This window comes from Setaria viridis, chromosome 7 (genome assembly GCF_005286985.2).
Source record: "Setaria viridis chromosome 7, Setaria_viridis_v4.0, whole genome shotgun sequence".
In the NCBI taxonomy this organism is placed as follows: Eukaryota; Viridiplantae; Streptophyta; class Magnoliopsida; order Poales; family Poaceae; genus Setaria; species Setaria viridis.
This window is the reverse complement of record NC_048269.2, coordinates 626,342-694,076: the sequence shown is the minus strand read 5'-3', so window position 1 is coordinate 694,076 and position 67,735 is coordinate 626,342. Positions and strand designations below refer to the sequence as shown.

Genomic DNA, 67,735 nt, shown 5'->3' with positions numbered 1-67,735 from the left:
ATATTTATTGTTGTGTTACTGTTAAAGTAGCGCAAAACACATTATGTTTGATTTGGATGGCAGGTGCCACAACATTTTTTGACCAAATCCATACTGTGGAGAAAGACGCAGTCTGTGTTGCTCGGTTGCGGAAATGTGGAGTCATCTTTATCGGCAAAGCAAACATGCACGAGCTAGGTCTTGGGGTAACTGGAAACAATCCAAATTATGGGTATGATCAATAGTTGGACAGCTGCTCATTATGTCAAAGTGTCTACAGCTTATGTGGTTGTTTTTCTATTTGAAGCCAAATGATATATGGCTGTTTTGTCAAGTCACACATGGATACAACAAATGTTCTTCCCTTGTTTTAGGCATTCAGAGCACAAGAGAAATGTCAGATATCAACTATGCTGTTATCTTGCTTTTTTCTAAAGCTTGCTAAAAATATGATTTTTTACTACTTCCTGGAAGCAAATTCCATTGACTTTGAGTAAAGCTTAGTTTAGAATCAGAATTCTGGAATGCACATAAATAATATATCCAACGGTATTATTGATTAAAGAACCTTACTCTATAAAGGAGCAAAAGGAAAGTGCAACCCAGAATTACCATTTATGATAATCATCACATGATCAGACAATTTCCATCTGGTTTCTGTTCTTCAGTTCTTCTTTTACTTATTTTTGTCACTTAGTCTTCATCTTGCAGAACAGCAAGAAATCCACATTCGGTTGATAGATATACTGGTGGTTCTTCATCTGGTCCTGCTGCATTAGTATCATCAGGATTATGCTCAGTAGCACTTGGAACAGATGGTGGAGGTTTGTACATATAGAAGTGTGATATTGATTGTCACTAGATTCTTATTTGTAGTAGCCTCTGATTGCTACCTTTTCTTCGCAACAGGTTCAGTTAGAATTCCGTCTGCACTTTGTGGTATTGTTGGTTTCAAGACAACATTTGGGCGGACCGATATGACTGGGTAATAAAGAGATGTTCCATTTCATTGAATATTTACCAGAGTTTAGTAAATCGAGCTAGAAACCCAACCGGGTTTCGAGAGAAATTCCTTTATTCTTATTTCACCTGCCAATCCTATAATTTTAGAGGTGACCAAAGGCACCACTAAAATAGATGATTGTTATTTTATCCGTCATTTATGCTATATATGGATTAGACTACCTTCCAGGATTACTAATAAGCTGCTCTAGTCAAAGTTAGCATCCACTGTGTTCTGAAACTGCTTTTGCCTTTTATTTTGCATGGTATCATGCAACAATCAACCAAATCAGACTACACAGTCGCTACATGAAGTTATCTTGTACTAAATCTCATCATAAAATTTCAAAGTCGTTCAGTTGCATGTTTCTAATTAGAGATATCTTGTTTGCAGGGTACTTTGTGATTCTGGGACTGTTGCAGTTGCTTCTCCTCTTGCATCATCAGTAGAGGATGTTATGCTAGTGTAAGCAGCTTTGCGTGCTGTATGATACCATTAGATGCCCTGCATATCCCCGTTAAATTTAGCTATCTTGTTGATAAAGTTAGAAGTTTTGTATCATTAGGTATGACTATCTTTTTGATAAAACTGGGTGTCTGTTAACTGTATTGTATGGCGTTTCAGGTATTCTGCAATAGCAGGATCAAGACCCATGGATAAGCTTACCCTTAGACCAGTAAGATATTACGTTATTTCCTGCCTGTTAAGTACCAAGAACTCTGGCATGCTTTTCATGTCAACTGTATGTGGTCAGATTGTACCAGTCAGTCAGCCTCTTAGGCAGTTTGCTTTGAAATGATAGCAGATTAAACGGTGGTACTGTTGTTTTCCATAGACAAATTTTGATTCCACAGTGTGTTAAGACTCATAGTAGAGTGAAATGTTGTGCCTTCTCCATTGTTCCACAAAAATGCAGCATGACTTAACAGGATAGCATCTGATGCTGGATTTAATGCTTCCTATCAATCTTACAACTTCTGTGTTTCTCTCTCTTCCCTCTCTGCAGTCACCACTGTGTGTCCCAAATTTGCTTTCTCCTGACAACAGCAATATCATGGGATCAGTTAAAATAGGAAAATATACAGAGGTACATTTTTTTCACTTTAAATGGTATTTTGGTATGTCCATACCTGTTCTAAAATGAAATACGCTTCTGTAGTGGTTTCATGATGTTTCTGATCGTGAGATATCGAGTACATGTGAGGATGCACTCAACCTTCTTTGTAGCACTTTTGGATGTCAAGTAAGCCCATTTGTATCTCAACAACTTAGATGATAACAATGCACTATTTAACATTTCTACTCCCCGAATTATCAACTTATATTTACATAATGATATAGCAGCTGCAAGGCAAACAAGCTCTTATTATAATAGAACCATCATTGTACTGTTGTGGCTTTTGATATATAAAAGTGCATTCTATTTACATCTATAAATGCCATTATACTTGAACTAATGATTATAACGAAATGTTGATTATGAAATGTATATGTTTATTTTGTTTGGGGTTTGCAGTTCCTCGTAACTGATTATTGAGCTGATCATGATGTATCTTTTATATGCACATTCAGCTCTTCTTTGACATCTCAGCTAACAAGTCCAATTTGCTTCTTTCAAGATAGAAGAGATAATATTACCAGAGCTTGAAGAGATGCGTACTGCCCATGTCGTTTCGATTGGCTCAGAATCATTATGTGACCTGACTCCTCATTACAAAGCAGGGTACCTATTTGTTTGGTGGATTCCATTTTCACAATGTTGTCCCCATTCCCCAGCAGTAGTTCTTAGACATTTCCTTCCAGGGGGGAATAATTCTTGAAATTATTGGTCTGTAAAATGCTAAAATTTAAGTTGTTTGTTACAATGTGCTATCTGAAGCAAAAGATTTCCTTGTCGGTACTAACACTCAGCTTATCTCTTCCAGAAGGCGAACTGAATTTACTCTGGATACTCGAACAAGTTTGGCACTTTTTGGGTCATTCACTTCAACTGATTATGTGGCGTCTCAATGTATAAGGTGAACATGAGCATACATAGAGCCTATGAATTTATTTTACTTTTCTCCCTTTTGTTGATTTTGCAATTGAGTCTAAACTGCAAAGCATCTGTGCCTGACCTATACTACTATACATTGAGGATGGGGGGCTCCTGACGCTTGTGTTTTGTTGTAACTTCTTGTTTCTGTCTCCTACATTGTGCTAAGTGTGCACTTAATGTACCTTTTCATGGGGGCATATATAGGAGGAGGATAATGCACTATCACATGGAAGCTTTCAAGAAGGTTGATGTCATTGCAACTCCTACAACTGGGTAAGAGATGCAGAAGTTTTCTTTATAATTCATCCATGTATACTACATAAAAATATAAAATTTTTAGAGTACTAATAAAATTCTAATGTTAATATTTTCAAGTGTGAAATATAAATAGTGTTCTTTCATGTATATTACTGGTCAAACACTCAAACCTGATGAAGTTTGACCTCTCGGAGATGGAGTATACAATTTAAAAGAAGTCTTTAGAGTAATTATATATATAAACGTGGCATGGGAATGGTTAGATATTCAGTTGCTAACCTAATGAAGGGTGTCATGGTAGACAATATCCCTGAATTTATCTTTGCCAATCCACAGTTCAAAATAGACAGGAATAATGATGACGCACCTCAATTTATACATTGTTATTATCTACATTTCCAAGAAGCTTTTATATACCTTACCTCTTTTATGAAGTGTGTTATCAATTGCTGTAAGAATTAAGCAACTCTGTTGTTTTTCCAGCATTACTGCACCAAAAATACCACCAAGTGCTCTGAAGTCAGGAGAGTCTGATTATGTTGTGTCAGGTAAACTGTGAGCAGGATATTGTATATTAGGCATCTAAGCAACTCTTTAACTTGTGAAAAGAGGGTTTAACTTATGAAGTTTGACGGCTAGTGTGTGTCACTGTTTTACATTGAAGCAAAGCTGGAGAAAAACAAAGATGGTCTCACTGTAGGGTTATAGCAATTTACATGTTTTTTGCTTGCTTTATAACCATTCAGTTTGAACAAAACAGAACTTCGGTGGTTTCATTAATTTCATTGTATACTTTTGAGCAGTTTACCAAGAAAAGGATATATTCCTGTTTTTCTTCAAGTTGATGCATACCTACTTTGATGCTTGTATAAGTATGGTTGTTTGTTCTACGGAGATCAGATACACCTTTTTTTTAACACTGCCCTTTATTGCAGCTTACCTGATGCGATTCGTCATAGCTGGGAACTTAATTGGTTTGCCAGCGCTAACTGTGCCTGTAAGTATCATCCAACTATCCATGTACCATGAGTGAGTACATATTGCGTCTTCTTGTTACCTGTTGTGGTCTATACTGGAGGCTGATCATAATTACCACTCGGCATATATAATGAACTCTTCTGGACTATTGAGCTGCCTAGCATAGTTGGATATACCATTGGCATTGTTTCTGATAGACAAGTTGAGAACTTGTGTAAGAAAATCGATGGTTTTGGTTTAATCTAGCTCAAATGCAGATAAATTGTCTCCAGTGACATGTTGCTGTTTGTCTTGTCAGGTTGGTCATGACAAGCAGGGCCTTCCTATAGGTTTGCAACTGATAGGTCGTCCATGGGGCGAGGCTAGCTTACTGAGGGTGGCTTCTGCAGTGGAGGTACTGTTACTGTACATCAGTACATGTGAATCATTTTACTTTCCATAGTTGTGGTTTCAGCAGAGAATCTGGTCATATAGTCATATTCACTAAGTTCAAATTTATCTTCTGGCACTAATCTTTTAACATCACTGTCATGATCACCAATTGACCTCTGTACTTTGGGTACTTATTACTTACATGATTGCATCAAAAAGGCTGATTTACAAGGTGGTGAAGCACTTGGCATCACAGTGCAAATAAAAATAAGCTATGCAACTTTTAACGAAAAGGATAATTTAAGCATGAATGCAGATGGGGAATAAACACCTTTTCTTTTGATGAGGATTTCACTTGGAAATATCTTATATTCTTCTCCTGGAACTCTGGGATACTGAATATTTGATTGAAACACAATTTGCTGCTTGCAGGAACTATGTCTGAAGAAGCGGAACCGGCCCTCCGCATTTTACGACATTCTGAAGGCCTGAAATGCCGCTGTATTTGTACATAATTCCTCTGTTAGTGATGGCATGGGTGACGAGGGGTCGCTGGTCGTGACTGAGATAGAAGATTGTTTCTCAAGTTGTCTGTAATCACCACGATGGGGATGGCTGCAGAGCGCAGACCATTATTCCTGCTGGTATAATAAGCCTGACGTAGCAACAGGTCAATTCGCGATTTTATTTTGACATGGATGTGCACAAGGACGTGTGAGGCAAATGTTGATGTGCGTCCCTGCTTCTTGTTTTGCAAGCAATTCACAGTCCTCTATTATCGTACCGCCAAGGAGGGGTCATTTTCGGTAGTAGTGACAGATGATTGATGGGGCACTCCTGTCCACCAACTTTGTTTCGTACGGGCGCCTTCGCCACCGCCCCATAGTGGAGATGGTGGAGGCGCTGCCTCCACTTCCACCATTGATGGTCACCACACTTCAGCACGATTCTCACTCATTGCTATCGCTACGGCAAAGTCAGAGACCAACTGTTGCATTGGTGCGCAGCTTGCCTACGCCTTTTTGCCTATCGCTACACCATTCATGGACTACCTCTGTTTTTTTTTATTAAATACGACGTCATTAATTTTTTTTTCATTTGTTTGACTTTTCATATTTTCTACAAATATTTATATACATGGATAAATCTACAAGAAACCTAAAGTATATTTTTTTCCTTATCTACATCTGAAACGGATGGCTGAGATCGATTCTAATCTCATTTCTTCCTCTCCACGTCCGCTCATTCTTATCCACTTGATCATCCCTAAACACTGTTGGCGCCCAACCCTCAACCTTGCTAGTGACGTCTCTAGCACCGGCGCGCGCGACCCACTAGCAAGCCCCTTCGTCGTCAAGCCTCCTCACACCTCTCTTCTTTCTTTCCTGTCGCCGAGTGCTACTCACCGTTACCTACTGCGCATGATTACGTACAGCCAATTCATATACATGCCCACCATTTTCACATAATAATTTAGCTGTTCAGCACCACCTGCAACGGGCGTAGTCCCCGCCATTGCTGCCACTAGCTCGCCTCTAGATATAGGTATTGCCCAACCTCTCATTCTAAAAGCCGCTAACAGGGGTAATGAAAACCATTGCTATTTTACTTTAAATAAATATTTTGAAACTATTGTTGATCAACAAAGTAATATGGTAAAATAGCTCCCATCGCATCAGATTAGAAGGTTTTTATCCTTTGTGCCAATAGATTTTGAGTCAATGGCCAAGATCCTCACCTCTCTCGTCTCACCTTCCGAAAATGCTCGTTTTCATGGATTCCCCCGTTCATATATGCTAGATTTCTTCCGATCAAACGGTTCTCTACCCATACACACCTCTAGCTTCTTTGCGTACGAGTCCTTCACACCATCCTTCAATTCGTTCCACTCAGGATTAACTTTAGTATGCTCTACCAATGTACGATAATAAATGTGTGTAAAATTGGTAAAAAATAAGAATAGACAAGGTATGTAGGTATCTACCATTATGCAAAAATTGAGATTAATAAAAAATGCAATGAGAAATTAAAGAAAAGAGAAATCAACATGTTAATAGTTATGGGACTCGTACATATACATGCTTTATTTTTTTTTTGTTTCTCGTTACATATGTTTTATTCAATTTAGGTTTTGTATGCGGATAGATGCTTGTATAATCTATGCTTCCATATATTTTTGGTGAATTTTTTATATACATTTAGAAGGTGCTACCTTAGCGCTAAATTTGTTAATTGTTTCATAAACAAAGACGCTCAAAGAAGCCTCATCCTCACTATTTCTCTTAGGCCTTGTTATTATTAATCAAATATGTTAAACCCCTCCAATCCATTTGTATTGGGAGGGAATAAGGTGAAAGTTTATTTTCCACAACAATTCACATGGATTATGATTAAAATGGGTTTGGTTAGACAAGGCTCGAAGAATACAGAGATGTGAGCTTGAAAAAGATAACAACTGACAATGTTGGGAAAGTTTGGCGACAAAATGCTCGGTGGAGGGAGAACCACGTGAGGAATAGTCGTACAGTACGGGAGAAAAAACTTTTAATGATTTTGCAAAGTAAAATAAAAAAATGGAGGGACAATAATTAATTGAAAAAGAGAGCCGGCGTTCCCCCTTCCCTTTGTGCGCGAGCGGCTGCCGCCTCCATCTTTCTCCCCGCTTCGTCGCCGCCACCTCGCTCCTCTCGGGATCCTTCGGGAGGTTCCTCCTCCTCTGACTGCCTACTATTGAACACACGCCGCCGCCGCCGCCGCCGCCCAGAAGTGGAGTCGAGGGGATCAGTGGAGTAGGAAGAGGGGGAGGAGCTGAGGCGGAAGTTTTGCTGTCGACGTGATTCCGCTACGCCGCCCAGACCCCAATCGCTCCCGGGCCCTCGCCCTTTCCTCTCTGCCCAGCGCCGCCGCATCGGGTGGGTTTTCCGGAGGTGCCCAGGCCGTCGAACGACCGAGCCCTCTCATCCGACGCGTGGGCGGGCCACCCGACCCCCTTCGGCCAAAGTGAGCATTTTCACTAGTCACTACCAAATCCCTTTGCATTTGTTGGTACATGTATTGTGGTAAAACGGAATGCATTCATGTCGTGAATTGCGGATCAACTGCATAAAACCTGTATCGATGCTCTTTGATTTGTTCATCAACACTTCAACTCTACTGATATGCATGATTATCTGACATGACGGATGGCGCCACATGGGCCGCTTTACTCAGATGAATTAACGCTGCATAGATTGCAAATCAGTTGATGCATAAAAGTGGATTCATGCTGTGATTTCTTCGTGCTTGGATCAATTGAACTGGCACAAGTTCAAGCTGATCGATGGGAGTAACTCATCTCGTCATGCTTACTGTCACATGTTTGCACTGGGCATCCATGCAAGCAGCTTTTCATTTTATTCCATCATCATGTGCTGATTCAAGGAAAACATTGTGCATCGATCTTCCTTCAACTATTTGAAAAGGAAGATCTTTTCTATATTTATATTTGGCTTTGCATCTGTCTCCACGCAGAAGTATAATAAGTGCCGTATCAACAGTAGACATGACTGATGATGTTCATTAGGCTGTTTATAAGGCTGATCGGGGCCTTAGTCACCTAAGTTCGTCACTTCCTTTTTCTCAGGGAGCAAGATGATGTTGGATTCGTTCACAAGATGTAGCTTGGCTGTTTTCAGGTTGTAAAGCCAGCCCTTTCGGGAAAAAAGAGCTGACTGATGTGACATGGAACTTCAAAGGCAAGCTTGCCTTCATGCTTTGAGCCAGATGGAGTGAAACCATGGCCCTCATCACAGCTGCAGCTGGAGGAACCTTCCTTGTCAGAACTCGACAATTTAACTCCCATGTAATCACCTATGTGCTTCTCCTTTAATTACCTTTGTATTGTTACTGCTCCTCTCCTTTTACTATTGCCATTTAGATTATGATGATGCCTCCAGCTAATCCTCCCAATACATTTCTCATGCACTGCGAGCTATCGCCATCCATTGTTACTTGTCTTATTGATCACTTACTTGAACAATCCTGTTACACATTCAGTCCGTACGTATATTCCATGCACACAGCACATATAAAGATCTAGATGCTAATATTGTTGGGCTCTTTGACATGTTACTGTAGACATTATGAGGAGCGAAGTAATAGAAGCTGGAAGGCTAGTGAACCTGTGGAATGAATGGGGGATACAAATCCTGGTCCTTGTAAGCTTTGCGTTGCAAGTGTTCCTCCTCATCTTTGGAGGGATCCGCAGGCGTAGCTCCTCTACTGTGCTGATGTTCTTCCTCTGGTCGGCATACCTGCTGGCTGACTCCACAGCGATATACACACTGGGCCATCTATCAGTCGACAGTAGGTCAGATGAGCACGAGCTGGTGGCCTTCTGGGCACCGTTCCTCCTGCTGCACCTTGGTGGCCCAGACAATATCACAGCATATGCGCTCGAAGACAACACGCTCTGGCTGCGTCACCTGCAAACTCTCGCTGTGCAGGTCCTAGGAGCTGCTTATGTGATATACGAGTACATCGCCTGCAGTGGGACCTTGCTTCTGCTGGCCTCCCTCTCCATGTTTGTTGCCGGTCTTCTCAAATATGGTGAGAGGATATGGGCGCTCAAGTGTGGCAACATTAGCAGCATCCGCAACAGCATCAGCACCCGAAAGTTCAAGACTAACCCTTACCTGTTACTGAATTTGGGTACCAGCGAAGAGGAACTACTGCTTGGAGCCCACTCCCAATTCGATATCTGCAAAGGTGTCTTCGCAGATATCATAATGGCACCGAGCCACTTGGTCCGTTCAATATCTAATTCTAAACCAGGTTCTGTAATATCTTATTTGGGAGAGGATCTATACAAGTTGGTCGAGATGGAGCTGTCTCTGATGTATGACTTCCTGTACACCAAGGCAGCGGTAATCCACACATGGTATGGCTTCTGCATCCATTTCATTTCACTGCTTGGCACAGCCACCACGTTTCTGTTGTTTCAACTCAGTATCAACAGTAGTGGAAATGGTTTCAGCAGAGTGGATGTGATTATCAGTTATGTTTTACTGGTTGGGGCTTTGGTCCTGGAAATCATATCAGTGTGCAGGGCTGTACTATCCACCTGGACATGTTCTTTGTTGCACCGCAGGGGCAGGGGATGGGAGTGGCCTCTCCATGTTATCACTTCCCTTGGTCAGCGTGTCCATCCAGCAAGTAGGAGGCTCTGGTCGGGCTCCATTGGTCAGTACAATTTGTTCCACCTGTGCACCCGCAACACGAATGAGATAGGGAGCAGACTAGCAATGAAATTGGGGCTCCAGGACTGGTGGAACCAGATGCATTTCTCGGGCACTTTCTCACATAGCGACATATTGTCAATACAAGATATCAAGAAATTGGTTCTGCAAGCACTGGTAGACAAGGATCGAGCACTGCAATACAAAAATACCGATTCGAACTCAAGAGGCAGCTTTATACTTAAAAGTATGGAAGCCTATGAGGACTTTGCTCGCTGGAGTGTCAACATCGACTTTGACGAGAGCATTCTTGTTTGGCACATTGCAACTGAGGTGTACATCCGGAAATCCAAGGGCAAACATACAAAAGAGCTCCTTGAGGCTACCGAGGTACTATCCAATTACATGATGTTCCTGTTGGTGGTAAAACCCAACATGCTGCCTGGTGCTGCACGGCACAACATACATCTCACCTCCTGTGAACAACTAGAAGTACAATGCCGTGCGCGCTTTGGTGATAAGGACAACCCAGTGGCGCCGTCTCCCACAAGCTGGAATCCGTACTGTATGTTTAAGGAATTGTTCCACCATGATGGCCCTAATTGCTCCAGGATCCCACGAAGGGAGAAGCTTGCAGAGATGGCGTGGAGTTTCTCCCAATTTGCACTGGTATGGGCTGAGTGTGGCCTCAAGTTCATTCATATTATTTGAAAATCTGTTTCTTCTTTCTTGGAACAATGACCCAAGCTCTGCCTCACTGTTTGCAATTTCAATTTGCAGGTATACCTTCCATGCCAATTCAACTGAAACGCATTTCGTTGGTAAATACGTTTGATAATATAGAAGATCTTAAACAAGATTCTATTTTCATACTTGCTGACTTTACTAGCAGAACCAGCACATGCCTATATTCAAAGTTGCACCTAAATAGCAGTTTTATTTTGAATCTCATAATGCTCAGTTGAAGTTTGTTTCCTGATCATTGACTACGTCTAATGAAATTGAAAAGGAGATCCTTTATTTTTTTAGACCATGGTCTAGCAAAGTCAGGAAACAAAATTAAACTTAACATGCACCATGATAGTACACACCTAACTCATTCAATGTGTTCTATTTTGCCTCCACTGAAGATTCACATAGGTAGCGCACGCCTATACCTGAAATCCTATTAAGTGCTTTGATTTTATCTAACCATCCTCCTCAATCTCAGGGAACAGTAAGGGCACCAAATCCACATGGGGATTCCATCCGTGACAGTGCTAATATGTATGCAATCTTGCTCGCCAACGAGCTTCTGAGCATAGAGTTGCGCTGGCAAGAGCAGCGTGATCCTTTGGAACTGATCCTCGGGGTGTGGGTGGAGTTGTTGTTGTACGCTGCAAACCATTGCAGCCAAGAGTCCCATGCCAGGCAGCTCAGCAATGGGTGCGAGTTCATTACCATCGTGTCATTACTAGCGCACCACTTCAAGTATTACTCTGGGGTCTCCAGGGGCACTGAAGACATTGGTGGAAGTAAGCCCACAAGTGAAAGTAACCCATAAGTGAAAACCAGGTTTAGATGAATTTGAACATTTTCACCTGAAAATGGCCCCTCGTTGTTCAGGAGAAACTGATGATTTCACCCCTCCAATGAAACCAGCATAGTTATCTGTAAATAAATATAATAAGTATTGGGATTCATTCATAATGGGAACCACATGCTGCAAGATTAACTTCCTCTTTGCATTCAAAAATCTATTACAAGGTGAGTCTGGCATGCCTATTCATGTGACATGTTACTTGAATCCTTGTGTATGCTTAATTGCTTATATATATTTTTTTTTTCACGATCAGGATCATCATCAGCGTTGATTCATAACAGCGAAAGGCCCTGGCTGGTGGCGCAAGTATGGTGCCGCATGTCAGGATCACAATCTGCCTGGATTGATCTTTTCTTTCTTTTCTTTTTTGGTGAACATTGGTGGCCGGCGTAGCAGTGAGGCAAGACGCCAATGTGAAATAGCAATTCTTATATTTTTACATAGCTGTTGTGTGACCATAAGAAATTATAGGTATCCAGCCGAGGTTGTTGTAGCTTCACTGTTGCCTGTCCATGCTGTTGTCTTGCTGACATGCAATGTCTTTTCGTACCTGTGAGGACCAAGGAAATTTATTGCCTTTTTCCAGCTTTACCCACCAACTATCTCGGCAGTTGAAGTGTCTGATTATATTGTGCCAGGTAAAATTTTAGCAGGGTTATTTTATCTCCGGGAACATGGAGAGAAGATGAGGTGCGCGTGCAAAAAGCTGAAAATTTGTCACCATTGAGTTGCTAGTGCGGTTTAATTAATCAAAATAGTATTTTGTATCATTAACTAACTTCTACTTCTAATCCCAGAGTATTTTCCGTTTTCTTTAGCTAGGCATCTTTTTAGACAACACTATCCATATTAGTAAGAAATGGATGTATCCACTTATATCCTAAACATTCATAGGTAAAAACCACACACCCGTGTCCATACCTATGGGCTATGGGTGGAATTTTCACACGTTCACTCACACCCATGTGTTAGATTGCCATCTCTACTCATCCAGTCGAGAATATGGCTACTTTTAGATTTATTTTAAGTCAAACTATTGTAGATCTGCATGAGGCATAGTTTAGCTAAGTAGATTGCTGTGATTTTAATCTGATTTTTTTCAGAATTCTAACTGCATTTTAGGATTTTTGCCTCATTTTCCCTAAAAACTAGGTGGTTGAATTGCCGTTGGGCCACAATTTATATTCAAATTTATAGAAGAAAATTATTCATGTAGTCATAGTTTAGCTCTAAGAGCATCTCCAACAGCCTCCCAATAAACGTTCTCAATAACTATTATGAGGATATCCCAATATCCATTTAATTGTTATTGCGAGAGTTAATTTTGCAGTCTCTCAATAATTTCATCCCAATCCAACTGCTGTATTGGAAGAGTCACAACTCCTCCTTTATTTAGGGAGAGTTGGGGTGAATTATTAGGTTGTTTCAATAATTATAGGGAAAAAAGAAAAGTAAAAGAAATCTGTTAAAGCACTAATTTTTTTTATAAATTCTTTTAACATGATAGTTGGATACGGAGATGATGGAAAAGGCCACGAGGCACAGGTCCACACAAATTCCGCATGCTTGGCCAGCCCAGCCCGCATTCATTCTAGCCCCACGAATGGTGAGCAAGTGAGTTGGGCCTGACAGGCAGATAGGACAGCCCGCATAAGTGACTAGCGAGCAAATGAGTTGGGCCTTGTAAGAACTAATGCAGGCCTTCTAGGGTAAACCCAGGTAGAAAAAAAAAACCAAAAGATCCCAGCGTTCCCCTCCTGCGCGACGCGGCCGCCGCCTGCGCCTCCCCTTCTTCCTCCCAGCTCCGGTCGCCCTCACCGTACCTCGCCTCCGTCAGCCGCCTCCCCTCTGCTCATCTGCGGGGCTCCTCTAACTAGGGGACCTGGTAGTACCAGCTTCCGCCGCCGTGCAGCCGGGAGGAAATCCCGGAGGAGGAGAGGTGGGATCAGTACAGGAGCAGCAGCTAGGCGACCGAGAGGAGGTTGGGGAGGATGGTTTCGCTGTCGACGTGGTTCCGCTATGCCGCCCACAAGTTCGAGTACTCCATCTCCCTCTCATGGAAGGTACTAACTGATACATTCATCTCCATCCCTCCCCATGCTTCCTCTGCCTCCTCCTCGCCCCCCCTCGCTCTAGATCCATGCGTGCTAGTAGTAGTGTTTTTCCTATCTTTCTCTCTAAAAATCTCCCCTATCTGCGTTTCTGCCTGTTACTTTTCGGTTCTGTTCGATCCATTTGCCATTGATCGAAACACTGCTACACACTTCAATTTTGGAGCTAACTAGGCTGTGTAAACGAACAGCTGGACTGTAGGAAATGTATGCAACATTATGCGTGCTGTGCTTGCGGCAGCCTCAGCCCTCAAATTAAAGAACAGTATCATACCCTGGACTTTATTCCTTCACGTTCCTACTTTGATTTGTTATTAGTCTGCCCAGGGCCGCCTTAGTCTTGGCGTCACGAGCTTATTTATGTTTTATTTATGCTATTTGTTGGCAACTTTTTGGAAAACTTAGATTGAAACTTGTAATTCTAGATGGTTGAGTGCGCAAGTCATGCAGAGACTGGAGTAAATAAATTCCTTTATCTAAAAAGTGTGCCTAGGGCCACCAAGTTGATTGTACACATGGATACAGATTGCAAGCAATCATGTTTTTTTTGGGGGCCATCATGTAAGAACATTTCCCTAAAAAAACTGTTCATATATTTCTCTCCTTGCTTCTGTATCCAAGCAGAAATATAATGTCGGCCAGATCAACAGTAGAGAGCTAACTGATGCGATATGGAAAAACTTCTTCCAAGGCAAGCTCACCTTCACGCATTGGACCAAAGGGGGAGAAGCCATGACTCCCATCGTATCTCCAACTGGAGGAACGCTCCTTGTCAGAAAGCTCGCAAATTTAAGCCCCACGTAAGCACTTTTCTTTCTCCTGTGCACTCTGCTAGCTGCGCCTCTCTTTTTGATGTTGCCAATTATTCCTTAGTTAGCAATATATGCTTGTGCGCAAAGTTTATGTTGTTGTTGAAAATAAATATGTGCACTCAAGTTCAAAAGTTAAATAATAAGGTATACTTTAGGTGACAGTTTACAATGTACTAATTGAAATCTTTGAAGTACCCCTATACTTTTTTCTAAGCGATTCCCCCTTTCATATTTTTTTTCATATCCGACCCTCTTAACATCTAAAATTCACTGGACTAGTCTGTATTACTCATCCATCCCAAATTATAAGTCATTCCAAGAATCTTGGAGAGTCAAAGTATCTCAAGTTTGACCAAATTTATATGATAATATAATAACATTTATGATGTCATCTAAGTATCATTAGATTCTTCATCAATTATATTTTCATAGTATACCTATTTGATGTCATAAATCTTTATAGTTTTCTCTATAATTTTGGTCAAACTTGAGATGCTTTGACTCTCCAAGATTCTTGGAATGACTTATAATTTGGGATGGAGGGAGTACATCAGAATTATTGAAATCTGAAACTTTCCATGCCTAAACTATTAAGTGTTTGAAGCCATTTTTTTAATGTAATTTATATATTGTTCTTTCTTGTACTAGGATATTACCCAAGATTTTCTTTGGTACTGCACAGCGCTCACCATTTATGTCCATACGCAACCAGGATGACTTGATCTATATGACGTAGGGCTCTAATAAAGTAATCATGATGCGGGTGCTTGCACGTTGTTCTCATCTTAGGATCATGGAGATCACTTGATCCATTTAATCCGGTGAATTGATGGCACAAACATGCAAACATCTGTTTAAACAAGCACCTGTGATAAAAGAATTTGCTCCAAGTACACGCTTGATCATCTACTGAATCAGGCAGGCAGACAAGCTGTTGCAGTCACAAGGATGCACAAGAACACACGAGGTAGAGAATAACTCCCAATTCTTAAGGGGGGCAACTATGGCAAAGATTGCACTTCTTGGCTTGTCTGTTTTTCTAATTTAGATTCCTGGTTAGGGTTTTAGAAGAGCATCCCTCCTAGTTGGGCTGTTGGGTTTACTAAGCCCAGTCTGATTTGTGGACCTGGTACAGCTTACACCGAAATATGCATAATTCTTTCTAAAATAATTTCAAATGAGTGTCCATCTATTACATTTGAAAGTAGACTTGACAAGGTTTCCATCCATATAAAATACTCGTCTTGGAAGCTTGTGAGTAGTGCAGAATTCATTGTCTTGGAAGCTTGCGAGTAGTGCAGAATTCATTGTGAAGTTCATGGACAGAATCTGGGCGTGAAAATGTTGATTGCAACTTGTTTATCTCTATCCATAAATCCATCTCTTGGCTTCACCTCCCTTTGCCTGTGCTTCAAACCTGAGAACAAGCAATGTGGTTCCATTTGGTAGTAAGAAATTCTTAGTAAGGGAATTCTTATATTCATTAAGGAACAATTTCACCTTGTGTTGTAGTTGCTTAGTTTGAGCTTGTCATTGTTTCGTCATATGCTACCTTGTATTGTTCAGCAAAGAACGCTTGAGTGAAACTAGGGATGACCTCATTGATTTGACTAATATTGTGCCATGTGGCTCGCTTCTTAATCAGTTTCCTACTGCAAAAATTGTATTAGAACTAACCAGGAACTGCTTAGGCTTTGTTTTGCATTTTGATGCTTTATTTGAAGCTTTGAGCACACATATATTTTCTATTTCTATAGATAGTAATAACTAATAGGAAACCTATACTTGAGGACCAAAAATAGGAATAATATGCTGTTCAGATATCTTCTCATTAACAAACTATATTGCACTCTTCGCAAAAAAAAAAAAAAAAACTATATTGGCATATTGCACAGCATTTGTAAAGGCCGCAGTTCTAATAGAGTTTTTGTATCAGTAAGCCCTTCAACCTCAAACAAACCTAATCACAGCTCAACAATATGACTCTTAGCTGACATTTATGTACAAAAATAGAAAAAAATCATATACTACAGGGAAATAACTTCAGAAAGTAATTCTGTAAAGAAAAGGAAAAAATGGTGTCTAAACAGTCACAAGTACTGGATTTTTGTTTTCTTGCTGTTGATGGCTGCAACTCATGTGGTGATGCTATTCACTGCTTGGAGCTGTCGTAGAGTTGAGGAGCAGCGATGATGTTTTGCTCACTGGTCCAGAATTAGGGTTTGATGTAGATTTATGTAATCCCCAGGGCCCAAGCCGGCTCAGGCCTAACCCTGTGACAATACATACACAAAAGCTCATTTGCATATTTGATAATCAACTCAATAGTCAATGAACAAAAGCTGATTTGCATACACAAAAGCAGGTCCATCTTGTACAGTGCAACATAATTTTCACTGTTGACTATGTGGAGTTTAGTTAACTACAAGAAAGGCTGTCATGTATGTACTGGACTAACCAATACCTGATACCTCCTTTTAAATCAACTGATGGATCTCATGGAATATCTATTATTTTGCATTTTTGCAAAGACTCATAAAGCATGAATGTAAAGGAAGCCTGGTTGTCTGCCTGTTTGGTTCATAAGGCCACTTCACCTTACAGAATCATCTATGGCTTGAAACATTTTTTTAATAATCTTCTATGCATCAAATTATCTTCACAGACAAGTCTTTGTTGGAGATGTCGTCTTGTTAAAAGATCCAGAGAAATCGGATGATTTAATTATTCGACGACTGGCTGCCCTGGAAGGCTATGAGATGGTCTCTAATGATGAGAAGGATGAGCCATTTGTACTTGAGAAAGATCAATGCTGGGTCCTGGCAGACAACCAAGCCCTAAAGCCCAAGGTAAGTAATTAGATGCTTGTAGTAGTAACATACACAATTCTGTTAGTTGTTGTACTAAGATATGCTCAATTTTATTATGTCTTGACTATAGATGCTCAAAGTGTGGTTTTGGTGAATAATTGTCTTTGCATTTCAACAAAGGCATTTTTCGTTAAAGTTTTTCATGACCGTTTTGGTAACAGGAAGCTAGAGATAGCCGATTGTTTGGACCTGTCCCTATGACCGACATCCTTGGCAGAGTGATATACTCTTTAAGAACAGCCGTCGATCATGGCCCAGTTGAGAACAGGTCTGTTCCTACGCTATATTCAACTCTGACTCTCATCTCATTTAATACGTCCACCACGTGGGGGACTAAATCTTTGCTCCTACTATCTCCGTGCAACAGTGGCATGGCCATGAACCAGGATGCCCCAGTACTGGCAGTAGAGCTTGATGTGGAAGAGATGGCGAAGAACAATAAGACGTAGACACTTGATGCTTTTGACATACTGCTCTGTAACTTACCGTTACTTTGGGTTTTGTTATTTACGATCTGTTACTTCAAGTAGAACCTCCATTGGAATGTTATTCACGATTTGCCTGTGGAGAAGTCAATAATCGTTTCAACAAATAATCCAGAGGTTGCTGGATCGTGATCTTTCCAACTGTGTCGGTAACGTTGTGTGATTGTAATGCCTGAATTTGAGATCACATGTTCGTTTGCTGCACCATGACCTTTCTAATTTTGTATCATTAGCAAGGTGAAATCAAATGTGACCTGACAAATTGCGGCAGGTTTTCTGTGTGTCCCTGAACGGATAAGCTGCTGCAAGAGCTCTGCAGCGTAGTTACCTGGTCAAAGTTTTAAAATTGTACTGAAACTGACTGTAATTGTCTAATTTAAAGTGAAAGTAGCATCAGAAAGATGTTTCAATGGCTGATTTAGTACAATGCAATGTAGTTCTCCTGTGTACACGATATACAGTGCTGGTTAAATTTTCAGCAAGAACCGCTACACCAGGTGGTACAGCACGATGGGCATTTTTCAAAGCACTTCCCTCTACAATGAAGGAGATAGCCGTGATAATTCTGGCTTCACGTAACACTCTACAATGAAGAAGCTAAACGTGAGAATTCTGTTGGAGTTGCTCTAACACAGCAGTACAGCACTAGGTTCTTTGGCTATATGCACTCAATGTGTGGGTGTTGAGGCTGGAAAATTTTTCCTTTATCTAAACAAAGCAGTAGTTTCTTTTTTTACTCGAAGTATGGATAATTGGCTTCCACGGCATTTCCAATTGCAATGTGCAAGAAATATATCCTTGGACATTCTGAACCATCGTTTGAAAGTGGCCGGGCCAAACAGAGGGTTATTATGGGAAGGACAGGTACCGCACGGCCCAATATCAACAGCCGGCCCAATTGCTTTCAGCAGCGATATGGTGACATCAGCAGACGATATGGCGCACAGGCAGCAGTCTAGCCTAGCAAAAGTTAAGAATTTTGCATGGCGTGTGGCCACAGACTCTTTAGCAACTAAGCACAATAGAGCTAAGAGGAACAATAAAGCAAAATTTGTGGCATGGAAGATGAAACTGAACACCATGCCCTGGTGAGGTGTTCATTCTCTAAACTTTTGAGAGAAGAAATGAAGAAGTATTGGGATCTCCCGAGTGAGACTTGTTTCATGAAGAATGGTACCCAATGGATTCTTTTACTCCTAGATGAGTGCTCAGATGAATAATGATTCTTACCCAATACCTCAGCTTGGTTAGGTTTCTTATATAGAACCTGGTACGTATCGACAAAAAAGCATCTGCAGTGCCTTCCGTCAATCTTAGCGCACGTGTACGTGCATGAGGCTCCTCAAGATGCTTCCTCATTTTCTATGACATCGCTGGGCTGGTCAAGTCCGGTTGGGATCTCGCCTGGGTAGTTCAAACTAGGGGAACCTGCAGACCCAAGCATACTGCCGAATGGAACATATTGTCAATATTAGAAAAAGAATGACATGTGAATATCTACAAAAGGAAAATCTATATAAACCCCCAAACTATTGTAGGTCGAATACTTCACCCCCCGAATTCTAAAACCGGATGTTTAACCCCCTCAAGTGTACAATACCATTTCAATAACCCCCTAAAGCATGATTTTGCCACCGTGGCGTCTGACATGGACGACGACGTGGCAATGACCCACATGTCAGGGCGTATACACAGTCTGGACCCACATGTCATACCCTTCCCCTACCTTTCCCCTGTCTCCCCCGCCTCCACCCCTGCGAGTGTCTCCCCCGCCTCCACCCCTGCGGCACCTCGCGTCGTCGGGAGGAGGCCCCGATCCAGGACCGAGCCCCCACACGCCTCACTGACGGGAAGAGGCCCACGACCGTGTCTCACCGACGAGAAGCGGCCCCCGACCGCACCTCGCCGGCCGCTGGGACGAGGTCCTTCATCCCGGCCCCCGGCCGCGCTTCCCGTTGGGAGGCGGCCTTTGTCCAGCCCCGGCCACGCGTGCCGGGGAGGAGGCCTCTAGCCGTGCCTCGCCGCTGGCGCTGGGAGGAGGTCCTCCATCCCCGCCCCCGACCCCACGCGCCACGCCGCCAGGAGGCTCTGGCCGCGCCTTGCCGCTAGGAGGAGATCCCCGGCCCCCGGTCGCACATCCTGCCTGGAGGAGGCCTTCGTTCCGCTCCCTGCCACTAGGAGAAGGTCCTCCGTCCCAGCCCCCGACCCCACGAGCCACGCCGCGACAAGCGAGCAGACGAAGAAGACGAAGATGAGAGGCTGACACTCCACATGCAACGATCTACATCAGCAACACATAATCGACCTCAGCATGCCAGCAAGGCAAAACTACCCAACAAAATCACTCCTAGGGGTCATTTAAATGGTTTTGGAAAGGCGAGGGGATAAAAAATCTGGTTTTATAGTTGAGGAGGTGATATGCTCGACCCTTGATACATTGGGAGGTTATTTAGACTTTTTCCATCTGCAAAACAAGTATCATAGAAAATTGAAGCACGCCACACAAGGAGGCAGAGAAGGACCGACCTTGTATCAACCAGCACCATTGATCGGAGTTCACAGTTCGCGAAGCTACATAAGACGAAGCTAAAGTTAGCAACAGATTCCTTCGATAAAATCTACCATGTTTTAGCTTTTGATATTTTACTATTTTATATTTCAATATAAGTGAATTGCCGTCTTTTCTACCTATAAGTTAGGTTTTTTTGAGTTGAACTGGCTGGTGTATATGGCTTAATATGATATAGGTCTACTTCGAATGCTAACGGACGTAGTCAATAAAATAATTGCAGTTTAACTTATACTTCCACATTTAAATTGCCCATCTTTTCTCGTAAAGTTAGCCATTCAGATTGAACTGATTGGTTTATACGAGTAGGTCTCGTAGGCACTCAAATTAATGCTTGCTCTTTTGTATTGGACATACACTATTTATTTATCACGTAATGATTAATAAGAACAACTTGTGAATTGGATGTTCAGTAATATATCTGCGCAAGTTCAAAGAATATCACTCGGTTGCAAGACACGAAAAAGTCAATGACAAGACCCTTACCGCTTGCTCATTTCGTATCTTATGGTTGGATGGCACTCCTTGCTGTACATGCGTAAGGTATCTTGTAATAGAACACTATGGGTGACAATAGCTATCTCTTTCTCTTCTCTCGTCCATAACCTACAAGTAATTTAAAGAAAAAAGGAAAATAAATATAGCTACATAAATGTTAAACTGGTATGCTTGATGGACCATTTATCTCCGCCGGCCCGAATCTCTGACACGGCCACCTACTTCCGGGCCGGCGGTGATACCGCTACATCAAAAACTGGCAGTGATAGGGTGGTTGGGATGGCGAAATCTGTAGTAGTGTTAGTTAGGTCACTTTCTAGGGCTATAGCCAACATATAAACTGAAAAATAATCGCAAAAGAAAGAATACTCCGTGACAATTCACTACTATACAAAAACAAAAGCGTTCATATACTAACTTTAATATCTAAGCGGTAATATACTGTACCACAGCTAGAGCTTTAATTGTTTTTACTGTACACAATTGTACAAATTTTATACAGATGTTGTCCAACACGTCAAACAATTATCAGTTCAGATGAAGTAAGATGTGCCCAGTGCGGTGATTGAAGAGGAACAATGAAGGGAGTGCCATGGAAAGTAAATCTGACTTGTTGCTAACCAAGACATTGTGCAAAAAATGCATAGTATGCCACAATCGAAAGCCAGTTATGTGAATAACACATGCAGCATAAATGTAAGGGATACAAAACGGCTATTGATTCTCTTAGTTGTGCTTACGAAAAATATACCGATTGATCATAGAAAACAGAAGTTACCAATCCATGAACTTCATACCCCTCGCTGCAACCGACTTATGTGCTTCTCTAACATCTGGTAACCACAGAACATCTTCATCATTCATTATCTGCAGTGACAAGTGAGTCCATATATATTACGGTATGCTGCTGCAAGCTTGCAACTTAAATGAAGAGGCCCATTTTCCAATTTGACAGTAATAGATACTTACCAGTGAAAAATCAATTGCAGGAAAGAGAGTTCGATATTCTGTAATGCTCCTCCTCTTGTCACATGGATGGTCACCTTGCTTTTTTAAAATTAATTAAACAAAAAATGAAATACAGGAAAAAAAGGTATAGCAGAATGACAAGAATGGTCAATAGTGAACAAAAATAATGTAAATGAGGCACCAGATTGTGGTACGTATCATTGTTTTGCAAAATACATGTGACCGGAACGTCTTAATCAAATGACTCTACGTTTTGCACACATATTCTTCAGGAAAAGGTAGTACCAAACGCTCCCTGCAGGTCTCAATTGCAAGAAATGGTGGGCAGTTCAAACTTGAAATAGCCAGACGTTCACTTTGTCCAGCATTTTCCACCATTAAAGGAGGTGAACCAACTCCACCAGTATAGCTTTCACCACCAAAAACCCCCACTGCAGTTTGCATCGTCCTGTGATATTAGTCCAGGGTTAATTGGTTAAATATAGCGAGGTCTGCGGTAGAACCGCTAAGCTAAAATTCTAATTAAGAGCAATGATCATCATTTGAACACATAAGATACATTAACTTAACAATTTAATTTGACTCCCTGCATTCAACCAATATGTCGATCGAAACAAATACCAGAAGTCCCACATGAAGGTGAGCATAGAGAGTACAAACGTGATAAAGTTCCTACATAAATACAGATTACAACACAAAGTACGATACGTTAAGTTTTATAAACTGAGTTCAAATATATAAATATCACATGAGCTCAATTCCTAATAAAACTAGGCTATCTTAAAACTTAACTTGGAGAATGCTTATGATGAATTAATTAATGTGGTCTTTTTCAAACAAACTAGGCGTTTGAAAGGTTTCTCACCCTTATGGTATTCTTGGAGATAGAACACTTAGTAGTGTAGGGGTAAAGTCAATCATTGTTAGTTTAGGCAACTATTTTCAAACTACCTAAAAATGGGGCTTATGCTAGCTATTTTAATTTGAGCAAGGACTAAAGGGTTGGTCAAATAACGGGTGCATGCTGTCCCAAATCTTGATGATGATGTGCTTGTTAGAAGATAATGTTTGTAAGACGTGTTACACATGGATTATAACATGGTACATGCATAGGTTCTCTAGAAGGCTTAGAGATAGAATTCGGTTTAATCTCATAGCTTAGAGATAGAAGAGTTTGATTCAAGAACTCATATTGTACACGACACAAACTCTTGTGATTGTCCTCGGCCTTGCGCCCATGTAACATGAAACCTGTGGCGAGCCGAGTTTGGCAGCCAACAGTTTACCAAATCTTTCAGTGCTTTCATTTTATTGATCATAACATCGGTAAAGCTAAGAATATAAAGCTTTTTGCTGCGCATTTGAGCAGTTATATAGCTTGAAAATAAACTTCGTAAATACTCAATCCATGGGATGGGTTGATATGTCCCCAAGGCATTGCAATTAGAGTCACGAAAGTCACCGAGTGCTAGTATGTACTAGCTGCTCATGATGAAATCCCATATGTGATATGTCTCAATGAGGTATTTTTTTTTCAGGGAGCAGAGCTCAAGCTATGGCCGGCAGCACCACAACCACAACTGGGTGACTTACGGTTACCATCGAATTGTCAGCGTTTTAAGCTAAGGGTTGCAAAGATGTTTATTCACAATTTTTTGGTTGTGATATGGGGACACACCTATTTTGGATTTACCAATCCATATGCATCATGAAAATTTGTTGAACAAAGAGCGGAAAGAAGTGGAAGAGCGCCAAGCAGTTTTCTTCTGGAGGCATTACCCTCACTGATTTTTTTTCTTAGTAGTGTAGTCATGTTTGTGCTTTCTTTATTTTGAAGTCTCTAAGGGCATCCTTTAAAACTAGATTACTGTAGGTCTAATTTATTGTAGTGGAGATCTTCGCCAGACATGGGCGATATTTTGGAAATAGAATCTATGTTTTAACTATGTGAGTCATGATCAGGAAATGATTAAGGCTCCAAAAAATGCTTGAACAAAATAATAAACTTTAAAGCAAAGAAAGAATATAAGTCCAAAGAATATTAGTGGAATACTATACCTCAGTAAAGGGGAACAAATAACTAACTCAATCTTTTTTGCAAGCCCACAATTTTTCACATGCTCTCGCAGACTGTCAACCTACATATTTAGGTAAATCTTAATCATGCAACTCGGAGCATGAAAGTTTTGCAAAAAATTTCTGGTAATTAGTTTCATCAAAACTAGATGAGAAGCAGAAACTCAACCAATATAAAGAACTACAAATTAAGACTTTGAATTGAAAAAAAATCTTTACTTAGCTATATTTTGGATACAAATCGAATGCAAACCTTGGGACCTTCTAAGTCATTATGAGCATATGCTTGGCCTTATGATGATGGATGGTAGCAGTAGAGATTCATCGTTTCTACGGTGAGAGATCCAAAACTGGGGCATTTTGGGATCCAACTTGCTTAGATGGAAGTTAACATTTGACATGAAGCATGACTACTTTTACTTTGACGCGCAACAGTGTACCGCTTCTGTTAATAGAGGCGTAGAACTGATAATTAATTTAAGAGCAGCAGTGCGTTGGAGGAACTCACTTACTTGTCTCCAACCCAAAGGAGTGATTGGAGCATCAAGCAACGCGGGTGACCTGTATGCACTGCGATCCTTCTCGCCTTCCACGTTGTGAACACCCTGGGCGTGCCTCACCTGCACTCATGATGAACCGGTGAAGATTGAATCAAAGCATGCAAATCTGTGAAGCTTTAACATTACATACCAGGTGCACGGTTTTGCAGCGGTGTAAAGGGTACATAGCAGTGCCAGCGCTTGGCTTCATCCCTGATCGACAAGACATGGCTCTCTCTCTCTCTCCGCTCCTTGTCAATGGTCTCATCTAGTCATCTGATCTCATCTGATGGAGCAGAGAATGAACGTCCTCTGCCCTCAAAGCTGCTTCATCAGCCAGGGTCTGGGGGCTCCATGCGTACCGCGCCGCCCCACTGCACCAGTTGACCTCTTGGGTGCTATGACAAGTAAAAAAATAATAAACAAACTCAAGGCCCAGTAGGTAACAGATCAAGCCGCAATGAGCCATGTCCAGAAACTTTGTTTGCCTCTAACCAGATGAGCACATGCATATGCATGTGCATCATCAAGTCAGTAATGGTCTTAGCGAAGAATCTAGAGGTTGCCGGATCACTTGAGTTTCTATTAAGCTTGGGTCAGTCCCAGAGCTTGGATCAGCCCCAGTCATGTCAATTCCTAGGCGCGGAGTCAATTCCTGGGTCTGCCCCTGGATGTTTGTGTATTTATATTAGAACATCGAGAGTATTTCTTTAGGCAGTTGCTGAGAATCATTTTTCATGTGTGCATGTATAGATATAAGTTGCTTCTTGTGTGCATTTGAGCCATGGGTAGATAAGTTGATGTGTATTGCAGTGTACTTAGCTGATAAACTATCAAGACTGCTGAGGCCTGAAAGGAATGACAACTCAAATGCCATCAAATTATAATAAAATCAACTACGACAATTCAATTTAAAGCGAGAGAGTAGAAGAAAAAAAGAGATGACACTGCAGATCATATGCTGCAACGTTCATGACATCATAATCTTCAGCAAAATGAAGGCTGGTACATAAGCTTCTCAACAGTAGGGACGCCAGCAGGCAGCAGCGCTAGGATGATGAAATTACCCCGTACAATCAAGAAAACACTTTACAGAGCAGCAATGCATGAAGCACCATAGGTATGTAGTATCAATCTCAATCCTATCATCATCTCCAAGAAAACAGTACCAAAATTCTCATCACCAGAAATGAAAGAGGGGTGATAATCCGTTTTCATTTCTGTGAATTTCAGAGAAAACAAATGTAGTAACAAATGGTAAGTCTAATCTGCAGGTGTTTAGATTTAAGTGAATACTACTAGCAAAGTTTCAAAATGGGTTGACGAAAGAATCAAGGAATCAGTGGTAGAACACCAAAGAAGCCTCAGGTAGGCTCTGTTCTCTCTTGAGCTTCCTCCTCAAGGCACTTCTCATCCACGACATCGCTAGGCAAATCAACTCCAGCTGGGATCTTTCCAGGGTAATTGTAACTGGGGGTATCTGAGCCAAGCATGCTGCAACGTGGAAAAGATCATAATGACTCTTACAAAGTGTATTTCGTTTTTGTGATTCTATGTTGCAAGCAAACACAGAAGGGCGCAGAACTCACCTCCTGTCAACCAGCACCAATGATCGGAGCTCACAATTTGAAAAGCTGCATAAACCAAGTGAAGGTCAGCAACTCGTCCTCCTGATTAATTTAACATGGGTTGTATATTTTAATGTTTTGATTAAGGTCAGTACAGCATCGAGAGGGAGGGAGGGAACTCATAATGCTTATCCTCTTGCGCATATATTGTGAATGTAATAACATGATGTCAGCAGTTAATCTGCATAAGTTTGAGAATGTTTCTGCGTTGATGATTCATTAGTTGACAAATAAAAGGGGAAGAAAAAGAAAAGGTCAAGATACTTACTATTTGCTCACTTCATGCCTTACGGTAGGATGACACTCTTTGCTGTACATGCGTAAGGTATGACATAATAAACCACTATGAGTGACTATGGCTATCTCTTTCTCTTCTCTTGTCCATAACCTGCAAGTGTGTAATATGTTCAAAACATAAAAAAGGAGTCCAAGTGATTTGTTATAAATTCCAGGTCCTAGAACAAAATTAAAGAAGGAACAAAGAAGCTAAATCTTTGCCAGAAAAAGTTAATTTGGTTAGAATCAAGACGTATGACAAAAATGCTGAGCATGCGATTATCCAATACCGTTTTAACAAACATTTTTTATATAGGCAGCCGGATTGAACATAGATAAATACTAGGTGGTTATAGTGTTTCATGATCATATACTCATTTTAAAGAGATGGGTTGATCTCAGGGAAGAAAATTACCAGTCAATAAACTTCATACCCCTCTCCGCGAGAGACTCAAAGGTTTCTCTGACATCCGGTACCCAAAGAACATCTTCATCATTCTCTATCTGCAAAGAAATTGAGTACATATATATTATAGTACACAAATGGAAATGCACAGGTCAATAAAATGGCTAATGAGTTAAGAATACAAGATACTTGCCAGTGAAAAATCAATGGCAGGAAACAGAGTACAATACTCTGTTATGCTCCTCCTCTTGTCACAAGGATGGACACCCTGCAATTAACAAAAACAAGAAAACAAAAGTAAATACGAAGGTGTCATGAAACAGCCAAAGTAGTCTGTTTAGTTAACTATAACCGATGTAACTGAGAAATTATATAATTAATATTTAGCAAGATGCAGATAACAAAAAATCTTAATCAAATGATTATTCATGTTTTACATTTGTCCTTCAGAAAAAGTACCAAGCGCTCCCTGCAGGCCTCAACAGCAAGAAATGGTGGGCAGTTAAAACTTGAGATTGCCGGACGTCCACTGTCTGCAGCATTTTCCACCATTAGTGGAGGTGCACTTATCCCGTTAGTATGATTTTCACCACCAAAAACACCCACTGCAGTCTGCATAGTCCTGCGAGATTAATTCAGGATTAAAGAGAGCGTGGCTCATTCTATAAAATAAATACCACTGAAATTTACTCCCAGAGTACACTATGCCTCAGCACTGGATTTCTCATAAAAATCTAGACTGACAGACGGTTGAGCAACTATTGAGATGAAATGTGATAATGGTGTAACCAAAGCTTCAGGCAATTTTTTTTTCTGTACTGGATTCAAGACACACTTCTATGCAGACAATTCAGCAACGATATGCAGACCTGTTGCTTGAATGGTATTTATTCCTTATACATATTTTACCATTGTGCACAAAAGTTTTCATATTATGTTGAATGTTTCCAGTAAAAAAGTATACAAAAAAAAACATAACAGTGACATTATGCTTAAACCATTCTATGGAAGTCAAACTTGTACACAAGACTGAACATCTAAATGTCATAATTTACTCCATCTTTTAGAACCAAAAAGAAATTCAGAGTTTTGCTAATGATTTAATGTGTAAAATTCTATGGTAAACCGATACAATAACTCATCATGAAACTACAACTGCCATACATAGCAGAGAAGCAGTTCAAGAAAAAAAAGAAAATATGGTTCTGGTCAACCTAGTCTTTTTAAAACAGAGCTCCAATATGTCCTAGTAGCTGAGATTTTTCATAGAAAACAAGAAGAGCAATTTCAGTGGTGTACAGCATCGTTTCTCAAACATAAGGAATCCTACAAGATGATGCAGGACACGCACATGCACACACAAAGGTATACACAACTGTACCTCAGCAAAGGAGAACAAATAACCAGCTCAATCTTTTCAGGAAGTCCACATTTTTTCACATGTTCTCGTAGACGGTCGACCTATAAGTCAATTTGGGTAAATCTTAGTCAAGGAATTTGGACTGAAATAATGTCATATGGAAACAACTGACTGATATTTTGATAAGAGAAGACTACCTGCAACACGCAAGGCCAGATACTCAACAAATGTATTTACACATAAAAACTTTGAGTCAAACAGGACCTAAAATAGGCTCACAACTTTCAATTGAACATGAATTAATATACAGTGTCAACAGAAGATCGATTCATGCAAATGACATTTTTGTTCTAATTTTGTAGCAACGAGGGAAGGGCTAATATACTTTGTCAAAAGTAATGCCAACAAGTGATACCTCGTATCAGTGCCAGAATACTGTTCATGACAACAAGATGAGCTTTAATTTGTGCAGGCTTGGGCCATGTAAGTTTCAGTGAATAGTAGGTGAAGGGACCATGGCAAACATTGCACAGTGGCAACCTTAGGGGTAAGTGTGTGTGTTGTATGGCTATTTTGGCCTTTCTCCTATCTTAATGCAATGATATGCAGTTCTCCTGCGTATTCGAGAAAAAAAGTGGTAATAAAAATACTGTTCACCTAGATTTGTACATTTTATAGTCAATAAAAGTATCTCATTTCAACAGAACAGAGCATTCTGGGTACAACTTGTTGGGTTTAGATCACCGGAAGTGAATTTTGGAAAAGAAGCACAAAATATCTAGTAGGCCAAGACATCCAGCTTATGTTATTGGAACCAAATCACCCTAATCAATCAATTTGCAGCGTCGCCTTCCGGAGCAAAGAAGAAGGAAGAACAGGAGCTTACTTGGTTCCAGCCCAAAGGAGTGATGCGAGCATCAAAGAACTCTGGTTTCATGTAGGCACTGTGATCGTTGTCGCCTTCCACGTTGTGCACACCTTGGGCATGCCTCAGCTGCACGATGCATCAGCTTGTATTATTGACAGGTTTGGTTTTGAGTATTTAATAAAGAACAATTAATAAGTAGATGGAGTCGGAACCAGGTGTATTGTTTTGCAGCGGTGCAGAGGGAAGACGGCAGTGCCAGCGTTGGGCTCCATTATTCCTGAGACAATATAACAGATAGGGTAGATGATCATCCATGGAATGGAAGGGTTAGGCAGATAACCGATTCAGTTGTGTAATGCAATATGATGCCCGTTAATTCGATGGGGGAAAAGAAGAACATGAAGAACGAAAGAAAGAAAGGTACGTACACGCGAATTTGTAGCCGAGAGCAGAGAACGAGATGGGAAGAAACTATTACAGTACTGTATATCCTCCCCATCAGGCAAATCGGAACAAACTAGACTAGCGCATTGCATACAGATATACAAGCAGCTAAAAGATGGATGTCGCGTAGGCCAAAAGATATACGAATGAGGGGCGGCGGGATCGAAGAACATGTCTCGCTGTGATCGATCTAAGTGTGCAACGTACCTGAGTATCAGATCTGTATGCAGCAGCAGCCGGCCGGCCCTCTCACCCTGAAGCGATGATGATGACCCCCAGACGGAGGAGGAGGAAGAAGAAGAAGAATGAGGAAGAAGAAAAGATGTGGAGCGGCGGAGGCAGAGACGTGGTAGTAACTGGTAACCGTGCCGTCCGTGATACGGCGGCGGCGGCGGCGACGACTGACATGTTGCGTTAAATACTTGTTGTCTTGGTGTGGCCTCTTCTCCGGACTTCTCTTCTTAGGGTGCCTAGGCTAGGGTCCTAGGAGTAGGACACAACGCAAGGCAGACAGATCACCATGTAGGCCAAACTCCTTCCCCCGTCTTTCTTCCAGATTGGCGCCACGTCGGCACGGAATGAATGCAACAGCCCATGGATGGAATGCAGGATGCTGGACACGGCACGGCACGGCACTGCACTTGCTCTGTTTTCTCCGTCGTCGTCGTCCTCCAGACGAGAGAGGAGGATCGGACAGAGACCAGACCAATGGTCTCGAGCACTTGAATCCATAAACATGTCTGGCTTCAGCACTAGCACTCATCTATTTTATTTGGTGCATAAAAAAATGCTGGTACGTACGCATCTATGGGCAAACAATCAAGATCCTGCTATTCGCCGCTTGTCCCACTGTCTCAGCACCCCCTCCGATCCTCAAATTAAAAAGATTTGCTTGCCGTCAGGCTATGGACGAGCTGCGGCACGACGCTGCCGAGGGTGAGCCTGAAACCCTCCGAGCACCGCTGCTCCCTCTCCTCCACCGTGGTGGTGCGCGTGTCGTCGTCGAGCGTCTCGATGGCGCAGCGCTCGTGCAGGTACGCCTCGCACGCCTGGAGCACAAACCTGCCGCGGCGGTGGCACTTGCACTGCAAGGCGGCAGGTAGGGCTCGTCGCCGGTTCTCACGAACGGAAGGAACTGCGGTGCTCAAGGGCGGACGGAGAGGATGCTGCGTTTGCCGGCCAAATTCGACATCCGTAGCGGGGTGCGTGCGTGGTCGAGGGCCTGCTTCAGGCGCGCCAAGCGGAGGCAGAGCTGGTAAAGTACACCTTGCATCTACTTCTTCTGCTCCCAAAAATTCATACTGCTGACTTTTCGACACGTACGGCATTTCACCATTCGTATTATTCAACAAAATTTGTGTCAATATCTTTTTTATTATCTATAAAGATACTTTAATATGACCTATATTTTTAGATATTCTGCACTGAATTTTTTAACAATGAACATGGTCAAACGTCTTGATCAAGAGTTAACTGGGACAAACATTCAGAAACCGATGAGTATGAAGCAGACAAGGTAAGGGTGACGAAGGGGAAGCCAACACCGAGTGGATCGTTGAGGCCAAAGAGAGAAGATACCAAAAATTTCTTATGCCAAAACGGCTCAATGTCAGAATCGTTGGGCCGTGGTTCTAGGTAAGCAAGCCACAGGTTTAGAAGGAACCGTTGGTACAAGTTTTGCGAACAATGTTTCGGTCAATTTTATTAGGTCTCTTCTTTTGTGGCGGAACCTATCAGGCACGCGATCAGTTCGAATCTCTAACTTAGCACAAGTGCACAACCGCTTGTACTTATGACTTAACTGTTTTTCCAGTGGTGATTTGACATGCCTTCGAACAAGCATTAGTAACTTCAACATGTGTGTTATCATATCAGGGTGTGCCTGCGTGTGTACAAGTGCCTAGATATGTACTTTGTTTAAAAACGTTTAGTGTAAGAATCATCCTCATAAAATTATATTAAACAGGACACATTTTAGTTCAAACAAATTTGAGAGCGTGACCCTGATCATGGCATTAACACACGCCTGCACCTCAATAGCGGCTCATCATCATCACTTATCCCCACTAGCTCATATTTTTTTATTCGACATTTGAAATAATGTGTCACCCTCGAAGATCAACCTCTTAATTTTACACACATTTCTTGTTTATAAACGTTGTCACAATACAAACCGGTGATCAATCTTGGGTCGAAAGCATCGGTTCCCGTAATAGATTATTATCATTGCTTGTAGCAATCTTACCCGCCACCCAGGGAGGAGATGCTGATCCTCTTACATTATACTGTTGGGTACGTGGCCGTCATAAATAGTTAAAAACTCCAGGACAAACACTAATAATTGCTCGCGCCCGTTACCAAGCAAGATGCTAGCAATCAGCTACCCAAGGTGTTAACAACAGAATGTAACATCCTAGAACAGCAGAATTGGTAAAAATAAACAAGCTATAATCCCAAGCTCCTCCCAAACTTAAGATGAACAAACCACACATCATTTCTATCACCATCCAACAGAAATCAGATATGCAACTCTTGGGTATCATCCTAGAACAACACAAGCAACCAAGAGAATTTTGTCATGTACCGTAGGTATTATTGCTATGGATTTCAATACCCTGAATTTCAATATGGGCTGACATAACAGACGTAATACATTTCGTAATACATAACAGACGTAATACATTCCGTAATTCATGCTCAATTAACAACCCGTAAGTCCTATCTGTAGAGATTGTTTAGCTTTGTCTTCTTCAACACAAACTTTGAACAGGGTCAGAGTGAGTTGATAAAAGAATCAAGGCATCAATGCTCAACAGCCTCAGACAGGCTCATCAGTTCTTCTGAGCTTCCTCAAGATGCTTCTCGTCTGCAACGTCGCTAGGAAGATCGAGTCCGGCTGGAATCTTGCCAGGGTAGTTGAAACTCGGGGAATCCGACCCAAGCATACTGCATCATGGAAAATATAATTACTGTTACAACAAACACAAAGAGAATACTGGCAAAACAATCATCAAAAGGAAGTAGCGTGCTAGAAGTATGTATGTGGGTATGTCGGCAGGCCCTTTGGGCCTAGGGTAGGTGCCGCACAGGCCTCTGGCCTTGCGCCAACCCTTGGGATAGATGGATAGATGATATGTTGATTAGGCAAGGATCTCCGTTGATTGGTTCTATTTCTATAAACCCTAGGACATCCTTGCCTATATAACCTGTACGTGCTTTGCACCTCATAATCAATCTATTATCTCCCCGAGCCATATTGCTTTCATAGTGGACACAAAGTCCACATCTGAGGTGGTAAAACTGACCTCCTGTCAACCAACACCATCGACCGGAGCTCACAGTTTGCAAAGCTGCATAAAACCAATTGGAAGTTAGCAACACATTCTTCTGGTAAACTTAGACATGGTCAAGCATTCTGAGCACATGGGTCATCATAATGAGACAGACAAACAGGGAACTCAAAGGGTTAACCTATTGGACATATTGTAATATAACAAGGAAAAAGAGCTTGCGGATATACTAATCTGATGTGTCGTAATATATCTGTGTAACTTTGAACAATATCGCTGGCTTGCTACTGGAGTAGTTGACAACTACCAAAGTACCAAGGCAAAAAGAAGTCAATGTCAAAACACTTACTGCTTGCCAACTTCGTCTCTTATGGTTGGATGACACTCCTTGCTGTACATGTTCAAGGTATGATACAAGAAGCCACTATGACTGACAATAGCTATCTCCTTCTCTTCTCTTGTCCATAACCTGCAAGTATGTTCAAAAGATGGGCAAATGGATCCAGGTATACTGACAAAGTAACTTGTCAACTTATGGACCAAACTACAATGCCTTTATAGGCCCTAGCCCACATGCAACAGATTCGAGTATTCCTGCATACAGCCTTTCTAAACAGCGGAAGTCTACTGATACATGAAAACAATCAGAAACAATAAGTATACAGTATATGGAAAACATGAGTATATTTACAGCAAGAAGTTTGATTTAGCTATTGCTCACTCTTAACTCCTGTAAATATTGTCTAAATCACCAAATGAGTGTACACTTAGAAGGAAGACGTGCTCAATTTCAGGCCCTAACTTGTAAGTGAAGATGAACAAAAAGTATCTTTCCAAGAAAAGATAATGTGTCTGACCAATACATTTATGAAAATAATGTTAAGCAAGCCAATATCAAACTATGCTAGAGAGAACAAATCGTTTTTTTGATGATATGATATGGCCATATGAGAGGGTTGTTTCATGCATATATACTCATAGAAAGGCAATTACTGATCTTAGAAAAAAAGTTACCAGTCAATGAACTTCATACCCCTCAGCCCCACAGACTCATTTGCTTCTCTAACATCTGGTTCCCAAAGAACATCTTCATCGTTTTCTATCTGTAAATAAAGCAAGTACATATACCTAAAACTACTGGAAGTTTGCAATACCATCACTCCATCAGAAATGGAGATGTCAACGAAATGTCTCATGAATAAACAATAAGAGATACTTGCCAATGAAAAGTCAATAGCAGGAAAGAGAGGCCGGTATTCTGTTATGCTCCTCCTCTTGTCACAGGGATGGACACCCTGATTTAATAAAAAAAGCATAAAATATTAAGAAAGTGTGTTGAAAAAAATTATAAACACATTACTAGCATGAAGATACTATACCAGGAATGGCCAAACTAGTTTATTAAGCTAACACAAACCCATGTAGCTACAAGATCATAAGGAAATGATTGTTCATGCTTTCATATGTTCTTAAGCAGAGTAAGTACCAAGTGCTCTCTACAGGTTTCAACTGCAAGAAATGGTGGGCAGTTCAAACTTGAAACCGCCCGACGTCCACTGTGTCCAGCATTTTCAACCATTAGTGGTGGTGCATTTACACCATCAGTATAGTTTTCACCACCAAAGACCCCCACTGCAGTTTGCATAGTCCTGTGAGATTCAGGTGAAATATAATGAGGGTCATTTAGTAACTACTTCTACAAGTGCAACATAGCCTCATAGTATATTATGTCTCAAAACAGGACCTCTGATAACAAAATACTCCCTGTCCCTAACATAAGCATTTGAGTCGTTTAAAATTTGTCCCTAAATATAAACATTTTTACGAATTCAACATAACTAACCCCACAAGTAATTAGTTGATTTTTGTTGTAAACAATGTGATTAACTTCTGTTCCAACCTGTGCAATGTGATTAAAACCAGCCATCAATGGTATTGATTAGCCCAATGGCTAGCCAGTAATTAAGGCAATGAGGAGGTGGCCCAGCTGTTTAATGAGGGGCATGATGGACTTTTCCCTTGCTGCTTAAGTTGTTCTAAATTAGGGAGTAAATTGTAACAGGAGCATATTGATTAAACATTGACATGAAAGGAAAACAAATTGTTTACATAATTTTATCTGCACTAGATCCTAGATACATGAGACACGCAGACCATGCAGCAGGATTTATACCAACACGCTGCCTGATTTGTAGGCATTCAATATAAAACATATACTAATCAAAATTCTGAAATTATTTCGGAAACAATAATTTACATATCTTTAGCTGTACTAGATGCCCAGATCCTAGATAGATGAGCAATACAAACCACGCAGCAGGATTATACCACCATGTTACTTGATTTATAACATTTCATACACTTAAATACTGAAATTATTTTCATAATTTCTGTCACAAATAAACAGAAACAAAATCTCAAACTCTATGATTACTCATTGCTCAACCTTGCACACAAGAATGGAAGTGTAAATCACATGACCTTAGTTGAACCATGCTCGTGCTGCACGGTTTCACCCCAAAAGAGCCCAGTTGAAATTGCTGTTCTAGGTAAACCCATGTTTCTTTGTGCATTACTCATGCTGATTGTGTACATCTGTTATAAATCAAATGATGAGCACAATGCATACAAATCAAAGAGGCCTAGGGGACACGGACAGATCAAATAGACCTTCCAAAAACCAGGTTCAGTCCAAGAAAAAAAGAAAATACGATAGCAAGAACAGCTTGGTCTCTTGTTTTAAGCATATCTAATACTTATCCTAGAAGCTGAGATAACACATACCCAAAAGATAGTGATGCCAAAAGTAAAGAGAAACATTTCCCAAACATTAGGAAGCCTATCAATCAATGGACCCAGAACATTACAAGTGCACACAAATATATTAAGACGAGACTATACCTCAGCAAAGGGGAAGTGATAACGAGCTCGATCTTTTTTGCAAGTCCACTTTTCTTCACGTGCTCCCGCAGACCATCAACCTATAGAAAATTTAGGTAAATCAACAACTCATGAATCTTGAAAATGCCATGTGGAAACAATTATGTGGAGGCCCGGAAAGAAACTCACTAATGTACATAATTACTCATAAAACTTGCGATTCACATAAAAAATCGGCTGATCGAATCATGAAACGTCACAGCTGGCCTTAGGAGTGAGAAACTGATGTTACATTTTGGTGCAGACTGGGGAAGGGGAAATAAATTCTATCAGAAGTTAGTGCAAATAGCACAGGGCCTTAGAAATACGTTTTGTTGGTGCCAGCATACAATTAATGGCATACAGGAGGTAAAATATGCAGGCTTTCGCCAAGGAAGGCTAATACAAAGTAAGCCAAGCATTACAGAAAAGTATTTAATATCACTATGGCAATGTGTAACAGTCAGGAATGCAATGTGAAAAGTATTTAATATCACTATGGCAATTGTTATTAGAACTTACTTAGTACCCTATGAAGCTATGAGCAGTTACAATTTCAGTAGTTGAGAGTTAACTATCTTGTGGTGGAAACGAAATGGTAGAAACTTACTTGGCTCCAACCCAGAGGAGTGAGCTGCGCATCGAAAAGGTCATGCGACTTGTAGGCGTTGAAATCCTTCTCGCCCGCGACATTGTGAATGCCCTGGGCGTGCCTGACCTGCAAGTTTGCAGGTGGGTAGGAACTTGTAAATTTTTTGTTGCGTGGTTGTGATGATTGAGTATTGGAGGAGGACGGAGCAGTAGAGTACCAGGTAAATGGTTTTGCAGCGGTGCAGAGGGTACAGGGCAGTGCCAGCGCCGGGCTCCATTCCTGATCATTCATCCAGGCAGATATCGCTGTTAGAGCGTGAGGCGGAGAAGACTCGCTGAATTAGTACTAGCTGCGTCGATCCGCAACAAGTGAGGCGGCCCTCCCCCAATAGTCGGTGCATCTGTGAGAGATCTGGATAGCGTTGGTGGGCGATGTATGGCACCATCTGCAGATCGCAATGGCACCAGGTAGGGGGGGATCCGCTCCATCCTAAACGCGCTACGCGCCTACGCCATGAGAAGAGGAGGGAGGGAGGGATGGGAGGCGCGGGAGTACCTGAGGAGGATGCGCAGCGAAGCGGAGGAAGGGGCCGGGGGGGGAGGCCGACCGGGACCCTGGCCCTGACGGAGGAGGACGGGGAAGCTGCTGCTGGGGATGGGAATGGGGTGGTCGTGGTGCCGTAGATCATCGTCATTACTGTGGAGTTGTTATTAATAAAATAAATAATAATTCCTCCAATCGGGTTTGTTTGTTTATTCACAGATTCTCCCTCTCCACTGCCGTCTCCAATTTGGTCGTCTATAGGGGGTGTTTGGATGCGAGGTACTAAACTTTAGGATGGGTCACATCGGATGTTCGGATGCTAAATAGGAGGACTAAACATGAGCTAATTATAAAACTAACTGCAGAACCCCTGTACTAATTCGCGAGACGAATCTATTAAGCCTAATTAATCCATCATTAGCAAATGGTTACTGTAGCACCATATTATCAAATCATGGACTAATTAAGCTTAATAGATTCGTCTCACGAATTAGACTCCATCTGTGTAATTAGTTTTGTAATTAGACTATATTTAATACTCCTAATTAGTATCCAAACATTCGATGTGACAGGTACTAAACTTTATGAGACTGTATCCAAACAGGCCCATAGTCGATCGAGGCCTTGTTTACTTCCCTCCAAAATCCCAACTTTGGCACTATGCAAAAAGAAGATTCCCCATCACATCAAATTTGCGGTACATGCATGAAGTACTAAATGTAGATGAAATAAAAAACTAATTGCACAGTTTTGTTGTACTTTGCGAGACGAATCTTTTGAGCCTAATTAGTCAATGTTTGGACAATAATTCACAAATACAAACGAAACGCTACAGTGTTGCTACAGGAATTTGGGTTGCCCAAAGTTGGGCAGCCCGAGTCAACAACTCAACTCAACTGCCACCGTCCCATCCATCCATTCTTTTCCCTCCCGAATAGGATCAAAAAGGAATATTCCACCGGAACTTGTACTAGATGAAATATTGTATTTGCTATATTTTTTTCTTACCGAGGTAGCCAATTAGGACTCGATTGATTGCAGTCCTTCTTGTGCGCCCGTGCACCCGACGGATGCACACCATTAGATGCATCGCGGACACACCAAATGCATTGCGGTAAGAACAAACACGCAATTATACAAATAAAATAAAGATAAACATGCAAGTAAGGAAATAAAATAAATTAAGAAAACGAGAGCAAGAATCACTGAAACGGACCTAAACGTGAAAGTTATCCGTGTAGTACTCCCTCCATCCTAAATTGTAAGTCATTTTAAAAATTTTGGAGAGTCAAAGCATCTCAAGTTTGACCAAAATTATAAAGACTTATGACGTCAAATAGGTATACTATGAAAATATAATTGATGAAGAATCTAATGATACTTAGATGACATCATAAATGTTATTATATTATCATATAAATTTGGTCAAACTTGGGATACTTTGACTTTCCAAGATTCTTGGAATGACTTACAATTTGGGATGGATGAGTATTCACAAGGACATAACTTTAAACAGAAACTAAATTGCACAGGCTCCCAGAGAAGGTTTCCTACATGCGGAGGATTGCTCGTGTTTCGGTGATCATTTTCCACGAAACGATAGCCTTTTTCCCCAAGAAGCCTTCTCACTCGGCAATTAACTATAAATCAGAGAACCTAGGAGAGTTACAATGGTTTAGGTGATCATTTTTTCCATTTGAAAAAAATATAGCTGCTAAAAAATGTTGCCACAACGTTAACATCTACTCCGTCCTCCTTTCCAAGGCGCCCATACAACCCAAGATCCAAACTTTTTAATCTTTAACAACACTTACTGTTCTTTAGTTTGAAGATCATACTATACAAGTTTGGTATCATTAGATTTGATTTTTGAAAGCTCGTTCACATGATATCAAATATATTTTTACAAGCATTGTAATATATAAGATGTCAATGGTCAAAGTGTGGCATTGGGACCGCACAGTATCAAACCACACCACCTTATAACATTGAGAAGAAAACTGTCTATTCGCATTTTCAGATCTGAAAATTGAGGCAACATGAGAACATTTTTTGCATTATTCTAATTTGGTGACTAATTTTGCAAAACCAGAAAGTAAAAAATGTATAATTAAAGAAAAACTATCCTCCGTGCTGATCTGAAAAACTAAGCTCTTGTTTACTTCGCGAATTTGGGAGGTGCCAAATTACTGTAGCAACACTGTAGCGTTTCGTTTGTATTTGTGAATTATTGTCCAAATATTGACTAATTAGGCTCAAAAGATTCGTCTCGCAAAGTACAACAAAACTGTGCAAATAGTTTTTGATTTCGTCTACATTTAGTACTCCATGCATGTACCGCAAGTTTGATGTGATGGGGAATCTTCTTTTTGCATAGTGTTAAAGTTGGGAGTTTGGAGGTAAGAGAACAAGGGCTAACATGAGAACCTTTAGTAGCTTAGAAGACAGAGCCGTGCATTTCTAAATGCGGTACTGATGAGAATGCATCTGCCCACTATCATTAGCTGGACCTGTTCAATTCCTGGAGAGCTGCTAATTGCACGCCCTTTTCCTATTCCACCATTATAGTATTATTACTATACACCACGCCCTTTTCTTCTTCTTCTTCTCTTACTCCCAACTCAAAGCTGAGGAGCCAGTGTCCAACCAAACACCAACGTCGCAAAAACATTGAAGCCGAACGGTGGATCCGATCGAGCAGGAAGGTGGCCATGTCCCAATGCAGCATCAAAGCGATGCATTCCTCGGCGGTCGTCAAGGTGGCCCGTGAGAAGTTGGTGACCGCCCTGGGAGATGCTGCGGTCACCATGCCGGAGGATCTGAGGCGCCACCTGGAGGAGTTGATGGGAAAGATGGAGACCATGGTGCAGGTGCTGGGGAACGCGGAGAGGCGTCCCGTACAGGAACAAGGGATGTGGGCGTGGCTGATGCGTCTCGAGGACGCCGCCTACGGCATCTGGGACATGGTCGACGAGATCCAAGCCAACAATAAGGGGGCACCGGTATGTGACTGGCAGTAGATCTAGCTGCCTACTATCCCCTGATTTGCCACCACGCATTAGAGAAGAGTTCTTACAAGCGCGGGTTTAAGCAGAAGTCCAGATCTAGCTACTTATTCATACTGTCACATACTTGTGCTGACCGGAATTCGTTCGCCGATTTTCTAGGTGACAGCGGTGCGCTGGCCCTGCCTCCCAACTGCAACTGCACGAAAAGGGAGGATCACGGCCAGCACGGTGGATAAGGCGAAGGAAAACATCGGAAACTTGTTAGCGCAACACTTTCAGGCGAGTTGCGGATTTTCGTGGGCCGACAGTACAGGAAAACTCGAGCAATCTGTTGATGATGCTCATACAGGAACAGAATCTTTTGTTGATGAAGAAGAATGCATCGTGGGAAAGGAAGGAGAAAAACAGGAGATAATGGCTGCCATCTTATCTGCAGCGAGGGAGAGCAGCAGAGGGCTCTTCGTTCTGGCTATCTGCGGTGTTGGAGGGGTAGGCAAGACAACTATTGCAAAAATGGTTTTCAGTGATACCACCATAATCAGAGATTACGCTCGGGCCTGGGTCTATGTAGGAAAGGAATTTGACTTGAAGAAAATAGGCAATTGCATCCTTTCTCAACTGTCCAATAAAGGCGAGCATCAGGACTCAAGTGATGTGGAGTTGACAATGAAGCGCCTTGATGTGTTACTTGGTGGTGGTAATAAGGTACTCATTGTTCTGGATGACGTATGGGACGAGGGGGCCTCTGCCTTCGATGGGTTAAAGCGTATGCTGGGTGCAGGGAAGAATGACAGTAAGGTGATTGTCATGGTAACCACGCGCAATGCGCAAAACTTCTTAGATGCGAATTATAGATGCGAAACTTCCCCCCTAAGTCATACCGAGTCAATGGAACTGATATATCGGAAATGTGGCTTTGCATCTAGAACTGAGGAGGCTCGGATGGAGCTTCAGGAGATACTACACAAGATTGCTACCAAGTGCATGGGTCTTCCTTTAGCAATTCACGCACTTGGGTACACGCTGCGGTCCAAGACTCGTGAAGAAATCATATCGGTGCTCAACAGTGATTTCTGGAAGTACTCTCTTGAAATGCACCTCCCCCATCTTTCATTTTCGTTAGCTCTTCAATGCATGCCACCGAATCTTAGATTATGCTTTGCTTACTGTGCAATCTTTCCACGAGGCCACAGTATACTTAAAGACGACCTGGTTCACCACTGGACTGCTCTCCAGCTTATCGAACCATCGGATAGGCTCTCTACCAGGCAGCTGGCTGACAAGTATATTGGGATGCTTTTGGGCATGTCATTCCTTCAACATTCAGTACTGCCGCCTTCGGTGAGTTCCTTCAATCACCATTTTAGTACTTCTCGGCCACCTCTTCCTGCTGCTTTTCCTTTCCTTTTTCGTTTCCGGAAACATGACAATTCTAAACACACACCCTTTTTAGTCAAGTAATTAATTAACACTATGTGTGCAGAAATTATCATATTGTAGTAAGCATGAATGTGCTGGTGCATATATCCATATTACATGATACACAACAACTATCTGTACCTCGTTGCATCATACAATTTCTTTTTAGTTAATGATATTTCCCTACTACTTGTATTTTTTGTTTTCCATTTTTTCTGGCTCCAACAAAAATGCTTGTCTATTCTAATTGAAGTCTCGTTCTGAAATTTTTTCTTAAAACTCTTTCAATACTAGCTAGGAGTTAGAATAGTTACCAAATATCACCCGTCCTTACTTTAAAATGTATCTATAAAATACCGCTCTTTCATAAATGCTCCCAAACTGCACAATTCACCTTTAATGTGTGTTGAGTTAGAGAAGCGTATACACAAAGGAAACCGGTAGCCTTGATTCAGGAAGGCTTAATCCAATTCTTTCTGGCACATGGACACAAACATGCAATCACAGATGCATATGTCCACATGTACACCCACATATGTGTTTTGAGTTAGAGGTCAACCCTCGCGTACCATAGCCACATGATTCACACCTGAATGCACCCAAGTGTTGAGCATTCGAGATGTCTTAAGCTCAAATTTGGGTGCATAGAATCCTCTACTACCAAGATCCGGATCCGGACCAAATAGAGATATATTATGCCTTTGTGTCTTTACTTCCTTGATCCGAGTGAGTTTTCTTCTTGTCTATTGATGCTATTGCCATCTAAAGTCCAGTTTGGATCAGCTAGAGCTAATGATTAGCTAGGTGGAGACAATTGTTAGCTGGCTGGCTGAGTGTTGTTAGATGAGGATTAGCTGAGATTGTCTGGATAAGCTAGAGCTAAAATTAGATGGATAGTTAGCTCTAGCTGGATGGATCCAAACAGACCCACATGACCGTGCTTCTAAACCCAAATCCTCATCTTTGTAATACAATTAATAAGAAAAACAAACCTATCTACAACTAGTGATGCCCTCAACACCATGATCACTTGTTTTACCTCAATAGATTCTTATATCCCATCTATCTGAAGAGAGGCCAAAAAATATAAATAGCTAGTACTGGCTGATTTATGGCGAAATCTATACAGTATGTAATAAGAATACCCGTTTCATAATAGACAAGTACACAAACAATCAGAGACACTAATGCAGCTTGTACCTTTCATGCAGGACGATAGCAGTGCAGCGTACTTCACATTGCACGATTTAATATATGACTGTGCACACGCGGCTTCATCGGGAAAATTGATTATTTCGGATGATGAAAACAGTTACCAACATTTCATGCAGAAAAACAGCTATCGATATGCAGGGCTCACCAATTCTGACGTCAGTCAACAGAATTTATCTGGTATATTGTCAGCCCAGCTAAGGATGCTCCTTTTTCATGGATGTAGCAATAAGCAGTTCAGTGATGATTTGTTCTCATCTGCCAAATACCTGAGTGTCTTGGATTTAAGAGACTGCTGGCTACAGAAACTACCAGATTCTATTTTTCAGTTAAGGCAGCTTAGGTATCTTAATTTGTCAGGATCCTCTAAGCTTGTAAATCTACCGGATTCATTTGGCAATCTATTAAATTTGGGGCATATTGATCTATCAGGCTGTTCTCAGTTTTTAGAACTGCCAGCTTCATTTTGCAATCTCACAAATGTCATGCATATCGATCTATCAGGCTGCTCTGGGCTCTTAGAACTGCCAGCTTCATTTGGCAACCTCACAAATGCCATGCATATTGATCTATCAGGCTGCTCGGGGCTTTTAGAACTGCCGGCTTCATTTGGCAATCTCACAAATGCGGTGCACATCAATCTTTCAGGCTGCATTGGGCTGAAAACCCTGCTGCCCGAATCGTTTGGTGTTCTTAAAAAGTTGGAACATCTTGATCTATCTTCTTGCTCTTGCCTTGAAGGGATCCCTAGTGTTGTGGATGGCCTTACCAATCTCCAGCATCTCAACTTGTCACACCCTTGCTGTTATCTTTCTGAACACAGGTTCCATCTCAAGGCACTAAAAGATAAATGGGTCAAGCTCAGCAACCTCCGGTATTTGAACTTATCCATGTGCCTGAATCCTATACTTTGCTATCTTCCAGAAAAGGAGGGGACTGAATACATTGACAGTATCAGTCACCTAGATAATCTGGAGCATTTGGACCTCTCTCATAACATATTTCTTTTTGAAATACCTAAAAGTCTAGGTGAGCTCAGTCAACTACAAACACTGAATCTGTCGGGCTGTTCTAGACTCAAGAGAATAGAGAAATGGATGGGAGAAAGGAATTGTCCAAAGAAGCCTCTAGTTGTGAGTAACTGCCTGGGTCTGGAAAGATATCAGTTTGTTGTTCACACTGATGAAGGAGCAAATAGAAGCAACCTTGCTCAGCTCAAGGATGTGAGTTGCAAAGAGGTGGAGATAAGCCGCCTTGAAAAGGTAATATCTACAGAGGAAGCACAGAACATAGGATTGACGGAGAAAAAAAAGCTCCAGAAGTTGGCACTTGTTTGGAGTGCGGGCCGTGACGATGTATCTTTCAAGGACGGAGCTTTGTTAGCAGAGCTAGTGCCACCACAAAATTTGCAGTACTTTGAGCTACATGGTTATAGCAGCGAGTACCTCCCTGCTTGGTTGACATCTAGCATATTTTCGCATCTCCCTAATCTTGTGGAGGTTACCATGGTGGACATTCCGAGTTGCAGCAATTTACCATCAGTTGGTGTACTGGCCAACCTGCAAAGGCTGATTCTTAGAAGGGTGGCTAAGGTCACAAGAATCGACGCTGGCTACTTGAGTGGTGGCAGCAAAGCAGCATTCCGTCGACTCATGCATGTTACCCTGGATGATATGGTAAACCTGAAAGAGCTGGATACCTACAGTAGTAGTGACAATTTCGTGTTCCCCACCTTAGATGAATTGGTGATAAACAAATGTCCCGAGTTAAGGTTTGGAGATTCCCCACCTAAGACCCGGATGCTTGTGATTTCAGATTGCAACCAATTGATGATGTATCCAGAGAAGAGAGGGAAACATGATAATAGTTCCACTTGTACCACATCTGCTCCAGTAACTGAAGTGGTGATCGAAAGCTGCGAGGTGCCTCTGCATAGCTTACATATCAGGAATTGCAGTGAGAAGATCATCTCACCAGAGATTATGAAGGGCCGCCTATTGTCGCTCCAGTTACTGTCTTTCTCTCACTGTGCCAGCTTGACCTATCTACCAGAACATGTGGTTCAGGACACCTCTATCAGGGAACTCATCATCCATGGATGTCATGGCATCAAATCTTTGCCGCGGAGTATATATGAGAAAAAGAACAAACACTACCCTCATCTGCGTATTCGGGACTGTCCAGAGTTGAAGAAGTGGTGTGAATTAGAGGAGAACAAAACGAAGTGCGCTCACATCCACTTAATATTTGAGTATGTGCCTGGAATCACAATCTCTCTTACATATGGTTCATAAAATTAATAATATTTCCTTTTCTATAGAAATAAAAAATAGAATACCCATAGTTTGCTAAGCAAAGTGTTGACCTGACTTTATGGCTTGGCAGAGAATCTGGCACTAGCGAGCCTGAGACAACCACTCACGGGAAACGTCAGATCGAGCCGATGTGAAAATTGCACAACCCGTGAGAGATTATACCAGCATGTCATGTATATGTGATGACGGCTCCAGACGACGTTTAACAGCATGCAGCAGGAGAGTGCTGGGGTGCAGTCTGTCGTGACTCCGGCCAGCCAAACTCTAAGGGCCACTTTGGAAGCTCAGGTTAATTAACCCTGGGAAGAATGACCCTACGGGGATTTATTTTGGATTTTGAAATCCCCCTCCATGGGTTAATTCAGATTGAGAAAGGACACAACACACAAGAGAGTGATTTGGCCCTCCATGCCACATGGCATGTGGGGTCAGGGGCTCAGGGTCACATATTAACGGGACTTGGACAGTCAAATCCTAAATAGCCCTTCTACTAACGTCATGTCTTGAAAATCTCCCATCAAGATTTTAATCCCGTGAGAGTGATGGTACGGTTTTGATACTATGTAATGTTCGGGCTGATTTCAAATGATGAGTGCATCTGTAGTCCCTGAATCCAGACACTCCTAGGATTCTTAGGACAGATTAAACAAAGAGGTAAAACTCAATTATACCCATCATTATTTTGGCAGCTGTGAGTTAATTTGATTGCATACAGTATGCTTCTACCGGAGTAATACTGAGTGGTTGAAGAATGTCTTGTACACATCGGATGATCCTATGCTGCTGCTTTTTTTTTTTTTGAAACTAGGATGGTCCGGTGATGAACACTAGAGTATTGTCAATGCATGCGCAGTGAAGATCCACTAGCTGGTTGTTGAGGTGGCAAGTTCAAATAGAGCGCACGATATCCCAATGCGAAGAGCCATTGTGCACGTTATACACACTGGATGTTCCTATGTACACTACTATTCGGTGTTTTGGAGCCATTGGGCTAGCGGCTAGTTCGAATTGTTGAACTACATTGTAAGCTTGGTGTGCACCAGTGTTTTGAGCCTGCCGGGTGGTTCACCCGCAAATCGTTGACCCTCCACCTTAGTGTGAAGAAGTGGCAATGCCTTTGTGCAGGGACACATAGATCCTTTCCATGGTATATCAATCTCCAAAATAAAGATGGCGTCAAGTGATCTGAAGAGATGCTAGAGGCGAATACTACCTGCTGGAGTGGCTAGTTGTTCATCTGGTTTGGCTATTTCTTAGCTAGACTGGAACAAGCTTGGTGACCACTGACCAGGAACATATCTTTGAGTGTAATTCCAATATGGATGAGAATTGGTGATTTGCACATCGACACCACATTCTAAATCCTTATACTGAGTTTGCATCTCATCCTTGCTTATCTCCTTACTTACCACACTTACGTTTTCACATTTATTTCATGCAACTAGTGTGCCTTGACTTCCCTAGAGTAGCGTGGTAGCATAGGCTCTTGGTCTCAGAACTCTTTGTGGGTAGGGAGAAAGCACACTAGATAAACATTAAAGCACATCCTGGTAGATATGAATAATTTTATTTTGAGCACTGCTTTAGTGAAAAAGCTTAGCATTATCTTGACTTGTCCTAATTTGTCACAACCCCTAGGACCAAGAGTACTGGTCGAAAAAACACTGTAAATAAAGATTCATGCAAAACAAGTAGTGAATTAATAATAATTTCTTGATCTAGCAATAAACACCTAAAAACATATTGAAAAATTCAAAAAATTAGCCTAGTACTTGACAATCTGTTTTTTTAGCATTGCTTGAAGTACCTCATATCTAACAAATAGAATGCAATTCAAAGGAATGAAAATTCCAAACCAAGGGTTCGTTTAGCAGACACCAATGATCTAATGGACTCCAAACTTGGACAAACTAAGGGCACATTTGGTAGCACTCTACTCAAGGTAATCCTGCTCCACTCCTAAACCTTCAAACCATATGCATTAGCTCCACCAACTCCAGCTCAAAGAAAAATGCAGATCTAGTGGACTAGCTCCAAGGATTTTAAAATGCGGAGGGGACCAGCTACAAAGTTTTTTGTGAAGCTCCTCATGGGTGCTCTAAATACAACGTTTCAAACCTTCTCGTGTAGTGAGGTAATTAACCACAATTGCCATTGGTTACGCATACCCTTTTGCTCTTCCCATGTTCCTTCTTACTCTCTATCCGCAAACTAGAAAGAACAAAAGCGGAACAGGCATGGAGTATTATTCTTCTAGGGACGGAGGATGGAGTATTATTCTAGACACATTTTCACAAAACTCTTTGAAAAACTGAATATTAGCTGAAGTGTTGGTACGTGTTAAGAAAACCTGCGACAAAGGGCGGGTAAGTTCATCACTTACACTAATTATAACAAGTACATAATAAGTTTGAAAATAAAGAGACAGTAAAATGCAACACCTGAAGCAAGTAATTTACTAAAGACTTTTCAAACATGCATAACTGTCAATATGATGATACACAGGAAGCTCACAATGACTCAGAAAACAACCCAAACAATTTGATATTAGTCTTCATCTGTCGTGGTGATATGAAAGATTATCCTGACCACGGACTTTTTGGCAGGATCTCCTCTTACTGCACTCTTCATCTCTTCTACTATATGGTTGGTCATAGCTTCGCCATCTTTGTCATTTAATCTCAAATACACCTCTTCGAGTCTTGCAAGGTTCTCTACGCCATAAATGCCCTCCAATATTTTGAACCGCACCTCAAGCCTTTGAAGCTTTGCCATGGTATTTTCCATAAAGCTCACCAATGGAACGACAGGAGCACACAACCGAAGAAGCTTAAGGTTCTCAAATCCACCATTCGGAAATACGATGTGCCCATCTGAGAACAACTTATTTTTTGCAAGAATGGCCATAATTTCTGGACCCTGTTTTTCTGCAGCAAGTGTAAAGGTGAGGGAGAATAATGTTTTGAGCTTGCTTAGCTTGCTTAAGTTGTCTTTCCGGAGAGCTGTTATTGATAAGGTCAACTTAGTGACAGCATCAAGTTGTGTGATCCAAACAGGGAGCTGAACCATCATGCCACATAACTCAAGGGCAATAAGTGATTCTGGTGGAGATGTCATCTCATCCAGACATTTGAGGAACTTGGATGACTCATCATGGATTACAAGGGTGTGCAGAGAGTAGCCACAGAGGTACTGGATAGAGGAACTTAATTTCAAATTCGCACTATCGCCTGTGAGTTCGAGCTTGTAAATGGCAAGTTTCCTCAGGTCCGTCAAATGGTGAAGGTCTTCTAATTCCCCAACAATCCCAATGCCTGATAGTACGCGCAGGCCCTTCATCTTCTGCTTCTTCACAAACTCTTCTGGGAGCTTCAGTGCCCTGCGTGTTTCTTTGTCACCGCCAAGTATGTTGATGAGTCGTTCAAGGCTGCAAACTTCTTTAGGCAGCTTAACAATCTTTGTCTCCCTTATGTCCAGTGTCTCTAGATTCTGAAGCTTTCCAATAGCTTTAGGAAGCTCCTTAGTATCTGTTCTTCGGAGGCTGAGATACTTGAGAAGAAGCATGCCACATATTTCCTTGGCGTGTTGCTCTTTGATATCCGTGCAGCCCTCAAGATCCAGGACCTGCACAATTGTTCCAAACTTGAACGAATTGGAGGGCAGTTGCTTCAAGCTTTCAAACATGGTGAGTGACCGGACATGGGACAGGTTCATCTTTTCCGTATCCTTTGCACGCTTGGGATCACTCCCTTGGAGGGACAGCCGGCGAACTTTGCTGCTTGGTGGGTGCATGAGCCAGTGGCCCCCAACCACGGTGATGAAATTCTCTTCACTTGCCTTGGATACAATGTGCTCAAGAACCATGTCATGGACTACACATTGCTTGATCTTCCCGCTGCTGCTGTGCTCCACTGATCGTATCATCTTCCTCCTCACAAGATGGCCAAAGTACGTCTCAGCAACATCCTCCACACTCATCCCGTCCTTCTCACTAACAAAGCCTTCAGCTATCCATCGTCTTATTAAGCGCTTCCTGCTAATCCTGCTGCCCTTGGGAAATATGCTCAAATACAGGGAGCAGGTGATGATCTCAGCAGGCATATCATTGTAGCAATGACTAACTATCCTGCCTAACTCCTCCTGGGTAAGACCTTTCCTTGTATCCTTACCCGCCTCAGCAGGGGTGGAATTAAGGATGTCCCCACTCTTCAATTCTTCGCGCCTCTTCTTGTCAGGAAATAATTTAGTATAGATTTTATCCCAGTCCAGATGTTTGTGTGAGTTGCAGGCCACATAACCAGACATGGCCACTATTGCCAATGGCAAACCCCCACATACCTTCCATACCTCCTCTGGAACACTTACATTTTCACTTGGTTTGGATTCAGAGTAAGCTTGGTTAAATAACTCCATGGATTTTCCAAGGGAAAGAGGGACAACTTTATGAACACGATCGCCTTCTTGTCCTCTACGCGCTGTAGCAACTGCTGGGAACCGAGTAGTAACTATTATTCTTCCTCGTTCACTATGCTTATCAGTTTGAGGAAATGCCTTTCTGATATCCTCCAACGTCGTTGCAGACCACACATCATCAATCACAACCAAATAACTGTCAAGAAAAGAACATACACAGTTTGATGAGGACAGGAGTAATTTAATCCTGGCATGTGGTATTTATATGTTGTATGTACAGAGTACAGCACGCACCTGTTTTTCTGGAAGTGGCCCTTGAGCTCGTCGTTGAGCTGGTTTCGCTTGGTGCCACCCTTCGTTTCCTGCGCGGTGCCGAGGCATCGGCACTTGGCCTTAATTGTCGACTTGCCTCTCCTGATTTGAGCTTGCAAGCCTTCCAAGGCTGCTGCGAGACGGCTCTCTTCCGAACGGCCGTGTCGCTCCTGATCCTTGTTGCTCTGAGGCTTGACTTGACTCCTTATGTTGTCCAGGATAGCCTCAATGTTGGAACTCTGAGACACCGTCACCATGGCACGGCAGCCAAATTGGTCCCCGAGTTTCTTGTACAATGCGGTGGCGATGCTAGTCTTCCCAACTCCTCCGTAGCCGACGATGGACAGAACACCAGCCTTCTTTGTCTTGTCAGTCACCCAGTGTTCCAGCTTCTCCATGAACTCGTCCACACCCACGGGGTCCATGGCGGCAACAAGAGCAAGGCTCCTGTCCTGGTTTCCAGCAGCGTCGAATCCCTCTGCAGCTGAATTTTTACCCTTGGCCGCTTCGAGATTGTTGACGCCGTACCTTTGCCGCCGCTCGCTGATCTGCTGCGCCCGTACCTTGAGGTCGGAGATCTTGCCGGCGATGTCGCGGCGAGGCCACCACGTCAGGACCTCGTAGACGTTGCTGACGAGGAAGTAGCAGCAGATGTCGCCGCGGAGCCAGCGGGGGTTGTGGATGCGGTTGCCCGAGTCGTCGACGCAGTCCTCCACATCGTAGGTCATGTCGCGGATCTGCTTCATCCAGTCCTTCATCCGGTGGTCCTGCTCCGCGTCGCCGAGGTCACGGAGGAAGGACTGCATGGTGCGGAGCTCGTCGGTGATGTACTGCAGGTCGCGGCCGACGCCCCGGATGAGGGTGTAATCCTGGGCGAGGAGGCTGCCGAGCTTGCCCAGCAGAGACTTCACGGTGGACTCCGATGCGCCCACCACCAGATCCATAGTGGCAGGTGGTAGGCTGCGATTGCTCACACAGTGGAGTGGTGTGGATTCTGCAGTGTCGATATGGCTGCGGATGGCTGGGTTGTTGGGGAGAAGAAGCAGCAGCAGCAAGAACTGCGGGGGTGAGAGCAAGGCAGCAAGCACTCCTAGTCCTACCAACTGCCGCACTGCTGAACTGTAAAGCCCAAGGGGGCCAGCTAGCTAGTTTTCTTTTCGTCTCCCTTGTGCACACGCGCACGGACAAAGAGCGAGGTCCCTGGACACGAATTCACTCGTTTCTTTTCGTTAGCACAAGCACAAACAGCGCAAGTCAGGCAACTTCTTTTGATTTTGTTCACCGCTTCTGCCATAGAATAATTATTAATGACACCTTGTTTATTTTACAAAAAAGGTATTGCTTGCTTATATTTTACAAACCATCTATTTAGAGTAGAGAATAACGAATTGGACTATTCCATACCTGCTAGAGATCCTGAACAAAATTCCCAGTTTCAGTACAGCATCGCTCAACTGAATCATCTAGAATAGGCAGGGAGCATACTAGTCTTGGAAGGGCAGCAGTATAGACCATGATTCACATCCCTACCGCGAGTACTGAAATTTGGTTACATAAGTACAGCAACAGAACAATGATCATCTCAACACTGGATTTTGCTGAGAAGTGGATCTCTTGCTCGTCCTTATTCATTTCTCTAAATACTGCTCTGAGTCACTAGTGCCCGACATGCCCGAGGAGGTGCAACGCACCTATGTTGATGTGGTTTGAGCGCGCCATGAACTCCTCCGCCAACCACCGTGTCCTTGACTTCGCTCCGCCATTACTATCCCGGCTAGGAGTTCCCTGAGCAAGACCGGTCACCTCCAAGGCCACATCCACGCGCCGCTGAGGAGCTGGAGCTGTGTGCAGCGACACCACCGCTCCAAGCGCCACCAACTGGCTATACAGAGGAGTACGACGCATTCACTCCAGCCGAAGCGCCCCACATCAACCCACGGAGACCAAGTTTCAACGGCTCTACAAGCTTTTCTCCAAAAGATCCTAGGCAGGTTCTTCGTCTGCCTCAGCACTTGCCACCGCGTCGCGGACTGTCGGGATCCAGTCCGTTGCTTCCGTTGCCGCCGTTCCGGCCACTGCAGGCACCCAAAACATATTGCATAAATCAAATGCTTATGTCGGGATCAAGTAAGTGCGAGATGGATAAACATATTGCCTAAAATCTGCAGTGGTGTATACAAGGCCCAAATTCAATGCAACACTATCTATCACCGCCTAATGCTTTGCAGCTGTGCATAAATCAAATCAACGTCTCACAATTTCAGATATTTTTCTACATGTATCTTGTATTTCCCTTTAGATATATATGATTCAGAACTTATAACACAGTTGATATAAGGAAATGCCTTCAATTCTATTGCTTACTTCTTGTAGAGATGACCAAGAAATAAGATATGGTTTATCTCTTCAATTTTAATTCCACTTCCACGGACCTTTAAGTGGATAGTTGTCTTCCATTATAGTCAGAATCACTATATTACCATATATTATAGTTGTTGCTTGCTGTTGAGCCTTCACTCTTGAACAAATAAAATTGGATAGGGACCTAGATAAGATAAGAAGTATGAGAACATTAGCATCCACTTTGCAACAATGTAACATGAGAAAATCATTGATACAAAACATTTCAAGCTCCCATCATGCAATGCAAGACACGATTATTGTTACATTACAGACATCAAGCATACTTGAGGCTCCAATACCTAATTGAATATCAATTATCTCTACTAAGTACAAATGGAAACTCCTGTGCTTTGTGCTGCCGCCGCCGGCAGCTTTGTGCCGCACACAGAAGCACAGAACACAAACATTGACATCCAAAAAGCGAAGAACCTTGTCATGGATGCGGAATGGTTGATGATAGACAACCCCAACTCCTAATTACCTGAGCACGAGCTACAGCTCCAAGCCTGGACAGCAGAGGAGGCGCCGTTCGCCCTAATCAGATTGCCCAAGCAGAACAAATAAGCACATCGGATGAACCCAAACCATCATCAAACGAACGCACAACACCAAAAATTGCGAGAATTTCGGATAAGATTGGAACTGGGCATTGACCGAGAAGCACTGTTAGGTGCAGGGGAATAGAGGTGGCGTGGACCTGGGTACCGGTAGAGGCGAGGGTGCAGCTGGACCTGGCCATCCTTGACGCGACGAGAGCTCCGAATGCCATGGTTGGCGCTCTAGATTGGTGCGGCTCCGGCGGTGGCGACGGCTTGAGGGGGCGGGGGACGAAGATGAGGCGGGTCCGCTTGAACCCTAGGCGTCGCCGTCGATGGAGGGGAGGGGAGCGGATGAGGAAAAAAATGGGGGAGGTGGGCAGCGGGGGTGGAGCGGACGGCGCAGAAGCGGAATCGTCGATCGGATGGCTCGAAACGTCCGGTGGGATGTCCATCGGGGGAAGCGAAGAAAAAAACAGATCTATTCGCATTTTCAGATCTGAAAATTGAGGCAACATGAGAACATTTTTTGCATTATTCTAATTTGGTGACTAATTTTGCAAAACCAGAAATTAAAAAATGTATAATTAAAGAAAAAACTATCCTCCGTGCTGATCTGAAAAGAACCGGTCCGGTCATCACGACTTTTCATGGCAATGGCTCTGTTTTATTCTTGAATGCATCTCTTTATACTGTGTATTACAGCAATTGATTACTGTAAAGTATGCCACAAAATAGTTTAATCAACAATGACCAGTTGTTTCCCCGATGCACCTAACCTTTAGTAGCTTAGAAGACACAAGACAGAGCCGTGCATTTCTTAATGCGGTACTGATGACCATCTATTTATGCATCTACTGCCCACTATCATTAGCTGGACCTGTTCAATTCATGGAGAGCTGCTAATTGCTCGCCCGTTTCCTATTCCACCATTACACTATGATCGTGCCCGTGCTTTGCTACGGGCGGTAAAATTTTTTAGCGGTAAAATTTTTTAGTGCAACAGATGAAGCATGACAAATATTCACTATTCCTATGAATACAATAAATTTTACAACACTGTGCATCTCATGACAAATTATATTCAATAGACAGAAGCATAGATGCTACCATGTAATTGTTAAAAGGGTGGAGTATATGAATTTTCAGAACAAATTCAGGTCCATTCGTTCTAGCAGCACCATGCTTTACCTCTACGTTCTTAGCAGCACCACATCGTCAGATTACTCCACATTCATCACATTTTATATGCAATAAAAAATATAAAAGCTTCATTTTTTATTCTAAATAATATTTTCTTGCTTCGATGCGCCCTCAATTTCAGCGACAAAAATAAAAAAAGATATCTTCTAGATATACCTGCTTTTTTCTGATGAAAATGGATCCCATTCGAGTTAATGCCGCTTTCTGCTAATGTGTAAAATGATCTTATTGAAATATTTTACCAGACGAAACTTTGGATGCTCTAGAAGTAATAATCAGAGCTTACCTTTCTATCACCTTTCACATTATCCTTTAGTATGCTCTCCCTGTATTCTGTGCATTTAAACCAAAGAAAAAAAACTATGCAACTATTCCTTCATGGCATGCTAAAAATGAAATCAGTGGACAGATCGAACATTCTCACGTCCATGTTGCATCAAGTAATAGGTGTTGGCATGAAGCCAAGTAATGTTTTGCTACAACTCGGGGAGGCTTTTGCGTTCAAAGTTCAATGGTGATTTTGCCGTTATTTTTACAACTTTGTGATTTTAACCCTCCTTTTTCAAAAAAGAATGGGTTTGCCCTTACTCTGTCAAGAGCATCTAACGGTGTCAATTCATCCATTAAAAGACAAGCGCGCCCATTTAGATTTGCCAACACCTTTTTTTTTTAAGGAATAGGAGGGGTGAACCCCTACCGAAATAAATTAAATTGAGAGTAAAAGTACAAGTACAAACTGAGAGAACAGGTCTAACAGAAGCAAAGCAAAACAAAGAACATCTAAGAAAAAACAACTCAAAAAAAGGCAATCCAAGGGAAGAAGAGCTAGGCTACAAGAGACAGCTGGAAAACTACAGAGCATTAATCCAGTGTAAAATATCTTCCTGAAGTTGAGAGTTCACTTTGTGCTAAGCAACCGCGCACAGTTCTGAAATGAAATGTCTTCTAACCCCTTGGACGGAGGGAGTTGAGTTGGAGAATGTCCATTCATTTCTAGATGTCCAAATGCTCCAAGACATAAGAATGATAATTTCCATGAAGAAGCATGATCGGAGTCATCTCCTGATGGCGCTAAAAATGGAAAAGGGCTCTCTCGTGGCGGCAAAGGTGATGCCAATGGCCGCCCAACAAGCTTTAGCAAAATTGCACCGAAGGAAGAGGTGTGATGCTGTTTCTCTTTTCTGGAGAATACACATTTCACATGTAATGGATTCCAGCTGCATGGATCTCCTGTTTAGAATATCTCTTGTGTTAAGCCTATCTTTGAGAAGTAGGCAGAAAAAAACCTAATGCTTTGCCAACACCTTTTGAAGAACTTTGTATTTATCCTCATTTTGGCATTAAGTACGCGGACACAAAAATAAACATAATTGTCGTATATATATATGGCCCACCAGAAGGTCTGGATAGATCCGCATATGGGGGTGTACACTGAGGCGTACTAGACATAGAGGCTACGATGAAGGACGGCGTAGTCTACATGGAGTCCAAGGGGCTAGTCGAGGATAAGAAAACTATTCTTGCTAGTTGGAGTTGAACATTCGATTTGTAATAAATTAAATTGGGACCTGTAATATGTTAGTTGGATTGTTGTAATCTCTGGACTCGTCTTCATACGAGTATACTTATTTCGATCGGAAATACGTGATTGTATCGGGTGAAACGCGATAGACTACCATTTTAATTCGATTAAAGTGTCTATTCGCATTTGAGGTGATATTGAGCAGACTTTAGACAGGTTAATTTGGGTGATGCTGCTATAGACTACTCGAAGAAGAAGGAGGAGGGCGCGCTGCTCTGCGACGTCGACGAGGAGGCGTCGCTGCTGTGAAGATCCAGTCTGCCATGTCGTGTTTAGGGGGGAGATTATTAGGAATAAACACGTCCTGGAGGAGTTTGTTCCGAGTGAGGCGTTACGTCGTGCGTGTGTGTCGCACCGTGCCGCGTCCATGGTGCGTAGGTTTAGCTCATGTACGTGTCGCGTCGCGCACGATGTCTAGGTAGGTGGAGTCGAGGATCATGCGAGCTGGGGTTGCAGTGGAACGTGTGATCAGAGTCTATTGGAGGAGTTGGGTGCATGGCGCGGGTCCTACCGAGGATGCTGCCATGACCGGGTCGAGCGAAGGGCTCGCGGTACGGTCATGGACGAGCATGTCGTGCAAAGATCGGGCGCAATGGCCGCAGTGGAGGGGAGCTCCTAGCCTATTTGTACTCGTGTGCTCCTCAGTGCTCGGCGTGTCTAGTGTTCTCGAGTGTGAGTGAGGGTTAGGACTAGTTCCATCAGAGCTCCGTAGTCCACCAGCCGACTATCTCTCTATGTTTCTTGCTGCCTTATCCTCTCACTGTCAGGATCGGGCGCTCGGCAACGGCAGCGGCGGCCGGCGGACGCATGATGCTCAGAGCTTCTGCGGGCAACGCGGCAAGGTCGGGGCTCCTGGTTTCAATATTCGGAGAATCGATTGCCACGGACGCACATGAACCGCAGCACCCACACGATACGAGTAGGTTTCCCTTCGTTTCATCATTTGTTGCCTTGCCTTGGACTTGGTAGCTACCTGGTGAAGACGATTGAGGATTGGGAGAGGTGAGGGCATGAAATTCTGTTGAACTTCGGTGAAAACCAAACGCCAAACCGAAAGTACCGACACCGAAATCGTCGGGTTTTGATTTTTACGAGGCTACGCGACTGATAGCTTCCCAAACACATCTGTTAATATACCTTTCACCAGACCCTCAGCCTGCTTATAGTAAACAACTCAAGGATCGGTGGCTGGCTACACCTTCATGTACAGGGACAAGATGTGCTGATGACTGCGTTTGCTTTAGCAAGACACGAAACCGGCAAAATTTGGAAATGCATCAGATTGCGACATGCTCCGTATCAAAGTTGTAGTACGTAGTCTACAAGATCTACAACTTTGTTATTGTGTCCTTTTTTTTTATCGAGAGCGTTTAGCTAGGTTTCCAAAATCACAGTTGAGGGTTCTATAAGAAACAATAAAAAAAATAAATTGTTTGATGCCATGAGTGACCCAAAGGAATAAAAATTCAACTTTTACATGCTCACATTGTACGAGGTTCAAGGACCCGTTTTTTTTCCACTTAACAAGCAGCCGTACGGACGCTTACAGAAATGGAAATGATCTATTTCTACGATATATCTCTTACATACAAGCAGTTGCTACAGCTACTTGTACAAATTAAATCAATTTTTGATAGCTGACCCAAGTACAATTGTCATGCAAGTTCATGTGATCGATAAGACCGTAAGTCTGCCTTGTGGAGTACATGCACATTTAACTAAATAAAGCTTTACCTCGGGCTTTGCACGTCTATCCTCGGGCTAGTATCCTCCTGTTGTGTCACTATCTATGAATCTATCCAGCACCCAGGGGCGGAACCAGGATGAACACCTCGGGGTGGGGGGGGGGCTAAATAGTAGAGATTAAGGACTAGAGCTAGAAATTAATGGTGATTTGAGACTTTATCTACAGTATTTTACAAATAAAATCAGGCTCTCAGGGGGGCCTAGCCCCCCCACCCCGTGGATCCGCCCCTGACCTCCCACATGCATGGATACCCAATGTTCTGACTGCTGCGTTAGCTCAAAACGAGCCAGAAAAGTTGGGGTTGCATCAGTACTGTGGATCGGCCAATACTGCACGCATATATGGTTAGTAGGACATGATGAGTATTGTTAATGCAAGTATGATTAGTAGGACTAGGACCACAAGAAACACAGGAGAAAATGGAATTCCATTTGAAATTTTTAAGATGCCATCATTCTAGAATAATGAATGGAAACGTGAAAGGGAATCACGGCTTTTGGATGAGGGGACTCGTGACAAGAGTTGTAGAGATCACATATTCGGTTGGAGTAAATTCAAATAGATAATAAATATTATGATATGTATGCCATTATTTTACTTGTGTAAATAAATTGTGCCATTTCCTAGAATTTTTATTGGAGTTTGGCGGTTATCCCTGCTGGCATGGCATGTACATTATTCTTTACTTTCGGCAAACACTCACCAAAATATTGCTGGATTGCTCCTATCAGCGATTTTTGCGACAGTGACTTCACTAAGTTAGCACGTGGATAATATAAGAGTTTGCTGCATTAATAATTAGAAATCCAAGAATTCACATGCACTTGACAGTGCTAGCTTTCTCCACCAGGTCAAATGGTAAAATATACTACATCTCTTTATTTAATTTTAATCGATGATGCCACATACAGTACTGGAGATTACACATACACGTAATATAAACTAAAAATTGAAGCTACAAACACGGCTGGGTACTGCCTGCCCATACATCAAGAAGCAATGCATGTGGGTACAATATATGTGAATGTTACCTGATGTAGATGCAAGATCCATTATCATCTACTTCACAGTATTACAAAGCTTAGTCAACAACTAGGTTGGCTTGGTGCCGAAGCATCCCACAATGATGCTGAACCTCTGGATGAGGCACGTGAAGACGCCCCAAGGAGTGCCACATATGATTCCACCAATAGCGCAGGAGCCGATGCTGTTAAGGAGGCAGTCCTTGCAGTCGTTGGAGCAGTTCCTCCCAATATCATCAAGTAGGCCCAACTCCTGCCGGGGCAATGCCGTAGTGGCACTTGCCCCAGCTAATCCCGGCATCAGCTCGCTAGCTGGTCCTCCAGCAGATCCCGGGGTCGTCAGCTTGCGCTCGCCGCTGGCGCTGCCCTCGCCGGTGCCGAAGCAGTTCTCAACGAGGTCGATGTTCTCGATGAAGCACATGGCCACGACCAATGGGTCCAAACAGATAATTCCATCAGCAAAGCAGGGCACGATGGTGAAAAAAAGGCACCTCATGCAGTCGACGGAGCAATTGCTTCCGAGATCAAGTAGCGATAGCTCCTGCTGGAGCAAAGTGGCGACACCAGCGGTCGTAGTGGCACTTCCTCCAGCGGATCCTGGCGTGAGCTCGTTGGCGGTTCCTCCACCAGATCCCGGGGTCGTCGTCTTGCCGCCAGCGATGTCTCCAGCAGGTCCCGGCGGCGTCAGCTCGCTGCCGCCGGCGATGCCTCCAGCAGCTCCCGGCGGCGTCAGCTCGCTGGTGGTGCCCCCAGCTGAACCCAGCGTCACCTCGGCCATCGTGACCATCATATCAGGAGGAAAAGGACGGCCATGGGTGCCATGCGGCCGGTAGGTGGTGTACGTTGATGTGTGGTTGTGTGGTAGTGTAGAAGAATTAAGCGTATGTGGGTTGGAATCAGGCTTACGAGCCGGGCACTATTTATAGACAGATCGTGGTCGGAAATCGGAATCCATGTGGTTGTTCCCACCCACAGGCCACAGCCCACAGGATATGATGGGCATGGAGTTCAATTCCATCGAGCCTACATCGATCAATCAGTATCATTATTGCTTCAAAAAAATAATCTTTTTGCAGGCCACCATCGGTTTTTTTCCCCTCACAATCGGACTGTAACTTCTAACGCTGCTGCAGTTCATTTGCCTTGTCAATAGGCTACCGACCGCTTTTGTAAATTCATATTCACATTTGGTATACATAAGTCGTCCGCTTGTAGGAATGCCTCCGTTTCGATCGATAAGAGTTCGACCTATGGGACTGATTGTGAAAATGGCCATTTCCACGACCCAGTCCTCTTAAGAACTTGTTGAAATGTCTAAAAATACATTTATAACTTCTACATAACACCAACTTCAAATTACAAATCTCGTAGAGCTCGGCGGGTTAAAAACTTTATTTTGATAACTTTCATTCGAGATCGTTTTTTACGGGCCGAAATATTCGATACAACTTCTCATATATATTTTTGAATTGTTGTTAAAAAATATCAGATTGTGACATGTTCCGTATCAAAGTTGTAGTACGTAGTCTACGAGATCTACAACTTTGTTACTGTGTCCTTTTTTTTTGATTGAGAGCGTTTAGGTTTTCAAAATCACAGTTGAGGGTTCTATAAGAAACAATAAAAAATAAATTGTTAATTTGATGCCATGAGTGAACCAAAGGAATAAATTCAACTTTTGCACGTCTTCCTGCTCACATAGTATGTATGAGGTTCAAGGGCCCGGGGTTCGAATCCCTGGAAACATGTTTTTTTTTTGTCACAACACATTTCTACAAGCGGCCGTGCACTAAAGCCATATTTCTACACGCAGCCGTCCTAGGATGGCTGCTTGTAAGCAGTCGTACGGACAGTTACAGAAATGGAAATGGTCTATTTCTACAATATATCTCTTACATACAAGCAGTTGCTACAGATACTTGTACAAATCTTACTATTACTAATTGGAGGCTCCTTTTGAAGCCTCTAGGTGAAGCCACCTAGGATTCTTAGGTGGACACTCTAGGAAAAGAGAGAAATCCTAGAAATTCTCACAAAAAAGCAAAACATCCGACCATTAATCGATAGATTTAAATCATCATAGCCATTAAATCTATTATGTTTTCTAAAAAATTACCCACCTATGCCATTATGAAAATAGCCTAAAGTAACCCCCTAAATCTATATATAAATTACCCACCTCTGTCATTATATAAAATAAACTAAAGTAACCCCCTACTCTTCATCAAAATTACCCACTTATGCCATTATAAACAATATTTAAAATAACCCCCTAATTTGCAACCAAATTGCCCACCGCTATTACTTAAAAACTTAAAACTTAAAGTAACCTGTTAAATTTGCATCTATATTACCCACACATGCCATTATTAAAAATAACATGATAACCCTATGTTTGAATCAAATAACCTTAATTAAAATATACAATAATATATGATTCTAAATCGTCTATATCTTGCACTATTGGTATATGATATAATAATTAAGTTCTATACACATGATGTGTCACCATTTATAAAGATATAGAGGAAGTGATGAGAATATAGATTTCTATGTTAAAATTGTATCATAAACTTAGGGTTCATTAAACAAATTCAAGCGCATACCTGCGATGCAAAGTGAAAAGTTAAAGATTATAAATGTGAATGAAAATATTATAGAGTAATTACTAACTAAAATCTATCACAATTGGATGAAGATAATAAGTATATATCTATTGTGTTTGAATATTTAACAAACGAGAGGTAGCTTATGGTAATAATTTTTTAGCAATGTAGTCCTATTTTTTTCCATTGGAGACTCCGCATTAGTTCCCATGAGACAAGCTAGAAAAAAAAAGAGACAAATTCTCATAAAAATCAAAAACATCAAACACCAATCCTGTAAACTCTAATAATCATAGCCATTGATCTATTATATTTTCTAAAAAGTTACCCACCACTATCATTGTGAAAATATTCAAAAATGAGCTCTAAACCTATATCTAAATTACCGAGCTCAGTTATTATAAAAAATAATCTAAAGTAATATCATAATCTTCATCCAATTTACTAATACATAATAAAGCATAACTTAAAATGTCATTCTAAAATTTTATCTATATTACCCACGTAAGTTGTTATTAAAAATAACATAAATTAAACATCTAAATCTTAATCTAATTATCTTCATGTGCATCATACATTAATGTCAAAAACAAAATAATATATGATTCTAAATAACCTATTTATGTCATTATTAATATAAAAATACTAAGTTAAAGTATATACACATGATGAGTGTCACCATTTAGACCATTTATACATGTACGTGAGGAATTGATGAAAAATATTGATTTGTATGCTAAACATAATGTATGGAGGATTGGAGGTGCGATACAAAATGGAAAAAGTATGAATATGGATGAAAAAGTGCATAGAGTAATTATTAATTAAAAATCAATCACAATTGGACAAAGATAGGTACATATCTATATAAGTATTATGTTGACGTATTGAAAAAAAAAATAAGTGAGTAGTAGGTAATACATTTTGATTATTAGCTAGAAGTTTAATTTCTAAATAATTTTCAAATACAATAGCTTCTAAAAATATTAGCCCGTGCGGGAGCACGGGTTGATGGACTAGTTAAATCAAATTTCGATAGCTTACCCATACAGTTGTCATGCAAATTAATGTGATCGATAAGACCGTAAGTCTATAAATTCCTACCTTGTGGAGTACATGCATGCTGTCACATGACTAATTAATTATGATACTATTAAACAAGGAATAAATAAGCTTTGCACGTCTATCCTCGGGCGCGCCTAGGGCTGCTGTTTGATCGGCATGCCACTCGGAGCGTCCTCAACTCTGTAGAGACGAAGGAGGAAGAGGAAGTTGGGTTGGAAAAGATTAGGGTTTGAAGATAAAAAGTAAAAGGTATTCGATGTGATCCATTGGATAAACCCTCGATCGACTGTGACCTTTTATATTTATAAGGTGGGGTCGTAATCTACATTTACTTCCTAATTCTACTCGGACTAGGGCAAACTGGTCAGACCGCTTTGTATTGCCAGACTGGCTACAAGGCCTCAACCAGTCATACTGTTTTGATAGACCGTTGAGACCGGTCGATCTCGCCAGATTGGCTAGCTGCCAATTTGAACCACCAATAAAATATTTAGTAATTACATATTTTTCTTTGAACTGTTTGGCATGTCACTTAGATCTTCCTACAAAAGTGTATAAAATTTTGTACATTGGAGCAACACCAACATCATTTGCTAGATTCCTCCTATTAGTTACTATGCTGAATCCCATGAATCATTCATTTCGTTGCCTTGGACTTGGTAGCTACCTGGTGACGACGATTGAGGATTGGGAGGAGGTGAAGGCATGGACTTGGATTGAACTTCAGTGAAACCCGAACATCAAACCGAAAATACCGACAGTAAAATCGTCATTTTTTATTTTACGAGGCACCGATCGGTTCCTGATTTTGTCCCACCGAAATTTTGCAATATCGAAGAAACCGAACCGAATTGTCGGTTTAAACCGAATGCCCACTCCGAGTGATGCCAGAGCACATAGGTATAAACTAGAGACTGTTCACATACACACAATGTATATACTAATTGAAGGTATATAGTTACATCCTGCCCGTGCACGCCAAGCTTTTCGGTCCATTATCGAAATAAGTTTCATCAGGGTCTATTTATGAAAATAGATTTCTAAAAGGCTAAATTACACAAAAAACATGGACTGGAGGCTTCCATGCGTGGAGCAGCTCCCGAGATCAAGGAGGGCCAATTCGGTAGGACAATGATCGATACGATGGGCACACAATTCACATCAAGGATCAAACCTACGTCTGTAGCCATAATGTAACACATGTATAGGATTGTGACGGTTGCTGCCTTATAGCAAGGCAGGAAGATGGCCCCCCAAAGTTGTTTGCAGCAGCTACAGGGCAGGCATCAGAGCAACCATAGAGTAGCCATGGGTTGGTGTGTCCATCCCTTATCGAAAAAACGAAAAAAGAAGTCACTAGGAAACATGTCTTGTGTGGTATTGTTTGTCACCGGCAAAATGACCACTTACGGTTTCAAAGTATAGATGGCTATCAACTTTTAAGTCCATTTCGAGAGATTTTCAAGTACAAAAGCTGAGCACGTGACAATGGGCACCATCATTACCCGGTAACAATTCTTTTTGTATGGGGCACAGCTATGCTCGTGCTCGTGCCCACACAATCATCAAGTATGTGAGCTAGTTTCCTCCTGTTGTGTCACTATCTATGAATCCATCAAGCACCATATCCCACGTGCATGGATACCAAATGTTCTGACTGCTGCGTTAGCTCAAAACGAGCTAGAAAAGTTGGGATTGCATCAGTACTGTGGATCGGCCAATACTGCACATATATATGATTAGTAGGACATGATGAGTACTGTTAATGCAAGTATGATTAGTAGGACTAGGACCACAAGAAACACAGGAGAAAATGGAATTCCATTTGAAATTTTTAAGATGCCATCATTCTAGAATAATGAATGGAAACGTTAAAGGGAATCACGGCTTTTGGATGAGGGGACTCGTGACAAGAGTTGTAGAGATCACGGTTGGAGTAAATTCAAATAGATAATAAATATTATGATATATATACCATTAGCATATCAGCAAGTAATATAAAAAAGCACGTTGCATCTACACGTTCCTATACTTTGTAATAGATGAAGATAGGTCCTAATCCCACCCGAGGATGTGTAGATGGGTTAGTTTGCATGCTCTACTCCGATCCGAGATAGAATTTCGGTAACACCTCCCCGCTGTTCTCCAAATACACGTCCTGGCAGAGAGATTGTGTATCCAGAGAACAACAGGAAAATGCTGCTGAAACTCTATCACGGATTGGAGTAGAGCATGGAACCTAACCGCACCTACACATCCTCGGGTTGTCCAAAAAATGTGTACAATTCGAAACAGATATGATTATAGATATGCAAAGATCTACATATTTCCAACCATATCTCTTTCAAACGGGAGATGCCTGGCTAGGTTACGTGATATACGAACATCATACGGAAAGAGAGGTGTAGGATGCCTCACCTTGCTGTCCTGCAAAGTGACGAGTCGAGGACGGTAAAGAAGCCTCTCCTGCAAGAAAAGGAATATAGTAGTGTCAAATCTAAATTTTGGCAGCACCTCCCCTGCACGGGGAGGTTCCCAAAACCCGTAACAAATAAAACGGCACGATGGCCGACAACCACATCCACACCAAACAAACGGCACGATGGCCGACAACCACATACACATCTTATACCTTGCAAAAACACGACAACTCGAGGGTGTGGGGCGGCGGGAGGGCAAGGTGCAGGCGGCAGGGTGGGGCAGGGAGCGGCGGCAAAAACCTGCAATGGATGTCCAAAGAAAAAAGGTTAGCTATTTTCTCATATTTTATCAAGTATCAGATTATTCCTTTGTCTTACTTCGTTTATCAATGCACTAGTATGATAGTTCTTTCTTAGATTATCGCAAATAGTTTCAATGACAAGCTAACGATCACAAGTAAAACAAAAAAAATACATTCCAGAGACCCAGCAGAACCTCAGCTTTGAGTTCTATTGTTTGAATCTAAAGTTTGTGCATATGTAAAGAAGTCACATGCAGATTGCAGTTTTTATCTTTGGATCAAGATGGATGATATCAAATGTTGTGTTTTATTGTGTGAGAGGACCGGGACAGATTGACATTGTAAATAGAATACTTTAGTTTTGCATAGAGATCACTTTGATCATTTTTCAATATCCCAGTATGAAAATCCTATGTCGTTTTTCAAACTGGAATGGTCATAAAAGAAAAAAAAAGAATGTGGCAGTCTCAAGTTGAGCACTAGCTAGTGATGTATCATGAACTAAAAAATGTTCCTCTGTGGTTCTGCCTAATAGTTGAGATGAACAGTCAGGAGACAAAATGCAAAAACAACTGTGGTTCTGCCTAATAGTTGAGATGAACAGTCAGGAGACAAAATGCAAAAACAAATGAGGTATCTGTAGATGCAAAAAAACAGTCAGCTAGGACATACTAGTGCATTGATACGGAGCAATCTGATGCTTGATAAAATATGACTGGTCACCGTGTCAGGAGCAATTGATAAACGAAGGCTGGTCACCGCCATTACTGTCCCGGCCAGGAGCAATTACTTCCCTGAGCAAGACTGGTCACCTCCAAGGCCACATCTGCGGCAGGTCTACCACCGGCCTAGCGTGGCAGGTCACCCCCCGCCACGCGGACACCCCCCGCCACGCGCCGCTGAAGAGCTGGAGCCAGGCTGCAGCCGTGTGCAGCGACGCCACTGCTCCAATCGCCACCAACCGGTGATACGGAGGAGTACGGTGCATTCACTCCAGCCGAAGCGCCCCACATCAACCCGCGGCGACCAAGCTTTAATGAATCTGCAAGCTTTTCGTCAAAAGACCCTGGGTAGGTGCTTCGTCTGCCTCAGCACTCGCCACCGCGTCATGGACTGTCGGGATCCAGTCCGTTGCTTCCGTTGTCGCCGTTCCGGCCACCGTGAGCACGACTACAAGGCCCTCAACGCCGACCGCACCCCAGCCCACTGGGCCCCGGAGCCTGAGCCAGAAGAGGAAGAACTCCCTCCGCCGCCACCGCGCGCCGAAGGTCTCGTCATGCTGTAGGTCGGCGACCTCGCGACCCGCCCGGAGGAGGAGACCTGCTTCATCCCCGCCTCGTATGCCATCGATGCTGACCTCCACGACTGGGAGCACACCACCTTGGTCTCCTGGGCCATGCGCGCCCCACCCAACACCGGAGCGGCTGAGGTGGTGGTGGCCATCCGTGATGAGTTCCGGCTTCGATAGGAAAAGGTCACTGTCACCAAGCACCATCCTGAGGCCTTCCTTATCAGGTTCAAGTACAACAAGCACTGCAAGGAGGCGGTCAAGAAGGGTTTCGCCAAGCGCCAGAGGATCAAGATCCACTTCATCAAGTGGAGGAGCGTCAACCATGTGCAGGGGGTGATGCTCCTGTACAGGGTGCGCCACTGCTTGGATGGCATTCCAGGCCATGCTTGGATAGAGGACATAGCCGTGTACAGGGTGCGCCACTGCTTGGATGGCATTCCAGGCCATGCTTGGATAGAGGACATAGCCGAAAAGATCATCAGTAAGTCTTGTGCTCTTGAGAACATTGAGACAAATCTTATGTGCTCTGCAGAGACAAAAACAATTGATCTTTGGGCATGGGTTGCGGATCCATGTGCCATCACCAAGAAGGTCCGCCTGAACTTCACCAGCTAATTAAGAGACAAGCAGCTCGCCTCTGTTCTGATCACGGAGACGCCGCCAGAGCGCTGGCAACATGGACGCAAGTACTGTGTCTACCTGCATCTGGATGAAATCCACGACTGCACAGTGCAACGGTCGACCACAGTGGTGCCCTGACGTCGGCCAAGCATCGTCTCCCTGGTTGGCACCTGGGAGTGGCGGATGGCGCAAAGGTGCCCAGCCGCCTCTTTGAGATCTTCCCGCACCACCCGCCCCCGCCTGCTCCCTACCAGCCCCGCAGGGGTAGAGAGGACACAGCGGAACGAAGGGGCAGGGAGGACATGGTGGAGCGATGAGGTAAGGACAAGGATGAGTGTGCTCGGCATGGGTACAACAATGACCACCCGCGCACCGGCAACCACCGCAACCGCAAAAGGCCGGACTTTGAGGATGACGACATCAGCGGTGACGGGAGCGCGCGGGACAGGCGTGCTCACCACGGCTACAAGACGGGCGGCCACGACGACATCTACCATGAGCGGGAGCAGTCACTGCGTCGGTGCGATTGGGGCACCGGCAGTCGCCACAGCGGTGGGTGGCGCCACGCTGAGGGAGCTGATGCCTACCTGACGCCACTACCCGACCAGCAGGTTCGGCGAGCCACAGGTATGACTCAGCTACAGGACATGTTCGCTCAGCAAGCCGCTGCGCTGCAGGCGGCAATGTGTGACCTCCTCGTGGCATATGACAAGAGAAATGCAGGCGACAAGGCCGGCGATGTTCTAGGCATCGTATCCCTGCTACTAGACGTCATTAAGGCGGTGGCGCTCGCCATGCTGCTTGGCATGGGCGATGTCCTGCTGGATGGTGGGAACAAGAATGAAGCCTCATCCCGTCGCCGTGCGATGGTGCGCACGGCGGCTTTTAGTCCGCCCCTGGTGCCGGCATCCTATGCCTTCTGACGCATCAAGGATGCGCTCCCACAAGTTCGCATGAGTGCGACCCTCCCGGTCGGGAATGGCACCACTCACCACGATGTCGAGCTTGCGCTGCGGCAATTGGAGATCCAGGCCTGCGAGGGGGTGCATTTCTTTGGCCCCCTCCCTGAAACGCCAAGCGCCAGGAAGGTGGCGCTGCCGGCCACAGATGAAAGTGCGGCGTCTTCTGACGCTGCTCCGGCAACGCCTGGAGCAGCAACCTCTGGGTACGCGATGGGCACGGTGCTGGGCATGCCTCCGGTGCAGGCCACACCTCGGTCAGCGCCATCGCCTACCACTCCAGCAGCTGGCGACCTCCCCAACATCGCTAGCCTCTTTGTCACGCTGCTAGAGCCGGTGCTGCACCAACCTACGATGCGCCTTTGACATGTCTGCGCAAGAAGCGCACCTTTAACATGTTTGTGGTGCGGCGAAGTGCACGTCTTGCCAACGCCGCCAATGATTGCTGTTCGCCGCGCGCATCAGAATCTCTGTCGCAAGCTCGGGCTGCTTAATGATGAGCTCGAGCCAGTTGAACGTGCCTTGCAGGAATACCTCGCGATGTTCAGCGGACCGCTGCCAGCTGAGATCATCAAGGCTCTCACAGCAATATTCAACCTCGACGACGCCGAAGCCTAA

At 42.7% G+C, this 67,735-nt stretch overlaps 8 protein-coding genes, 1 long non-coding RNA gene and 1 other non-coding gene across 24 annotated transcripts in view; 5 read left to right on the top strand and 5 right to left on the bottom strand.

The window, feature by feature from the left end:
- The window catches only part of LOC117864324 (fatty acid amide hydrolase), a 7,230-nt gene extending 1,812 nt beyond the window's left edge, over window positions 1-5,418 (top strand). The window contains exons 6-19 of one of the 2 annotated variants that reach the window (XM_034748376.2): window positions 64-211; window positions 691-803; window positions 889-964; window positions 1,376-1,447; window positions 1,607-1,658; window positions 1,989-2,069; window positions 2,142-2,225; window positions 2,602-2,705; window positions 2,908-3,000; window positions 3,225-3,293; window positions 3,762-3,826; window positions 4,214-4,275; window positions 4,555-4,650; window positions 5,061-5,418. In XM_034748376.2, the coding sequence (XP_034604267.1) occupies window positions 64-211; window positions 691-803; window positions 889-964; window positions 1,376-1,447; window positions 1,607-1,658; window positions 1,989-2,069; window positions 2,142-2,225; window positions 2,602-2,705; window positions 2,908-3,000; window positions 3,225-3,293; window positions 3,762-3,826; window positions 4,214-4,275; window positions 4,555-4,650; window positions 5,061-5,120 (1,175 nt within the window). In that variant the 3' untranslated portion in view covers window positions 5,121-5,418. Of the gene's footprint in view, window positions 1-63; window positions 212-690; window positions 804-888; window positions 965-1,375; window positions 1,448-1,606; window positions 1,659-1,988; window positions 2,070-2,141; window positions 2,226-2,601; window positions 2,811-2,907; window positions 3,001-3,224; window positions 3,294-3,761; window positions 3,827-4,213; window positions 4,276-4,554; window positions 4,651-5,060 lie in introns of those variants that run through there. The other variant, XM_034748377.2, reaches the window with a different exon arrangement.
- Window positions 5,419-7,233: 1,815 nt separating this feature from the next.
- On the top strand, window positions 7,234-12,017 carry LOC117863940 (uncharacterized). Of its 4 annotated transcripts, none has more exons than XM_034747865.2 (5): window positions 7,235-7,628; window positions 8,251-8,469; window positions 8,745-10,513; window positions 10,625-10,665; window positions 11,055-11,195. In XM_034747865.2, exons 3-4 carry the CDS (start codon window positions 8,750-8,752, stop codon window positions 10,649-10,651), a joined length of 1,791 nt encoding a protein of 596 aa, XP_034603756.1. In that variant the 5' UTR covers window positions 7,235-7,628; window positions 8,251-8,469; window positions 8,745-8,749; the 3' UTR covers window positions 10,652-10,665; window positions 11,055-11,195. The 4 variants fall into 4 exon arrangements, with proteins under 4 accessions (XP_034603755.1, XP_034603756.1, XP_034603754.1 ...); XM_034747863.2 differs by lacking the exon at window positions 10,625-10,665 and adding an exon at window positions 11,680-12,017 and having other exon boundaries at window positions 7,237-7,628; window positions 8,303-8,469; window positions 11,055-11,590; XM_034747862.2 differs by lacking the exon at window positions 10,625-10,665 and adding an exon at window positions 11,680-12,017 and having other exon boundaries at window positions 7,237-7,628; window positions 11,055-11,590.
- Window positions 12,018-13,143: 1,126 nt separating this feature from the next.
- On the top strand, window positions 13,144-17,911 carry LOC117863945 (mitochondrial ATP-independent inner membrane protease subunit 2). The gene is made up of 5 exons (XM_034747878.2): window positions 13,144-13,489; window positions 14,162-14,337; window positions 17,015-17,198; window positions 17,381-17,487; window positions 17,587-17,911. Exons 1-5 carry the CDS (start codon window positions 13,418-13,420, stop codon window positions 17,666-17,668), a joined length of 621 nt encoding a protein of 206 aa, XP_034603769.1. The 5' UTR covers window positions 13,144-13,417; the 3' UTR covers window positions 17,669-17,911.
- LOC117863941 (phosphoglycerate mutase-like protein) lies at window positions 15,354-25,261 on the bottom strand. Of its 7 annotated transcripts, none has more exons than XR_011898827.1 (11): window positions 24,507-25,261; window positions 24,329-24,436; window positions 23,799-23,878; window positions 22,311-22,412; window positions 22,026-22,188; window positions 21,741-21,818; window positions 21,550-21,638; window positions 20,760-20,879; window positions 20,231-20,275; window positions 18,935-19,149; window positions 15,354-16,622 (listed from the first exon to the last, which is right to left on the bottom strand). XR_011898827.1 is itself a non-coding variant. In XM_034747871.2 (10 exons), the coding sequence occupies exons 1-10, from the start codon at window positions 24,621-24,623 to the stop codon at window positions 16,583-16,585; spliced, it is 942 nt and encodes a 313-aa protein (XP_034603762.1). In that variant the 5' UTR covers window positions 24,624-25,261; the 3' UTR covers window positions 15,354-16,582. The 7 variants fall into 7 exon arrangements, 3 of the variants coding, with proteins under 3 accessions (XP_034603762.1, XP_072151295.1, XP_072151297.1); XR_011898828.1 differs by lacking the exon at window positions 15,354-16,622 and adding an exon at window positions 18,057-18,287; XR_011898829.1 differs by lacking the exon at window positions 22,311-22,412.
- A 219-nt stretch (window positions 25,262-25,480) lies between these two features.
- LOC117863944 (phosphoglycerate mutase-like protein 1) lies at window positions 25,481-29,884 on the bottom strand. The gene is made up of 10 exons (XM_034747877.2): window positions 29,545-29,884; window positions 29,106-29,170; window positions 28,912-29,019; window positions 28,047-28,126; window positions 27,125-27,287; window positions 26,859-26,933; window positions 26,675-26,763; window positions 26,252-26,371; window positions 25,945-25,989; window positions 25,481-25,849 (listed from the first exon to the last, which is right to left on the bottom strand). The coding sequence occupies exons 2-10, from the start codon at window positions 29,163-29,165 to the stop codon at window positions 25,720-25,722; spliced, it is 870 nt and encodes a 289-aa protein (XP_034603768.1). The 5' UTR covers window positions 29,166-29,170; window positions 29,545-29,884; the 3' UTR covers window positions 25,481-25,719.
- Window positions 29,885-29,937: 53 nt separating this feature from the next.
- On the top strand, window positions 29,938-32,045 carry LOC117863946 (uncharacterized). Its single transcript, XR_004642318.2, has 2 exons — window positions 29,938-30,130; window positions 30,240-32,045. It is a non-coding gene; the product is annotated as an uncharacterized lncRNA (long non-coding RNA).
- Window positions 31,808-36,852, bottom strand: LOC117863942 (phosphoglycerate mutase-like protein 1). Of its 2 annotated transcripts, none has more exons than XM_072295193.1 (9): window positions 36,694-36,852; window positions 36,356-36,417; window positions 36,157-36,264; window positions 35,529-35,608; window positions 34,114-34,276; window positions 33,642-33,922; window positions 32,977-33,096; window positions 32,561-32,687; window positions 31,808-32,283 (listed from the first exon to the last, which is right to left on the bottom strand). In XM_072295193.1, exons 1-8 carry the CDS (start codon window positions 36,830-36,832, stop codon window positions 32,600-32,602), a joined length of 1,041 nt encoding a protein of 346 aa, XP_072151294.1. In that variant the 5' UTR covers window positions 36,833-36,852; the 3' UTR covers window positions 31,808-32,283; window positions 32,561-32,599. The 2 variants fall into 2 exon arrangements, with proteins under 2 accessions (XP_072151294.1, XP_072151293.1); XM_072295192.1 differs by having other exon boundaries at window positions 32,643-32,687; window positions 36,694-36,851.
- A 2,301-nt stretch (window positions 36,853-39,153) lies between these two features.
- On the top strand, window positions 39,154-46,021 carry LOC117864088 (putative disease resistance protein RGA4). 4 transcript variants are annotated; one of them, XM_034748084.2, is made up of 5 exons: window positions 39,165-39,683; window positions 39,849-40,768; window positions 40,883-41,030; window positions 42,320-44,571; window positions 44,706-45,323. In XM_034748084.2, the coding sequence occupies exons 1-5, from the start codon at window positions 39,393-39,395 to the stop codon at window positions 44,767-44,769; spliced, it is 3,675 nt and encodes a 1,224-aa protein (XP_034603975.1). In that variant the 5' UTR covers window positions 39,165-39,392; the 3' UTR covers window positions 44,770-45,323. The 4 variants fall into 4 exon arrangements, 3 of the variants coding, with proteins under 3 accessions (XP_072151173.1, XP_034603975.1, XP_034603973.1); XR_004642340.2 differs by adding an exon at window positions 45,444-46,021 and having other exon boundaries at window positions 39,166-39,683; window positions 39,849-41,030; window positions 44,706-45,289; XM_034748082.2 differs by having other exon boundaries at window positions 39,166-39,683; window positions 39,849-41,030.
- Window positions 46,022-47,063: 1,042 nt separating this feature from the next.
- On the bottom strand, window positions 47,064-50,304 carry LOC140220025 (disease resistance protein Pik-2-like). The gene is made up of 2 exons (XM_072295073.1): window positions 49,343-50,304; window positions 47,064-49,244 (listed from the first exon to the last, which is right to left on the bottom strand). The coding sequence occupies exons 1-2, from the start codon at window positions 50,302-50,304 to the stop codon at window positions 47,183-47,185; spliced, it is 3,024 nt and encodes a 1,007-aa protein (XP_072151174.1). The 3' UTR covers window positions 47,064-47,182.
- A 437-nt stretch (window positions 50,305-50,741) lies between these two features.
- LOC117864089 (uncharacterized) lies at window positions 50,742-52,706 on the bottom strand. Its single transcript, XR_011898754.1, has 4 exons — window positions 52,461-52,706; window positions 52,245-52,297; window positions 51,725-51,905; window positions 50,742-51,435 (listed from the first exon to the last, which is right to left on the bottom strand). It is a non-coding gene; the product is annotated as an uncharacterized protein (transcript).
- Window positions 52,707-67,735: the final 15,029 nt, after the last annotated feature.

Excerpts from the sequence above, each read along its gene's own strand:
- LOC117863941 (XM_072295194.1), bottom strand. The coding sequence starts at position 24,623 with ATGAGACCATTGACAAGGAGCGGAGAGAGAGAGAGAGCCATGTCTTGT. Across the intron at positions 22,413-23,798 it reads ATTTGTTCCCCTTTACTGAG|GAACTTTATCACGTTTGTAC; the intron begins GTATAGTATTCC and ends GTATTTATGTAG. Across the intron at positions 22,189-22,310 it reads GCAGGGAGTCAAATTAAATT|GACGATGCAAACTGCAGTGG; the intron begins GTTAAGTTAATG and ends CTAATATCACAG.
- LOC140220025 (XM_072295073.1), bottom strand. The coding sequence starts at position 50,304 with ATGGATCTGGTGGTGGGCGCATCGGAGTCCACCGTGAAGTCTCTGCTG. Across the intron at positions 49,245-49,342 it reads GGCCACTTCCAGAAAAACAG|TTATTTGGTTGTGATTGATG; the intron begins GTGCGTGCTGTA and ends TTTTCTTGACAG.
- LOC117863945 (XM_034747878.2), top strand. The coding sequence starts at position 13,418 with ATGGTTTCGCTGTCGACGTGGTTCCGCTATGCCGCCCACAAGTTCGAG. Across the intron at positions 17,199-17,380 it reads ACCAAGCCCTAAAGCCCAAG|GAAGCTAGAGATAGCCGATT; the intron begins GTAAGTAATTAG and ends TTTTGGTAACAG. Across the intron at positions 17,488-17,586 it reads CATGGCCCAGTTGAGAACAG|TGGCATGGCCATGAACCAGG; the intron begins GTCTGTTCCTAC and ends TCCGTGCAACAG.
- LOC117864088 (XM_034748082.2), top strand. The coding sequence starts at position 39,393 with ATGTCCCAATGCAGCATCAAAGCGATGCATTCCTCGGCGGTCGTCAAG. Across the intron at positions 41,031-42,319 it reads ATTCAGTACTGCCGCCTTCG|GACGATAGCAGTGCAGCGTA; the intron begins GTGAGTTCCTTC and ends CCTTTCATGCAG. Across the intron at positions 44,572-44,705 it reads CACATCCACTTAATATTTGA|AGAATCTGGCACTAGCGAGC; the intron begins GTATGTGCCTGG and ends ATGGCTTGGCAG.
- LOC117863940 (XM_034747863.2), top strand. The coding sequence starts at position 8,750 with ATGAGGAGCGAAGTAATAGAAGCTGGAAGGCTAGTGAACCTGTGGAAT. Across the intron at positions 10,514-11,054 it reads GTTTCTCCCAATTTGCACTG|GGAACAGTAAGGGCACCAAA; the intron begins GTATGGGCTGAG and ends CCTCAATCTCAG.
- LOC117863942 (XM_072295192.1), bottom strand. The coding sequence starts at position 36,832 with ATGACGATGATCTACGGCACCACGACCACCCCATTCCCATCCCCAGCA. Across the intron at positions 36,265-36,355 it reads GCTGCAAAACCATTTACCTG|GTCAGGCACGCCCAGGGCAT; the intron begins GTACTCTACTGC and ends GCAAACTTGCAG. Across the intron at positions 32,688-32,976 it reads AGAGACGAAGTTGGCAAGCA|CTTTGCAAACTGTGAGCTCC; the intron begins GTAAGTGTTTTG and ends GGTTTTATGCAG.
- LOC117863944 (XM_034747877.2), bottom strand. The coding sequence starts at position 29,165 with ATGGAGCCCAACGCTGGCACTGCCGTCTTCCCTCTGCACCGCTGCAAA. Across the intron at positions 26,764-26,858 it reads CTGCCATTGATTTTTCACTG|ATAGAGAATGATGAAGATGT; the intron begins GCAAGTATCTTG and ends ATTTCTTTGCAG. Across the intron at positions 26,372-26,674 it reads GGTATGAAGTTTATTGACTG|GTTATGGACAAGAGAAGAGA; the intron begins GTAATTTTCTTC and ends ACACACTTGCAG.